Genomic DNA, 72,089 nt, shown 5'->3' with positions numbered 1-72,089 from the left:
CATGTTTTAAGAAAATTTGGCAAATTTATTGAAAATGAAATACAGAAATATCTAATTTACGTAAGAATTCACACTCCTTTGCTATGATAGTCCAAATTGAGCTCAGGTGCATTAATTTTCCTTTGATAATCCTTGAGATGGCCACCTGTGGCCAATTCCATTGTTTGGACATGATTTAAAAAGAAACACACTTGTCTATATAAGGTCCCACAGTTGACAGTGCATGTCAAAGCAGTAACTATACAATGAAGTCCGTAGATCTCTGAGATAGAATTGTGATGAGGCATATATATCTGGGGAAGGGTATAAAACAATTTCTACAGTGTTTAAAGTTTCCAAGAGCACAGTGGTCTCCATCATTGGGAAATGTAAAAAATATGGAACTACCCAGCCTCTGCCGAGAGCTGGCCGTCCAAACAAACTGACCCACCGGGCAAGAAGGAACTTGGTCAGGGAGGTGACCAAGAACACAATGACAACTCTGACAGAACTACAGAGTTCCTTGGCTGAGATGGGAGAACCTACCAGAAGAACAACAGTCTCTGGATAAAACCAGGCACAACTCATCACCCGTCTAACACCATCCCTACCATGAAGCATGGTGGTGGCAGCATCATGCTATGGGGATGCTTTTCAGTGGTAGGGACTGGTAGACTGGTAAGGATAGAGGGAACAATGAATGGAGCAAATCCTTGTTGAGAAGCTGCTTCAGAGTTCAAACAACCTTAGACTGGGTGAAGATTTACGTTCCAACAGGACAATGACCCAAAGCATACAGCCTGGAATGGCTTCAGAACAAGAATGTGAAAGACTTTGAGAGGCCCAGCCAAAGCCCAGACTTGAATCCCATTGAAAAGACTTGAAGATTGCTGTTCATTGCCACTCCCCATCTAACTTAACACCGCTTGAGAAAATGTGCAAGATAGAATGGGAGAAATCCACAAATCTAGATGTGCAAAGCTGATACAGGCATACACAAGACGGCTCAAAGCTGTAATCACTGCCAAAGGTGCGTCTACAAAGTATTGATTCAGGGGTGTGAATACTTATGTACATGAGATATTTCTGTATTTCATTTTCGATACATTTGCAAAAATGTGTTTTCATTTTTGTCATTATGGGGTATTGTGTGTAGATGGGTGAGAAAAACATTTAATTCATTTTGAATTTGGGCTTTAACACAACAACATGTGGAGTAAGTCAAGGGGTAGGAATACTTTCTGAAGGCACTGTATGTTATACTTGTCCATAACCCCAGGGGGCGACTGTCCCTTTCCATTCTCTCTGCCATGCAAACTGTGCTCCCCTATCACAGCAGCTTTAGAGCAAATCTTTTATCTGAGCTAGATCTGACCATATAGGTACATACACTACCATTCAAGAGTTTGGGGTCACTTAGAAATGTCCTTGTTTTTGAAAGAATAGCACATTTTTTGTCCGTTGAAATAACATCAAATTGATCAGAAATACAGTGTAGACATTGTTAATGTTGTAAAGGACTATTGTAAATGGAAACGGCAGATTTTTTAAAATGGAACATCTACATAGGCGTACAGAGGCCCATTATCAGCAACCATCACTCCTGTGTTCCAATGGCACGTTGAGTTAGCTAATCCAAGTTTATCATTTTAAAAGGCTAAGTGATCATTAGAAAACCAATTTGCAATTATGTTAGCACAGCTGAAAACTGTTGTTCTGATTAAAGAAGCAATAAAACTGGCCTTCTTTAGACTAGTTGAGTATCTGGAGCATCAGCATTTGTGGGTTCGATTACAGTCTCAAAATGGCCAGAAACAAATAACTTTCTTCTGAAACTCGACAGTCTTGTTCTGAGAAATGAAGGCTATTCCATCTGAGAAATTGCCAAGAAACTGAAGATCTTGTACAACGCTGTGTACATCTCCCTTCACAGAAAAGCGCAAACTGGCTCTAGCCAGAATAGAAAGAGGAGTGGGAGGCTGCGGTGCACAACTGAGCAAGAGGACAAGTCAATCAGTGTCTAGTTTGAGAAAACCTCAAATACACTACACATTTTACATTTCCTGCAAATTTCCTATAAATTTCTTCTGCAACATGGTGATCAAATTAAAATCCTACATCTGTACTAACGGACATCTACTACATCTGATTCACACAATCATCAGCAGCTTCCTTATCTATCTTTATTGGTCTTATGAACATCTTGAAGAACGATCTGGCCTTAATTACCGTTTACTCTACCTGGCACACCTCAGAGCCTGGCCACCCCTCAGAGCCTGGTTCCTCTCTAGGTTTCTTACTAGGTTCCTGCCTTTTGAGTTTTCTTAGCCACCGTGCTTCTACTGTACTGCTGTTTGGGGTTTTAGGCTGGGTTTCTGTATAAGCACTTTGTGACATCTGCTGATGTAAAAAAAACTTTACAAATACATTTGATTTGATTTGGCTTTATTAATACATTTGATTTATACTCTGCCTTTCCCTGCATTTTTAAAAAAGACATTCAAGGGTGTGGATTAGGCTCCAAGTGGCAAGCCTTTCTCTCTATTCCAACAAAACAACCAGGATCCCAGAACTCAGAACGTCTGTATTACCCAGCGAATGGGAGGGATTTGTCCTGTGATGACTAGTCATTCCTTCAGACCTTTATGAATTAATCCCTTACGAAACAGTGGGCCCTGTCTCTATACAGGCTGGTGGAGTGAAGTCACTTAAGGCTGTTTTTTAATGCCTTTACTTAAGCAGTTCTTTGAAGGGTTGCCCTCTAGTACTACCCGGGGCAGAGGAGTGGAGAAGTTACCATAGACTTTTGGCATAGTCTTCTGAAACTTGGAGTAAAGCACTTATACATAATGTGACTATCTGCCTGCCAGACAAAGAAATATGATATAGAGCCCTCTAAAAAGACACTATTGGACAGGGCTTAAAAAGCCATGATGTATCTTTTATGAGCAAGTTCATGCCAACTAATGATGATGAAATCAACTCAGGTTGTGTTTTTCCACATACAGTGCATTCGGAAAGTATTGACTTTTTCCACATTTTGTTACGTTACAGCTTTATTCTAAAATGGATTAAATCAACCTACACATACACACACAATACACCATAATGACAAAGCAAAAAGTGTTTTTTAGACATTTTTGCAAATGTATTAAAAACTTTGCACATTTACTTAAGTATTCAAACCCTTTACTCAGTACTTTGTTGAAGCACCTTTGGCAGCAATTACAGCCTCGAGTCTTCTTGGGTATGACACTACAAGCTTGGAACACCTGTATTTGGGGAGTTTCTCCCATTCTTCTCAAGCTCTGTCAGGTTGGATGGGGAGCGTCGCTGCACAGCTATTTTCAGGTCTCATCAGAGATGTTCGATCGGGTTCAAGTCCGGGCTCTGGCTGGGCCACTCAAGAACATTCAGAGACTTGTCCCGAAGCCAATCCTGCATTGTCTTGGCGTTGCGCTTAGGGTTGTTGTCCTGTTGGAAGGTGAAAATTCGCCCCAGTCTGAGGTCCTGAGCACTCTGGAGCAGGTTTTCATCAAGGATCTCTCTGTACGTTGCTCCGTTCATCTTTCCATCGATCCTGACTAGTCTCCTAGTCCCTGCCGCTTAAAAACATCCCCACAGCATGATGCTGCCGCCACCATGCTTCACCGTAGGGATGGTGACAGGTTTCCTCCAGATGTGACGCTTGGCATTCAGGCCAAAGAGTTCAATCTTGGTTTAATCAGACCAGAGAATCTTGTTTCGCATGGTCTGAGTATGAAGGCACAAGGCGAGACCCAAATGCAGACACAGGAGGCAGATGGTTGGAGTCTTACAATGTTTATTAATCCAAAGGGGTAGGCAAGAGAATGGTTGTGGACAGGCAAAAAGGTCAAAACCAGATCAGAGTCCAGGAGGTACAGAGTGGCAGACAAGCTCGTGGTCAAGGCGGGTACAAAGTCCAGAAACAGGCAAGGGTCAAAACCAGGAGGACTAGAAAAAGGAGAATGCAAAAAGCAGGAGAACGGGAAAAACGCAAACTTCTTCCATTTAAGAATGATGGAGGCCAACGTGTTCTTGGGGACCTTCAATGCTGCAGAAACTTTTTGGTACCCTTCTCCAGATTTTTGCCTCAACACAATCCTGTCTCGGAGCTCTACGGACAATTCCTTCGATCTCATGGCTTGGTTTTTACCCTGACATGCACTGTCAACTGTGGGACCTTATATAGACAGGTGTGTGCCTTTCCAAATCATGTCCAATCAATAGAATTTACCACAGTTGGACTCCAATCAAGTTGTAGAAACATCTCAAGGATGATCAATGGAAACAGGATGCACCTGAGCTCAGTTTCGAGTCTCATAGCAAATGGTCTGAATACTTAAATAAGGTATTTCTGTTTTTTATTTGTTATAAATTTGCTAAAATTTCTAAAAACCTTTTTCGCTTTGTCATTATGGGGTATTGGGTGTTGATTGATGAGGAAAAAAAATGTATTTAATACATTTTAGAGTAAGGCTGTAATGTAACAAAATGTGGAAAAAGTCAAGGTGTTTGAATACTTTCCGAATGCACTGTACATCAACGACAACATTATATTAATATTCTTGTAGGGAGCATGTATGATCACTGGGGGAAAACATATTACATTGATTGCATCTCATCATGGAATTTGATTAGATTTTTTAAACTATTATTGATGACTAAATAATTGAATTTCATAATTGTTCTGAGTCCACGACCAATGACACATATACCGTATCAAACATGGAAAGGGTATACTGTACTTCTCATCTTGAACTTTATTGAACTTTATTGTTTCACGATGTGTGTATGACTACATTATCTTTGCATGCAGCCTCCCCATATACTAGCTATATGTATTACATTTACATTATTATTATTACAGTAGAGTTTTGATGTCTTAACTTGTCTCCCTCTCTTGCCTTTGAAGGTCTGCCACCTGCAGCAAGCTTCCACCAGTTAAAGGCTACATCAGCAGTGTAGATGTCTTCAGCCTGTACCTGGAAAAACTCAGCGTCATGCTGCATCTTGTAGAGGATTCTAGCTATCTTGCCAATGCTCATAATTTTCATAGATATCATAATCAAAGCAACCCTGATATATGCAGGCTCTAAGGCACACACACATATTTATCGTGACATTCTTTAGGAATCTGTCAATTTTATGAATCATTTGAAATCATCAACCTGTGGGCCAAAATTGTGTTGTTTTGTCATAGATGGATGATTCAAAAACAAACAAAAGCCACATGCTGTGCTGCATAATCCTGTATCAACCTGCTTAATGGTTACTGTGCTATGATGTACTCCATTAATAGTGAGTAAGGAAGGACAAATACTGGTGTTTATTCAGGCTTAAATAGACACAAATGTCAGGTAAGATTTTCAGTCAGGAAATACTGTGTCTTCATCATGTGGACTTGCTATGAGGGGAAACAGTTAAAGTAGAAATTATATGAATTACAACATGCCCACTCTACCTGCCATTCTCTGAACTACTCACTGTGCCCCAGGCAGTCCTTTTGGAGTGTACCCATGGAGATAGAACAATATGGTCTACTGTATGATTGTACCCCTACTCTTTTTACCTAAGTCGGTTTTGGACTTGTCCCTGTATCACCAGCCATGACCTGCGGTGTTAAACCATCCCTCCTATTGAGATGCTACTGTAACTAGACCACCAGACACCTCTTTGTTGCTCTTCCTGTAATCAGAGATCAGTGCTTTTGAACAAGTGTAATTTATGATGGAAGTGATCGCTCAGGTATCTGTGCCGACTGACAATTACCACTCTTTTTCTTCTGAAGGAGGTAGGGGTGACAATAGTTCATGGTGATAACAGTATACTTTTCCCCCCTGTGGGACCGGCCTTTCAATAGACACGTCCTTCCACACCATCCCATTTATTAGGCCTTCTCTAAGCACCCTGACATGTCCTGCTAATGTCTTCCTCTCCTCATTGCATGGTCTCTTGGTTGAAGAACAGCCTCCAGTCTTAACACTTCCTGCCAGAAATCCCTAGTGGGAGTTTGGGACTGTTTACTCTTAATGCAGTGTCACCATTTACCAGCCTTTTCTTTTCTTAGCGAATCTCTGGAGCCTAAACTACATGCCACTGTGGATGTCACACTCAAATAATGTATGCCTATTTCCTAACTACAGAGTACTGTAATTAAATGACTCAACTTCTCTTTTTCATCGTTGATCATGTCCATCCTAATGATAAATAGAATACAGATGTAGGATCTTAATTTGATCACACTGTTGTTGCCGTAAATGCCAACTTGCAGTGTATTCAACGTTTAAAATTTCAACATAAACATTTCAGACTTTATTTGCCATCATAAAAAATGTATCAACCCCTACAAAAATGCCATACATTTTAATCCACACAATAATTCCCCTTTCCTGTTGTTGCAGGATTATTTTCCTGCTGTGAGAAACTGGTCAAATTAAGATCTTACATCAGTGCAATCATTCTGGAGAGACAAACTAACCTCTGATTGGTGTCTGAATGATACAATGATCCTCTTTTCCCCCATCTCTCTCTTTATCCTCCATCTTTTGTCCCGTTCGTTATCTCATTACCATTACTTAGGCTGACCTCAGAGCAGTGCACCCAACTGTGATCCTCTGCCACACACAACAACCTTTGACCTCCATGTGAACTGTAGAACCATCTACAAGTGTCACAAGGGGCCATTCCCACACTGGGCCTTTTCCAGGACATGTTTCCATGGGGGCTGAGGATAAGGTCAATTTCCCAACCAACCCCATACAATGGAAAGTGCTTTGAGCACCTGGTGGAAACGATTTTTTTCTTCTTCTCGGGGGTACATTTTCAGAATAGCCTAACCAGTGTGTATAGGGAAACTGACCGGAGGTACCATTCATCAAAGCTCTTCACCACTGAGGTCTTTCAACTGTTTACAGCAAACACTGCCTGTCATTTACAGAGAGGGAGTCAGGGATGTAGAACTACTCTGGGTGGAAGATTCTCACCTTATCTACTGTTAAGTTTACTCTTTAATCAACTGAGTTCTAGGTTGTTTTTTAAATCTACAGTATGGTTCTTTTTAAAGCTGCAATTTGTAACTTTTTGGGCAACCCAACCAAATTCACATAGAAATGTGTGTTATAGATCTGTCATTCTCATTGAAAGCAAGTCTAAGAAGAGGTAGATATGTTCTATGTGCGCTATTTCTATGCTTCCTGTTCTTATGTTTCTGTTTTGTACTGAAATTTAGCAAACTATTAGAATGTTAGAAACCAGCAAATGGAGGCGGGATTTTTGGAGGTGGAGGTGTCATAATACCCATAAAACCTAGCAGTCAAACAGGGAAATGGTTCCAACTGTTTTTCCACCATTCATTTTCCCCATTGGGGATTTTAAATACACTTAAAATAAGGGCTGTGTTTCGTGTAGGATTACCCTGGCATGACGTTTTGATAACCATGTAAATCTCTCTCGGACAATGTGACTTTTATCAATATATTTGACTATTTACTCCCAGATTAAAAAATGTTAATTAGCATCAAAGTAGACATCATGCAAAACTACAAAACACCTTTGCTAACAGGTATTGTGTCAATTTAAAACCTGCACAAGACAGTTCACAGAATTGTCTATTTAAAGAAATGTAACCAGTTTATTCATTACTCCATTTAGCTAACATTAGATAGTTAATAAAGAGATTCTTACGTTTGCCTCGATTCGGCAGTCCTGTCCAGATCATTATGGCATTTGTAGTTCTTTACGATAGCCATATTAGCAGCTAATTAACATTTCATTTTTGGGTGGTAAATACAGGTGAATATATTGATAAAAGTCACCTTGTCCTAGAGAGATTTACACGGTTATCAAAACTTCACGCCAGGGTAAGCCTACACGGAACACAGCTCTTATTTTAAGTGTTTCTAAAATCCTCTGTAGGAAAAATGAATGGTGGAAAAGCAATTGGAACCATTTCCCTGTTTGACCGCAAGGTTTTATGGGTATTATGACTCATACTGTGGTACTCTCTTGTGCATCTATAATTGGGCAGAACACATTTTCTCTGCTATTACAGATTTTGTTGTTACAGCTAAATCATGCTTTGCTCTAAAAACACATACGAAGTTGAAACTCCCCTGTTGTGTATTTTACTATCTGTAAAACCAGAGGGAAAGGCAATGCTTATATTATTGATCTGACTGAGATCTATTCATGCCTGTCTCTTTGCGAACCAGTGAAATCATGAACAGTATTTTGTACATTATTTTCACCTGTGTCCCACAGATTTGCCTCACTGTGCCTTTTTAGTAGCACATTCACCACTCTCTCAAATGGCTAACTCCGCTCTCTCGCGGCACAGGCCGATGGCCTGAGAAGTGAAACGAACTAGGCCTACCCCTACTCCAGCTCGCAGTCAGCTCTGCTGACAATGTGTTTGCGAGATGCTGGACAAAAGGCAATTTTAAAACCTTCCCCCCTTATAAAACTGCTACCCAAGCAAGCAAAAACCGAGTCTCGGAGAATGAGTGCACAACTGGTAAATAGTGGCTTATAGATAGAGGATGTCAGTCAGTGAAGTGGCTATAGCTGCCGGCAGATACTTCTATTGCATTAACTTTGAAGGGCTCTGGCCAATTAGGATGAAGCTAGGATGAAGTAAGATGCTAACGTTAAACGGAACCTACCTCAGCAGGAGCAAAAAATACGCTACCAAGTTCTCATAACTTTGATTTACAGAAAGTAGGCTGAGACAGACAGTGATGTGGCGCTCAGGGGTGAGGCTGATGCAGACTGCAATGCATGCAGGAGGAAGCAGAGGAGACAGCGAGAGAGAGGAAGCAAGCAGAGAGAGAGGTTAGTACAGTGGTTCCCAAACTTGGGGTTCGGGCCCCATGTCCCTGAGAACATCTGTACTAATCATGTCAAACAAGTTAGGAACAAAAGAAGAAGATGTGTTTCCATATGAACATCTCCACATGGCCTATCGTCCTTATAGTCTACATTCAAATGCAATCAAAATGCAAACAATACAGTTTAAAGAAGATCAGACATTTTTGTATCGTTGCTGATGCTACAGTATGTATCATTGTGAATAATTTCTCATACTTCCCCCCTTTCAGGGGTATAACATTGCAATTGTATAGCTAATAGGTTATGTGTTTGTAGATCAACTGAGGTGAAGGAACCTACAGCAGCCAAGGTGATAATGGCTGGGGTCATTTTTGCTTGTTTTTTCAAATAGCATTTTAAAGTTGTTTAAATGTATAGAAATGCAGTAAATGAGCTTCAACTTTCCAAAAAAATTCTGGAACCTCACTAAAACTCAAACCCCGGTTACAGCCTTGGGTGTTATCCATCACTTGGCACAACAGGAGTCGAGGAACAGAAGATGAATGATATAATAGCTCTGACCACATGGCTTAGTTATTTAAACTGGCAGCATCAGCTCAAAGTGTTACATGGCTCTCTGCAATGATACATTTAGTAGCAAGTCCGGGCAGGTAGCAAGATGCTGGAGGAGAGAATGCCTTGCAACTCCCTCTGAACCCATCAGCCAAGTGACAGGGTTTGGAAGCTATGGCACCATCAGTAAAGTACACACAGAATGTTTATTCCACAATGACTTGTTTGTGCACCTTTCCTCACCGTTCTCTAAGACAGGCATCACCACTTCAACATCAAAGAAACATGACATTTGACATGTTAATATGAAGGAGTAGTCCGAAGAGTAAGTCTCTTTAATTGAAAAAGTGGAGAAGATTTGATTCAATTTGAAGTTAGATGCTGTTCCTTTCTTCTTCCCAGTTCCCAGATCATGGGGTTACAGATGTTGGATCTTAATTTGACCAGTATTGTCGCAGCAAAATAATGTTGCAGCAACTGAATTTGACCATTTAGTCCATAATGTTTGATCGGTAGTTAGGCTATTAGCTGGCCAAAATTAGGCTACATGYAAAGTGCAATACTGTTAATATAACATTGTGTTAGTGTATGTTTTCACTGAATTCATGTAAATCATGAAACTCATCTGCATTTCCTTCTGTGCAGGAAAATTCTCAGCAACAAAAGAGTGGTCAAATTAAGATCCTACATCTATGTGTGTTGAACCGGTGAGGTGAACACTAGTTGGAGAGGGCTTTCGAAATCCGTCGGCAACTACTGACTGACAGTGAGAGTGAGCAACTCTATGGTTAGTTATAAACCTTTTGCACTGTCAACCAGAGAGGAAAGCTTGGCTGGCTTGCCGGCAGACATACTGCTGGAGGAAGATCAGGGATATTTCCCAAGTGTCTCTGGGCCTTGTGGGGTTACACTAAGGTTGGTGTTTTTGTTCAAAACATCCCGTGTCAGGACGCCCGAGACGTCGGCAGATTACTGTAAGCTTGGCTCAGGTGACGTTATCAGAGAGGGGGGCGGGCATGAGGGCCTTCCATACCCTGTTTCAAACTACTCACAGAGAAAAAATGAAAAGTGTCGCATGGGGCCGCTGAGATCTTTTGACGATACTGCATTACAGTATATTACACAGCTCATGGACAATCATCAAAGACGGTCTTTAAACAGTGCACTCAAAGGTCTCATTTCTTGATTGCTCATATGCATTGCTGTGCCCTGACTACATATTTCAGGAGCTTTCTCCACCACAGGGGCTGTTTGAACGGGTATCCTCCACTTGAATGTCCCCTAGATAGCTGAGAAGACCTCTGTCAGGGGCTCTTCCTGACGACAATTCCAGGAGGCTGTCATGCCAAACGTGTTTACATGGGAAATCAGATAGACCCTGTGAGGGTTGCTTGGAGGATCTCTCTTGTGGGGAGTGGATACTGTCGGCTATCTGCCGCTTCAATCGCATGGCCTCCAACACCACGCACACATTGTTAAGAGACTGCACAATGAGTGTATGTGCCCATATCTCAGAGAAATCGCATAAAGACAACCTTGTACTCTACAATTTACTGCTGCAGAGCTCAGGTGCTTGTGCATGTCCCAACCAGAGGAAAAACAAAAGTACCTGTGACTGACAGAATCATGTGTCAGAAGATTTATGGACAGTGTGAGAGAGAATGAGGGAGAAGAGAGAAAGAGAGATACGAGGAAGAGAGACTGATAATGATACTTGAGCCAGGCGAAGCGCTCGTCGCCTCGCCTTAGAGAGTAATGCTCGGAGGAGAGAGGAGAGAGAGAGAGAGAGAGAGAGAGAGGAGAGAGAGAGAGAGAGAGAGAGAGAGAGAGAGAGAGAGAGAGAGCAGACAGACAGACAGACAGACAGACAGACAGACAGACAGACGACGACAGACAGACAGACAGACAGAGACAGACAGACAGACAGGGACAGACAGACAGACAGACAGACAGACAGACAGACAGACAGACAGACAGACAGACAGACAGACAGACAGACAGACAGACAGACAGACAGACAGATGAGTGGAAAGCACATTTTCTCTCTCCTCCCCCTCTCCCAAATTACTGTCTTTACTGGTGTTCTATGAGTGAAGTGCTTGAAACCAGCTAATTATTGTTCTGACACATAGAGGCTGGTTTGTTTTGAATTAAGATACTGTAAATAAGTATATATTTCCAATTTCTTTAAACTTTTAATGCCGTGAAATTGTGAGTCACCTCCCGCTACTATAGATGTCATTGTATGCATACCATATATAGCCAGCCTGTTCACAAATCAAAGCTGGAAAGATGAAATGTTATCGCTGGACTCTAATCCTCTGGATGGTTAGGTAGACTCACAACAATTAAGCTACACCCGCAATAACATCTGCTAAACACGTGTATGCTACCAATACAAATTGATTGGATTTGATTTGAAGTGAGTATGAAGAGTAGAGCTGACATTTTTATAGAATTAAATTCTGTGCCAAATCTGGTGAGCGGCACCAAAAGCCTTGAATTAAGATAAAATAAGTTGAACTCTGTGTTTTGTATGTCAATATTAGTGGTAAGACTACATTGCTGTCATCTGCATCTCAAATAGATGCCAAAGACTCACTGATGTTAGATTCCATCAGGTGAAACCTGTTGACGGGCAATCTCATCACTATTCCAAACAGGTGATATTGAGGATGAATAAGTTATAAGTGCTTTAAATGAATAATGAGTGATTTAGACGGTGGGTACTAGCTACAGCAGACTGAATGGCTGCCCTAATGTAGCAGGTCTCAGCAGCAGATAGGGAAGCCATGGCAAGCCTCCAGCAACAACACAGAGATACAGCCAGACTACTAACTATAAATCAGTCACTACCGCCAATCTCCAGGTAACGCAGGTGCTACCCCTGGCATCAATGTGTGTGTGTGTGTGTGTACATGTGTGTGTGTTTGTGCTTGTGTATTTGTAAACAAACCTTCAAAGGGTACAACCCCCCCAGTTCAGAGTGACATGTCTATTACACCCCTGAATGGTTTGGCAGTGACACAGTCTTGTTTATGGAGAAGCACAGTTAAGGGTATAATTAGTATTGCAGTGATCCTCTAACTTGATTAAGAGTGTCTGGCTTATGCCGTGATATCAAAGAACATGGGGTTTTGGTTTGATGAAACAGTGTGTTTGTGGGGGGTGTGGGAGAGACTGTGTCTTCTGTTGTGGTGTAGATCTTACTGAGTCACAAGGCAGGTGGATCACACACGCGCACACACAAACACACACACACGTACGTTCCCTTAGGCACGCACACACAAACGCACGCGCACGGCACACGCCACACGCACACCACACACGTTTTCTACGTACGTCCTTGCACGCACACCACAAACGCACGCACACGCAACACGCACACGCACACGCACACAACACACACACACACACACACAAACACACACACACACACACACACACACACACACACACACACACAAACACAAACAGATCCAATGTGAAGGCTTCTTTAGGTCACTGACAATATGACTGTAACAGCACCTCATTTAGTCGTTACTCACCATTAATGGATGCTGAACCACTAGAGGAGCTCTAACATAAGGACACATCATTCACAGTCTACCCAAGCCTGAGATTCTCCACAGTCATTGAAAGGTTAGCTGAAGACTAAGTGAGTGTGAATTGGCCTAAGATGACCCATATTAGATCCTCAGAGATGTAGAGGGCGGGAAGACTTCTTTAGACAATGTGATAATGTGGTGAGTTTTCAACACAAACCCTGGTTTAACTTTAACCAGGGCTGTTTAGCCAGCTGCCTTTTCTTATGCTGGACTCTATTGAAGCAATGAACACTGGAAGCTTTTCTCTCAACCACAAATAAGTCACAGTTACAACCCTCTTCAGGGGTCAACAATCGCAATACATTCCAGTATAATTTTTGTTAGAGTACTTCAGGTGCAGCCGGACCCCTATTTAGAGCGCTGGGCCCATATTCATAAAGTGTCTCAGAGTAAAAGTGTTGATCTAGGATCAGCCCCCCCACCCTATCCATTCATTATTCTAAAAGGCTAAACTGATCCAAGATCAGCACTCCTACTCTGAGATGCTCTATGAATACGGCCCTGGAACAGAACATTACATCAGAAAAAGATTTTATTAGGGAATGAATGAAGGCCCTCACTGTAGGAATGTAAGTGGTCTTCACAAAATTTGTGAAATATTGAGCTATTGGCCAAATTCATATATAACTTTATTTCAGAGGGTCATTGCAACCAAGTTATCCGTTAACACCTTTCTCTCCCTGTTCTAGTTTTATTAGGAAAGTGGAAGTGGGCGATTGTGGGCTTGAGCATCGTTAACATTTCCCTGACATGTCAGCCGGCATCTCCTTTGGACTGCCTCACATTTTCTGGGGTGCAGAGGGAGTTGTTGTAGCAACTAGGGGCTTTAGGAGTGAATGAAGCAGATGTGCTGGTCATCTATCAGCTGACAGCTCCAACTCCTCCCTGCCTGAGCAAGTCATCACCACCGTGACAGCCAGCCCAACCAGCCTCATCAATTACACCAACATCCTACCATTAGCGCACAAACGCTTTTCTCCTCCGTTACATTCAACCGCGTCCTTCCCAGTCTGAGGCCAAGATGGGCCCTCAATTAAGTCTGAATAACTTTCGGCACTTTCTCCAAGAATGTCTCTTTTTCTTTTCCCCTGCTTACTTCACAGTTTGCAGCCATAGAGTGAACCGTGTCAGTGATTGATTTAACTCTAAGCATTTAAGCCTTACCATGATCACATATGATATCTATGGTCTATTAGCTTCATTGTCTTTAGCAAATAATAGTTTGCTCAATGTGGCGTGTTGTAGCCTAATGGCAGCATAAAACTGTCATACAATACAATCAACTTAAAGTCCAAGTAATAAAGCCCATAGTTAATTAATGTGTAGTTAACATGTGATTAATATGTAATAACATTGTGGATTTAGAGACCAGGCTATATTTAGGCTGAAAATCAGAACCAATTTGAGTTGCCTCTCTTGTCGTGCAAGTTATGTATCATCTTAATTTGAGCCTGTTTGCTACAGCAGGACAATAATCCTGCAGCAACAGGAAATGTGAATTATTATGTGGGTTATAATTACGGGTTGATACATTCATACATTTTTTCCGGCTAACTCAAGTCTGAAATTTCAAAGGGGAAATTACAAACGTAAGTATTTTTAAAGCTGAAATACACTACAAGTTTGACATTTCTTACAGTGCAGGAAAGTTATCCTACAACAGGGTGATCAAATAAAGATCTGCAGGGTTAGTAGTGAAATGAAACCCTCAGAGTCATGGCTTGTTAGTCTTATCCCGTTCCTGTATTCCAACCATAGCAGTCATGAAGTGCAGTAAACAAAGCAGTTTGAACACAGCCATATATTCACAGGGACAAACACATGGTTCCAAATAACATACAGTATACAGTACAACAATGAAGTGACAGCAGTGGCAAACACAAGATCGCACATTTTCCCACATGGATTTTACAGAGGGATAAAGAGGGAAGAGTGTGATATTGAATTATGCCAGAAGAAATAGTATAAATAAGACATTTATATAAAAATAGGCTTTTTCAAAATATACTCTCTTTACCAATATTTACCAAAAAGAGTGTCTGGTTGAATATGTCTTGTATTATTGAATATGTTAAATTTAGTCAGCTTGAGGTGAGCATTGTCATTCAACACAGACAGTAGTGTTGATGCCCTTAGACCACAGTGAGGGATTCTCCAGACTAGCAGCAAACAGAAGTCCACGTACAAAATGGCACCCTATTCCCCATATAGTGCACTACTTTTGGCCAGAGCCACTACAAAGGGAATAGGGTACGATTTCAGATTAAGCACAAACTCATGAGAAAGTCAATGTCAGTAGCCTATTACCAGCCTAACCTGGAACAATCTGAGCAACATAATATTCCAGGTTGACCTAATTCCAGTGTATGACTCTAAGTTCTATTTTGGATTGCATTAACAAACAAAACAATAACAAAAACTCTCATTGGGGAAGAACCCACCATCTACACAATTAAGACTTGCTCCATAATGGATAAAATCAGTAGTTTCTTTATGAAATAAATTAATATGATTTATTTGTCTCTAAATACAGTGTGTTAAATATTCCCGATGGCTGTTTAATTTCATTTGTGCATAGCATGTCTTATTGAGCTACACTCTTAGAAAAAAATGTGCTATCTACAACCGAAAAGGGTTCTTTGGCTGTCCCCATAGGAGAACCCTTTGAATAATCATTTTTGGTTCCAGGTAGAACCCTTATGGGTTCCATGTAAAATCCTTTCCACAGAGGGTTCTATATGGAACCCAGAAGGGTTCTACCTGGAAGGGTTATACTATGGGGACAGCTGAAGAGCCCTTTCAGAACCCCTTTTCTAAGAGTGTACAGGTACAGAGAACTACAGTAGTAGCACAGTCCAGCATTATATCCAGCATTGATTTATGGTGAGCGTTGGGGGAATCCATTCACTCTACAGTCAACAGATAGTACACATCCATCCATAGCTTTTTAACAGTCTCAGCATTGACACCTAGTCCAAAAACATAGGCTGGCTGGCTGGCAGATAGCGCAGTGTGTTATAGTTCATGTCCTGAGGCTGTCCCATCCTGCCATCCAGGACACAGTGTTTTTCCCTTTATGGTGATCTGTTGCAGGCATCTCAGTATATGTCCAATGAGAGGGAAGAAGGAGCATTGTGTGCAGACAAATTCGCTGTTGTTCCATCTTCTGCTTATGTCTACTGCTGCTGCAGTACTGCTGCAAAAACAGCAATGATCCATTACCTAAAAAAGTTTCCATTATGCACACACACACACACACATATACACACACACATATACACACACACACATATACACACACACATATACACAACACACACACACACACACACACACACACACACACACACACACACACACACACACAACACCACACACACACACACACACACACACACACACACACACACACACACACACACACACACACACACACACACACACACACACACACACACACCAACACACACACCACACCCGACGGTCCAATAAATACTGTCATTTGCAGGTGTACACCTCTGTCCTCTCGCTGCAGGTGTTGCATTTGACGTAGCAGCACCACAGGAACTTGCAGTTGCACTGCCACACGCGGGAGTACTGGTGTGTGTTGTACCCTCGTCCACAGCACATCAGGTCACAGCCGCTGATCTGCTGCGTAACAGTCTTATTACACATGCCGGTCTGCGTCCCGACACTGCCCGTCATCGGGTCCGCTTCGCAGTAATTAGGGGACTTCTCCATGTACACCAGGTCTGTGTCCATGGGTTTCCGGTAGGAGTAGAGCTTCTTGATCTTGAGGAATTTCGGCCGCTTGTTGCGGCTGGCTTTGACCGGTTCCACGTGCACAGCATGGGCATACTTCTCTTTGAGAATGTAGCCGAGCTCGCGGAACTTGGGAAGTTTAGTCCAGCAGGTTTTAGTGGTGCAGGAGCCCGAAACACCATGACACTTGCATTCCAGATGCATGTTCTTCTCCAGGATCTAGACACACAAACAACCAGGAGAGAGGTTACCTTTACAGGCCTTGCAAACCATCTGCTGAAGCTTCTATCACTATTTATAAAAGTAGGTAATTGAAAAAGAAAGGCATCTGCAAACATACCATACTATTATGTTTATAATGCACTTATACTGCACGATAATGGCCCCAAGGGTTCCATGTTTATTGTCATAATAACATGATCCTCTGAAATCAAAACATTCTGTGCAGGCCCAAGAGTCAGTGGATGTTGAAGTAAATTACAGGCCTACATAGTTTGATTGCTGAAAATAGCAACATAGCACAGCGACATACTCTGAGACTCAGGTATGTAAAAGTCAAGGAAGTGGGTAACATTGTGTGCACAGTGCAGCATTAGATCAGTAACTAGCTACTTGTGAATACAACAGCCCTTTAGAAAACAGTAGCTTTATTCAGACTGTACACAGGAGCCATAATTCTGGATCAGGTTACAGTCTCCTTGTGTGTAGGAGTGAATGGACAAGCTGCTGAATGATGTGGATTACTGTTAAAGCCTGCTCCGATGACTATTACAAGTGTCTGCTATCTCAACCTGAAAAGGCACAGCCAACACTATAGCTACACTAATGTACTTGTCCCAATTCCTTGAACTAAATTGTATGGGGAGTTTGTTTGGTATCTACTATCTACATGCTAAAATAGATAGAGATTTGGAGAGTTCCCGCAATCAATGACAAGTGAAAAACCTTTAATTATGTTGCATAAGAACAATGCATATTGATTTTCCTTGTCCACAAATTCTAGAATCAATAAAACAGATTGTATTTTAGTGCCTTTTACTTGAAATGTATACAAATGCATGAAAGTGCGGAGAAACAACGGTCTTTGCAGTTAGGCCTCCGTGGTATACCAGACAACACTTGGCTTCCCAGTTCCTAATCCATCAGTAGCCCTGTGACCAACACTTGTGACAGGCTTTGTCTGGTCGTATTGGACCTGGGGGCTGTGAACCGCGCTCCTGCTCAGTGTCACTGCTTTGATTAGCATAAATAAAGGAGGGGGGATAACTATCAAAACAGAGAGGCCATTTATTACCAAGGAGAAGGAAAAAAGAAAAAGCCCAACTGATCTGAATCCACTAGTGTAGCCCGTCTCACTGTGAGAGGCAATTTAGCTGTCTAGATAAGCGGGATGAATTCAGGCCCCACACAGAAAGGCAACAGTGAGCTGTTGAGCACAATGTGTGAGTGAAGGCTTTTCAGTCTGTCTGGGTACGTGTTGGTGGTTTGAATCAGGCCTCTGTGGCACAGAAAGAAGAGAGAGAGAGGGGTAAGGCTTGACTCTGGAGGGAGAGGTGCTTCTTTCCTCTTCACTAACTCCAGTGTACTGCTAAGGAGCCTCGCCCAAGTTGTTTGGCACAATTATTCCGCTTCTTCTTTGACTTGCAGACTTGCTGGAGTCTCAGGGCTGATCTATTATTTGCTGCAGCCATGGATGCACAGGAGCCTTAATCTGAGAATGTGAACAGTCCCTAGTCCTTGATCCATCTTGGTTGTTTCTAGGGATTTGCCACAGTGTTAGTCATTGACAGACTACAAGCCATACAAAACAGCAGGTGACTCACATAAGTTGCTTTAAAGTCTTCGTTAGGCAGGTAAACGCTCCCAAGAGACATGGTGATACAGTAGATATGATTCTACGATGTTAGGAGAGGTTATGGACAATAAGTATCACATAGAAACCTGTGGCACAAGACTATCACACACAATAAGTGCTTGACTCTGCAATATCAGACAATCCAAGGAATTTAGGTATTGTGATAAACCTGAAGTAACTGTATCTTCTCCCAAAAGTGCAGAGCATAGGGAGCACTCTAGTGTACAGTGTCAATTTGTTTTCAGCCCAGAGATCTGGGTCGTAATCAAACCCTGCCACTTAAACTGCTCTTCCCCCCCTAAAAGCTTCCATTTATTTCACTGCCTGTTTAATCTTGGCCCCAATGCCCAGATCCTTGGCAAGGTCCACCCGCTTCTGAGCATGGTGGAGACTACTAAATCCCAACAGCCATGGTTACTGAGGTCTAGCCTACATTCGGAAGGCCATGTCGTTAACCAACACTTCGGTCTCAGATTTAGATTCGGTCTTTACTTTCAAGTCTTCTCTGTACCAGTTTGGGTAAACTACAGCATATTTTATCTTCAAGAAACTAGTTCCTGATTACAGTAAAGAAATTATAAGAGATTACTGAGATTGTTCCGAAAAATCTATGTTTGTCTGATGTTTTCATACCACAAATAGCGTTGTTGTTTTATGAGTGAACTACCCTCAGATTTTGTTGTATTGAAATGTTTTTGGGAGAATGGTCCTACATCACCTAATTAAATATTCTGGGATCCAGTTTCGGTTTGCTGGGATGACATTTTTACCATGGAAAATACATGCTGCCTTCCATCTAAGATCCTTCCCTATGGAGAGAGAAACAGGAAATGGAGTGGTGTAGTCATGTACCTTGCATCCCACCTCGTTGATGTGAAGGTTCATCAGAGATCTGGCTTTCTGTTTGAAAATGCATGGAGCCTTCAATCTACAGATGTGCTATCTTAATTTGTTTCAGAGGATTTTCCTGCACAGCCGGAAATGTAAACTTGTAGTATATTTGGGATTTAAAAAGGCTCATAATTTCCACGTAAACATTTCAGACTTGATTTGCCCTAACAGAAAATGTATCAACCCCTACAGAAATGTCCATTAATTAAAATCCACATAATGATTAACATTTCCTGTTGCTGCAGGAATATTTTACTGCATTGAGAAACTGTTCAAAGTAAGATAGCACATTTGTAAGAGCCTTCCCTATGGAGAAAGAAACAAGTTTTGGAGTGGGTGGTCACGTACCTTGCGTCCCACCTCGTTGTTATGCAGGTTCATGAGAGACCTGGCGTTCTGTTTGACCTCCCTGGCATCAACGAACACCTTCGAGAAGCCCAGGCCGTAGCTGATGTCTGCTGAACAGCCTCCCCACTTCCAGCCCTGGCCTTTACTGTAGAAACCCTGCTTCTCCGTATCACAGCTGCAGTCACTCAGGTTTCCCTGCGTACAGGCTGCAGTGATGGCGTGGGCAACTCCGGCCGCAATGATGGCATAGGTGAACGCAGCCTCTTTACTGCCTAGGAGAGAACATAGGAGGAACTTGAGTATTTTACTGACTTGCAGTTCATAATTTTAATGATGAATGAGTGTGATATCTGGGAGATATCTGATATCAGGAATAATGCATCTATTTATGGTGCTACAGCTGTATGTTTCACCACTTGATAAATAGAACAGGGATAAGGGAGGAAATCTGAATTTTCATTACATACTTCCGTCTAAATGGTGTATATAAAATATACTGTATACTGTATGTTGAAAAATAGCAATTTGAAAGCAGATTAACCATTAAGTGTGAGTGCTCATATCAAACTCTTTGTCAGTCTCACTCACGACCACTCAATGACTAAGGTAATCCGGAAACTGGCCTGCCTTTTAACCAAAATGGCTGTGAACTTCCAAGTCAATAAAGCAGTATGAATGAGAGGGCTTTGGAGAAGGAAGAGCTATTGATCCGATCAGAGCCTGGTACGCTCTGTGTATTCTTGCAGGGTGGATCTTGATCCAGAGGTTATCTCCCCAAGGTCCGACTAACAAATCATTTACGCACACTGGGGTGTTTGAATTATCGGCAAATAGTTTAAAGTTAACCTGTCATGATTTAAAGAGAGAGCTTCTTGCAAAAATATTTTAGTCACAGCATGTATTTCAAGGTCTCAAGATGATAAGTAAATAGGGAACAGGGAAACTGGCTTATACCAAGCTTTAATACCAAGCTTTAATGTACAAGTGCATACATAATTTTCCAATGAGTTAGTTTAGTTTAACATTATTTCCTGATGCAAACAAATGGGTCGCAGATATCAATCTTATTATTAACCAAACATGAATTCTCTGTGTGCATGCATAGAGAGTGAAATATCTGCATCTGAAGTTATGTAGCTAGAGTATATACAAACAATAAGCTACTGATGGCAATATCCATCATATCTATGTAAACAAACTCCTCCAGTTGACATTTCCTCAAAACAAACATGATACCATCCTCGGTACTTTCTGGTGAACACAGATTCACTAGGTGCTGCTGCCCTGTTCTTGATAAACATCTTGGATCTGTGCCCTTGCCATTGGAAAAAAACTCATATTGAGGCATCAATTATGTGGACGTTTTTATAGATTCGATTGGCCCCGAGCCAAAAAAAGAAGGTGTGCCAGCATAAAGTCAGTCAGTTCTGGCTGCTCCGCTGTTCATTTTTCCCCAGATCATTGGTTCAAAACAAAGGAGGGTAGGAATTATTTAGTACTTTGTCATGAGACCTGAGTGGAAAGACCTAAAAGCAACGGAAGCAATGCTTTGAAGTGTTGAATATGAATACTCTTATTGCACGTTATATGTAGAAAAGTCTATTTAAAAAAAGTCTAATAAAATGTTATTTCAGTATTCATGTTGGTTTATACGCAACGCACACAATACTACTGAAAAACTACTGAAATACTAAAAACATTAGATGCACCTTGCACCCCTGCAAACAAAAAAACCCTAGGCTGCCTTTCCTAGGCCACAAGTGAGAGCATGCAAGCTCCACCCCACTCACGCTAGACATCAACAATGGCATTCATTTCTAACCACTAATCTGATCAGTGAAACCAATCTATTTTGCATGGTTGTCCATGCCAAACTCTTCAATGTCTTAAACCACTCATTCATGAAGAAAACATATTGTGAAAGACCACCGTTTTCACTTGAACAGCAGGAGAGGATTATATCTTTCACACCAACAGCTGTAGATAGCAAAGACCTTTTCATAGTGCCAACCAACCAATAATATTGCGATCTGCTATTGAACGCACTAGTTGTGGATTTATAGTAATGCATTGTATGAAGGGAAATAAGAGATCAGAAGATGACAAGTAGCTATACTGTAGTCTACACTCTTTAAAAAAAGGTGCTATCTAGAACCTTAATGGGTTCTTCAGCTGTCCCCATAGGAGAACCCTCTGAAGAACCCTTTTTGGTACACGTTTAACCCTTTTGGTTCCAGGTAGAACTCTTTTGGGTTCTCTGTAGAAAGGGTTCTACATGGAAACAAAAAGGGTTCTCCTATGGGGACAGCCAAAGAACCCTTTTGGAACCCATTTTTCTAAGAGTGTAGCTACTTGTCATTGATGGTTTAAACACCAACAGTTTTCTATTACAATGCTATTAGTTACATGTGTTGTGTGCGACTCTGTTGAAGAGCTCAACTCCAGGTTGGGATAGGATAAGATCCTAGACTACATTCTAGTTGCACCCTGAATATGCAACAATCTGGTGGTTGCCACAGATTCACCATCTGCTGAATATCTGATCACATTGGGATCAACATCAGCTGCTCTGTTATCCAGAGTATCTGTGACTTTGTGCAATATTATGCACAGGAGCATACTCCAAGAAGTCCTTCAGACAACTCCAGGGCATGTTTGATAGGCACAACATGGAAAAGTTCTTATTGAACAAGTTCAGCCTCCATTGTACCAGCCATGATCCTGCATCTACTGTAGGCCATCCCTGTGTCCCCAAATACATCCAATACATTCATCAATGCTATTGCCTGACCAGGTAGCTTCAGTACTTCATTTGAACCTTTCCTGTCTTTCATTATTCCCCTGTGTATGTTCAGTTTAGTATTTTAGGACTTTATTTCTCTGTACTTTCTATCCACTGTAACTTATACCCGTGGTAAGATTGTCGTCTTTACTGTGAGAGCCACAGCACCCAGTGATAGAGAAAGATAAAGACCAGTGAATATGTGTCTCAGGAGACTACGCTGCACTGAAAAGACAGGCTGTCAATGTTCACAAGAGCTTTGTTACTGTGCTGGCTTCTGATACCTTTTGGACTTGTTCAGTTCCTCTCCTTTCTCTCACTCTGGCTCTCTCTTGTAAGACCAGTGTTAGACTTTAGAGATAGGAAGTAAATGACACAGCTTCAACCTAACCATGATAATTTAGGTTATTGGGAAAATGTGTATGCTGTTACAATTAAGTTGCCTGTTGATACTTCTAGTGTATAGCCTATGGGAAACGTTTTTAAATCTCTCAGTCAACATATTGTAATTGCCTCAGCATGTTGCTCTCAAATGGACACGTAATACCCTTTCTCTAAAGTGTGTCCATGTTATCGACGCACACATAATGCAAGTATATATAGCCTAAAGACAGGAATGTATACGCACTGGTGACATTAAAAAGGGGAAATATATTAGCACCTATGAGTCCGTAGATAATATTCAGAAAATCAACAAACGATTTGTGTCAAATATCATTTGAATATATAGGCTATGCCAGGTTCTCAAAAGGATACGGGACATTTGGCTGCATGCGGCACAGTGCGCTCTTGACGCACAATGCGAAAGCTAACCCACAGGCCTATATATATTATACAATTGGGGAAATGTTCAGTAATGAAATGACATTTAAAAATACTCTAACCAAACTTGAATTGATTTGCAACATACCCACTTTCAACTCTTTTCCGAAGACCGTTCTCTCTCCAAGCGCAGAGCAGTTCCAGCGCCCATTTTTGAATTGAAACTGACACTCGTTGATCCCCATTTGGGCTCCCTCTCCGATGACAATAATGGCATCGGGGCGACTCTGGCAGATTATCCGCTGTCGGGGAGCCAACCCGGGAATCTTGTTACAGATTATACTCGCACCTAGCGCGACCACGGATGAAAAACCACTGTGAGGGTACAAGAGTTAGACATGGAATTAAAGTGACTGCCAGATATTGCTATATGGACAACATGGTTTTCAAACTCCTAGATACAACCGTGTATATTAAAGCTTTATTACATGTTTATAATATGAAATAGGGTTATACATTCATACAATTTAAAAGCACAGACTTAATGTTTTCCTTGCCTCTTGAGGTTATTGGTTTGTAGAAATACGAGACATATTCCCTTAAACTCAATGAACCTGTCTTTGAGTAATCTACAAGTGTGTTACAAAATAGAAAGGACTAAACTGAAGCATTCTGTAGCCTAATTTATAAACGTAATGTATTTGATTTGTATGGGCCAAGAGATCGGAATAAACTTCGTCATGTGGTTTCTAATTGTAAAAACTCAGATTTTCCATCAACTCGATAGACTTTTTGGAACAGAATAATTAAACAAACTCTCAGAAACCTTGCATTGTTCACGGGCCAATGTCAAATGAACAATGAACATAGTTTACGTAGATGGATAATTACAATAATTGAAAGAAAGTTTAATTTATAGAAACGTAGCCTGTGGAACAAAATGACATCCGAAACGTTCTGTTATAGTCTATACTCTTTATGTTTTATATTCTGATATTTAGGAACATAACAATGTGAGATGAACATGCCTATGAGAATCAAACTCACCCGATTTTCAAATAGACAATCCCAAGGCAAAGCAAAACCCGAAAAATCCAGCGTCTAGTTTTCCGACTCATGGTGCTTCCACTCTCAGTTTCATGCAATGTGTAAGCGAAAATGATGAATAGATAGATATTCTCCGATAGTCACTGTCCAAGTATCCAAAGTTACTCCAAGTCGATACCAACGAATATCCCCAATAGTTACTCTCAATTATTTGATATAGTTTCCTAGCTGTAATGATTTCCGTAAATTCCCCTTAAGTGTCCCCTTTGCTGCGCCGGCTGGTCATTGCGAGGGTGTCACAGGTAAAACTAAGGATGAGAAAGTATTGTAGTGTGATTATCTCCTTCTCACAGTTCATTTGCTACCCGCATGATCTATATATCTGGCTCATATATCCGGGGCGTGTTCAGAGAAGACATAGGGCCCTGTGGAATCCCGCCTGGGCTGAATCTCTCCACAACTATCCCAGTTGTGTCAGTTCACCTACTCAGTAAGCCTTTTACCTGTCTAATAAATGAAAGCACACACGCAGTGGATAGTGATGGTTGTACATCTTGTGCGTTGATAATGAGAATATATTATTTTCACTAATGGCGTATGATTATCATTAAATAGGCTACTACTTTGATTTCTGTAGCGTCAAAAAAAACTGTGTCTATGTATGTTATCTTTCCTTTATACTTCAAAAATAAACATAGCCCAACTCGAACTGCCGAACTCATCTCAAATTAAATTGCATGCATACATTTTCATTGCACTCACTTAATAAATTGTCCACATAACCTACTTTGAATTAAAACATGTAAGCAAATGGTCACCTTTATATGTACCATGTTGGCACAATTTGTACATAACTTGCTTACCTGTGACAGCTCCTTCCTTCATCACATACGTCCAGCGCATCCTTGCGTCTCTGTTTTGGATAAGTTTTACCATTTATAATAGCGCCATCTGCAGACGAATTAAGATAGGTAGCGTTGAAAACTGAATAAAGATTCGCTGAAATTATATTTGACAGCCAGCAATACAGCACATCTGTAAAAAGTAAAATTATTGTCTGATTTAAGATTTGTCGTTTTTTCCAGAAAATTATTTAATCCGAGCATCAAGTGTCTGTAAAGTAGCTAAGAGAGTCACAATAAACTCTCAGAAGCATAAGTAAAAAATTCTAGTTTTGAATATAGCCTATTCTCTATCTGTTTCAGAATAACGTTCCACATATTGTTGCTCTTTTGTCAAGCGGTTGCTTTACTTTGAAACATAATGCTATTATTCATTTGTAATATATCTGTTGATAGATTTGGGCAATTCCACGATAACGGAGTACTCAGATGCAAAGTTTGGTAACATAATGATGGTTTGTGCTGTTTGTGCCCTTATTCTCTTTCCAAACTTTGCATCTGCACTGTTCTTCAAGTAAATGTGTTTTTGTCAAAGTTTCACTTGAAATTGTTAAAAGTGGTCCTTCTGCATATAGTTGTGTGGTTTGTTTAACTTTGCAATCATTGTTTTTTGTTTGATGTACATTTTAAAGTGAAAAATCCAAATCTCAGTGTCACTCTGTTAACATGGAATTGCCAATTTAGGCTATTTCAATAAGGCTGCATTTACACAGGCAGCCCTATTTGGATTTTTTTTGCCACTAATTGGTTTTCTCTATGTTCGACATCAGCATTAAAAATACTAGATACAAGTCAGAGATCCAGGGTAAAGTGTCGAGTTGAGACGTTTAATATCTTAATTTATTTAGATTCTCGAAACCTGTTACTTTAACAAGCTTGTCCCCAAGTGTCATTTTGTCAGTTGTACTCATTTTCATGGTTGTGTTTTTAATGGCTTTTTGGTCTAACTGCCACACATTTCCTCCCACTTCAGTTGAGCAGGTGGAGAAATTGTTGGTATTTGAGGGCAAGACCTCGGACATCCTTCTGGAAGGGAAGGGCAGCAACACTCTGTAATACATTTCTATAGCACTTTTCATAATCTCAAAGCACTTCAAAAGCTCCAAAAACAAATAAACAGTTGTGTAGCTACTGAACCTTCTCCTTCACAAAGTATGGCACCCCCTTGTGTGATGCCTCAGCAGCTCTGGCCACCAGAAAGCTCACCACACACAGTTCAGAGTAGTAGCCAGTCGTCCTCACTACGAGCCCTCTGTCTCAGTACTGCATTCCTTTACTGCATCTCACATTCCTTTCAAGCTTCAATTGATGTTCTCAAAAGATCGGGAAACAGCAGCCAGGTGAAACAAAAAAAGCTGGTACAGTTAGTGGTGCACGACTCCAGGATTTGGATTTGTGATTGGAGTCGACTCTTGCTCAACTCCAACGGTTGGAGTCATAGGAGTCAACTCTTGCTCGACTCCCAAAACACAAATTTAATGGATGCTCATACACACCATCTCATTTTAATTTAACCTTTAATTTATCAGGGAGTCATACTGAGACCAAGATCTCTTTTACAGATGAGCCCTGAATTACATTAATTACAGAAAAAACACACATCAATATAAATACAAAATGCAAGCAAAAAGAACAACATGGTCATAAAAAACAAACATTCATCAGTAATAAGGTCCTCAATCACCTTTCTGAATTGCACTAAAGGCACCAAAATATCAAATTTAAGAACATTTTGAAGATTGTTCCACAAATAAGGTGCAAGAAACCTAAAAGCTGATTTACCTAACTCAATAGAGACCAAAGGAATTTCTGAAGTTAACCATCCCTGAGACCGGGGGTGGTAACTCATATGTCTAAAGTTCAGTAAAGATGTTCGGTAAAGTCAGTGGCGTATATTCATGGACGCCAAGCGAAGCCAGGCTTCCCCAAAAAAGTAAGTATTTTATGTTTTTATTTTCATCTTACGTCTCTCGGTGTTTCATAATTTTCCTTAAATTCGCAAGAGTCTGAATGTATCTCACAGGAGAAAGCATCCGAGCAAGTGAAACAGCACCCCTCTGTCACTCTACGTGTAGGCCATCTATTTGATACTGTCAAGTCCAAACGAGTATGACCTTGTTGCCTCCCTATCCTAAATTAGCCATGGATGGAGGTAGGGATTTGGTTTGATTTAATTCTCTGTACTGGCCAATGATTATAATGGCGATTCTGATCCAAGCATTTATTCATACATTGTTGTGCCCCTGGCCTGAGAGGATGGAAGTTCAATATGTAGTTAGAGGTAGAAGGCTAATGTTAACTAGAGGACGATTCACACAGGATTCTTTTTTCCAAACTGCCCTCTGTAATTCTTTTTTTTTTCTCAAATTGAATTGACTCATGATGGAAGCCTGGAGGTTTTTATTGTAGGCGTGACGATATTTCAACACCGTGTCTAGACGATAATAGGCTACACTGATAACTCGTGCTTGGCTGCAAAATGTATAGGTCTCCCTATAATATTTACATTTATGAAGTGTGATCATAATCATTATTTTAGCGATCCATAAATGGTAGACATCCTTCCTAATAACAATGCCCAACATGCTGCTGCTTTGCGCTGCTGAACCGTATTTGCACTTGACTGTTTATGGATGAGAAAGTTTTCCACAATTGTTTACACACGTTTGCTGAATCTTTGCCCCATTTTCCCAAAACACAAAATGCAAAACTCTAGCAAATCTCTAGCAAAAGCAAACACTGCATTCAAAACTGTTTTCTCTCTTTCCAAAATAATTTTTTTGTGCATCAAAATGACACATATGAATAGATCTGTCTACCAACCAACAACACACTGATGCATAGCCCATCAGTAGGTTTATGCCTTTTGCATTTTCAGCGTTACACTGTAGCCGGCTGTAAAATATTGTTACAGTAATGTATACCTACTCAGATATACATAAATAAACACACACAAATGCAATACAGTAACAAAAACATTGTCATTTACTTCCAAAATGCAGTATTTTTGAACACTTGTGTTTTGTATGGAACACTTTCCATGCCCAACAGGAGAAAACCAGGAAAAACATTCAGGAAGATAAAGGGTTTTCTGTAAAAAAAGAAAAATGAAAGTGGCTCAATTTTTCAAAACTCTAAACACAAAAAGACAAAAACACATGCAAAATGTAAGGAAAAAGACATTAGGCTGCATCCTGCCTCCTATTTTGGTCTGGCCACAGCACCTCATCTACATCACAAGCGATGTTCTCCCTGGCTAAACAGCAGGGAAAGAATCTTCTGGAGTGACGGATCCAGCCACCACGTCAACTTCACCGCATGCATCCTCCATTGCCTGGGGAAGAGGCATGTGTGCGAGGGGATGGCGGTCATACGCCTTCCATCGCCATGCAGAAAAAACTATTCAATTGCGTTTAGGAATGGAGAACATGGTGGGAGGTATAGAACAATAAATTGTGGGTGTTCGATGAACCAGTTGCGGACCAGATCAGCCCGGTGGAAACTCACGTTGTCCCAGATGACAACATACCTGGGCTGCTTTGGTCCATCCCTCCACTCAGCTGGAATGAGGATGCCATGTAGTGTGTCCAGGAATGTGATGAGAAGGGCGGTGTTGTAGGGACCAAGGTTGGCATGGTGATGGAGGACGCTTTGCTGGCTAACGGCTCCACGCTGTCCAGGGCCATTCACAATGGCACTGGGGCCAATAATGTTCCGTCCCCAMCCCCTTCTTTTGGCTGGGTTAAAGCCAGCCTCATCAATGTAAATATAAACGTGCTGAATTGCAGCAGCATGCAGCTCTAAGACTCTCTGAAACAGACAAGACAATATGTGACAGACCTAGAGCAGTCAATATGGTGAGGCACAATACACTGGATTACAGTACTGTAATGTGTCTATACAGTGCTGATATGATAGTAAATTCACAGTATAGTACTTGTACATATTCATAGCGCTGTTCTTTAACTCTCTCTGAGTTTTTCTCAAATGGCACCTTGTAGACCTGTTTCATCCAGATTCGGTTGCGCTGTAATACACGGTCCAATGTAGACAAGCCCACCTGGTGAATGTTGTTGAATATTGTGTTGTCTGCAATTATGTGGTTCTGGATTTCTCATTGTCTAATGGTATTGTTTGCCACCACCATGTTCACAATAGCGTTCTACTGTTCTGAACAGCCGGTGTCTTCCACCATGGCCTGGCCATCTCTCAGTTCTGCAGAAGAACCACAAATATGATATGATTGGTTACAGTAAGCTAAAATAATCTATTTTCTTTCAATATGAAATTATATTACTGTAACATTGGCCAACAATCACTGAGTAATATAGGCCTACTGATATTTCGGACTGCAGAATACTACAGTATACATACATAAAGAGCATAATGTAGATGGTAGGTAACTTACCGATTGTCATTTCTGAATGTACGGATGATAGATGCAACTGTGTAGCGGCTCAGGTTGGGCTGAACTCTCTGCCCAGCCTCCCTCATAGTCAATCCATGGTTGAGCACATGGTCAACCAATGTGGCCCTGATCTCATCTGAGACAACTGTCCTTCCTCGTCCTCCTCTTACTCTCACTCCTTCACCTCCAGCTCTTTCTTCACCATTGACATCCATTTTCCTCCAGAACAGGAGAGCTCATCTGTGGCCTTTTCTAGTGCTAAAGCTCTGATTTCTAAGTGAACCATTCAGCAACTAGTGTTTACACCTGTGAGGAGTGGGTGTTGCCAATTGGTGTATAGAGCTTGGCATTGTGATTGGCGTTGCTTTCCAAAGGGACTAAAGAGATTTTAATTTCGAATGTTGTGCCTAATATAGAGAACTGTGTGTAGTGTTTTGCAAAAAGTGTGATATAGAATTGAAAACTGAGTGTAAAGCTGGAATTGTGCTTGCAATTTTGGAGACTTGGTTTAGGGATTTGGTACATGAGTTTCAGGTTTCTGTGATTGCGTTTCAAGTTCCAATTTTAGTGTGTAAACAATTGGGAAAAACTGTAACTTGCCATTTCCAAAAAGTTTAGCGGGGATGCTGCTTTGCGATCTATTGCCTAGGACAGGGCTCCCCAACCCTGTTTGTGGAGAGCTACCAGGTTTTCATTAAATAAGCTATAGGCAATACTTTTTATTGGACATTTAGGCCTAATTAAACTGATGCATTTGGCAATGTTCAACTTCAATTCACTGGCACTATAAGAATATCTTAGCCATAATCATTGATAGCCTAATATATACTTCATTATAAACTGGGTGGTTCGAGCCCTGAATGATGATTGGCTGACAGCCGGGGTATATCAGACCGTATACCACGGGTGTGACAAAACATGTATTTTTACTGCTCTAATTACGTTGGTAACCAGTTTATAATAGCAATAAGGCACCTCGGGTGTTTGTGATATATGGCCAATATACCACGGCTAAGGGCTGAGTCACTGGCTTGCTGGTGCTCTTTCATGCCGTCCCTAGGAGGGGTGCGTCACTTGAGTGGGTTGAGTTACTGACGTGATCTTCCTGTCTGGGTTGGCGCCCCCCCTTGGTTTGTGCTGTGGTGGAGACCTTTGTGGGCTATACTCGGCCTTGTCTCAGGATTGTAAGTTGGTGGTTGAGGATTTCCCTCTAGTGGTGCGGGGGCTGTGCTTTGGCAAAGTGGGTGGGGTTATATCCTTCCTATTTGGCCCTGTCCGGGGGTTTCTTCGGATGGGGCCACAGTGTCTCCTGACCGCTCCTGTCTCAGCCTCCAGTATTTATGCTGCAGTAGTTTGTGTCGGGGGGCTAGGGTCAGTTGGTTACCTGGAGTACTTCTCCTGTCTTATCCAGTGTCCTGTGTGAATTTAAGTATGCTCTCTCTAATTCTCTCGTTCTCTCTTTCTCTCTGAGAACCTGAGCCCTAGGACCATACCTGTCTCTTATACACATCTAGATGTGTATAAGAGACAGGTCTTATCCAGTGTCCTGTGTGAATTTAAGTATGCTCTCTCTAATTCTCTCGTTCTCTCTTTCTCTCTGAGAACCTGGGCCCTAGGACCATGCGTCGGGACTACCGGCCGTGGTGACTCCTTGCTGTCCCCAGTCCGCCTGGCCTTGCTGCTATTCCAGTTTCAACTGTTCTGCCTGTGGTTATGGAACCCCTACCTGTCCCAGACCTGCTGTTTTCAACTCTTAATGATCGGCTATGAAAAGCCAACTGAAAATTATTCATGATTATTATTTGACCATGCTTGTCACTTATGAACATTTTTGAACATCTTGGCATAGTTCTGTTATAATCTCCACCCGGCACAGCCAGAAGAGGACTGGCCACCCCTCATAGCCTGGTTCCTCTCTAGGTTTCTTCCTAGGTTTTGGCCTTTCTAGGGAGTTTTTCCTAGCCACCGTGCTTCTACACCTGCATTACTAGCTGTTTGGGGTTTTAGGCTGGGTGTCTGTACAGCACTTCGAGATATTAGCTGATGTACGAAGGGCTATATAAAATAAAATTGATTGATTGATTGATTGCGTCGTGCATAAGAACAGCCCTTAGTCGTGGTATATTGGCCATATACCACATCTCCTCGGGCCTTATTGCATATACTTTTGGTGAATTTACGAGGCATTGCTAGATACAGATTACCAAAATATAGCCTAAGTGCACGGTTCTGACCGCCTCTCTACCTGCTCTCTCTCCCTCTCCTGGTCCTCTTTCTCTTTGCTATGAAAATCGCTAAATATGTGTTTGGTCTTCGGTCTGTCGCGAGTAGAATAGCTCAGCCTACTCATTGATAGCCCCTACTTTAGTGAACTTGCATGAGACATTGCATGCAAAGAAATTGCGAAATACAGCATTGCGTTAGCCTATAGCCTACATCTTTTGATTATCGTGACCCCTCCGTCTCTCGCTAGGTTGCTCTTTCGTTGCTGTGAAAGATGCGAAAGTGTGTTCACGAAGTAGACTACGGAAAATAGTTTCCTCCGTTGCAACAATACTGAATGTTAGGAGTCGATTCCAGCATGACACCCAGAAATGGGAGTCGACGAATCGATTCATTTGGAGTCGACTCCCCACTACTAGGTACAGTGTCCAGATGCATAATTCGAACAAAAACAATTAGCAAGCTAGCTACCCATGCCAGCTACCCATGCCAAAAAGAGTAGCTTCAAGGACCCTAATGGACCAATCTCCTTCATTTATGTGGTAAAGTTTTCAGTCTTATTTGTTGTGCGTATCTACTACGGATGATAATAACCATGGATAAGATTGGATTGTTTATTTTGGTGCTCTACTAGTATCAGGGAAACTCATGTCAGCACAATGCATAGTATCTGCAGTGTTCTAGATCAATATTCTATTCTCCCCTAGATGTATTCTTTAAAATACTTTGGCCCTTGTTTAGCCAGGATATCTCATGGAATAAAAATCTATTTGTAAGAGTGTTTGGAAATGGATCGTCTCTCAGGATCGTTTACGTGTAGTCACTACGTCTCAGGACCTGTCCTTAAGAGTGTGGATGTGGAAAACTGACAGAGACGAAGGGCTCAGCCTGGAAAGTCGATACTACTTACTGGGAGCCTCTCACTCCATGTCCAGGTACAGAAGACATTTCCATCCATCAAGGAAACAAATAAGATAGTACATTCTGTCTCTGTATTTAAGTACTGTAGTGATGAACTGATGTACATTTCATGTTGTGTGTTTACAAAGCATTCATAATGTGGTCTGTGATTACTGAAGCATTTTGGCATCAGTGGAAGCAGTGGATATGAAGGATGTCCTTGAAGGATGTCCTGAAGGCATACTCTTTCAACTCCCGTGCAACACTCCTCCCTGTGGGAGGACTTCACAGGTTCTACAGCAGTTCGCACCAGTCACTAAAATGTCTACATATGTACGAGCAGTGGCGTAAAGTACCTAAGTAAAAACACTTTTAAGTATTACTTAAGTAGTTTTTGTACCTGTACCTTACTATTTATATTTTTGATAACTTTTACTCCACTACATTCCAAAAGATTGATTTCCAAGATGGCGAGGCAGTCAGACGTCTTTGTCTTTGTCCTGTCGTGTCCCTTGTATATATCATTTTATATATTTTTCTTTGCATATCTTTAAATATTTTCCTAAACCTCAACTTCTAAATACTCTCCTGCAACCCGCCTCACCCAATGTGGCGTGGATCTGTTTTTTTTTCTCTAAAGTATTTATATTTACTTAGGATCTGGAATCCCTCAATTGAAGCTAGCCAGCTAACTAGCTACCAGCTATCAGTCAGCAAACCACTGCTAGCAGTCATCAGCTAACCTTTAGCTCGGAAAGAAATCGCCTACTAACTGCTAGCTTGTTAGCCCCGCCCTGCTAACTGTCTGAATCGTCGTGTCCCCAGTCAGCCCAACCACTCACTGGACCCATATGTTCACTTGGCTACGCATGCCTCTCTCTAATATCAATATGCCTCATCCATTACTGTCCTGGTTAGTGATTACTGTCTTATTTCACTGTAGAYCCTCTAGCCCTGCTCAATATGCCTTAACCAACCATGTTGTTCCACCTCCTACATATGCGATGACATCACCTGGTTTAAACGTCTCTAGAGACTATATCTCTCTCATCATTACTCAATGCCTAGGTTTACCTCTAATGTACTCACATCCTAGCCTTTGTCTGTACACTATTGCCTTGAATCTATGCTATCGTGCCAGAAACCTGCTCCTTTTACTCTTGTTCTGAATGTGCTTGACGGCCAGTTCGTATAGCCTTTAGCCTACCCTTATCCTACTTCTCTGTTCGTCTGGTGATGTAGAGGTTAATCCAGGTCCTGCAGTGCCTAGCTCCACTCCCACTCCCCAGGTGCTCTCATTTGTTGACTTCTGTAACCTTAAAAGCCTTGGTTTCATGCATGTTAACATTAGAAGCCTACTCCCAAAGTTTGTTTTACTCACTGCTTTGCACACTCTGCCAACCCAGATGTCTGAATCCTGGCTTAAGAAAACCACCAAAAACCCTGAAATCTCCATCCCTAACGATAACATTTTCCTCCAAGATAGAACTGCAAAGGGGGCGGTGTTGCAATCTACTGCAAAGATAGCCTGCAGAGTTCTGTCTTACTATCCAGGTCTGTACCAAACAATTTGAGCTTCTACTTCTAAAAATGCACCTTTCCAGAACAAGTCTCTCACTGTTGCCGCTTGCTATAGACCATGGGTGTCAACACTTGGCCCGCGGGCCAAATTTGGCCCGCGGGGTAATTATATTGGCCCGCGAGACAATACCAAATTACTACTAGAGCTGGCCCGCCGTATTATACAGCGCATTCACCGCTAATACTACGAATCCCATAATGCTCTGCTGTTGTTTTCGCGCGCCAATCAGGACAGGACCCAGAAACGCCCTTCCTCTGTGACAGTAGTCATAGCAACATAGACGCTACAACTGTCAGCGGCTATCCCTTCCCAAAAATGGCGAAAAGAAAGGCAGAAAACAGGAGCTTTCTGAACAAGTGGGAGGCAGAATATCTGTTTACATATGTAAAAGACAAACCTGTTTGTCTTGTTTGTGGAGTCAACGTGGCTGTAAGTAAGGAGTACAACATTAGACGACACTATGAAACGAAACACCATTGACAAATACAAGGACCTGGACATGACTCAAAGGAGCCAGAAAGTAGGGGAGATGAAAATAATTTTTGGTTTCACAACAGAATATGTTTCAAAAAAGCCACACACAAAGTGCTGGCTTGGCCACATCAGATTAGATCAGTGTGCAATAATTAACGTTTTCTTTGTGCACTTTTTCTTGCTACAAGGCATGGGCTTGAATGGTTGATTGATTTATTATCATTTTATTTTGTAAAATTATTAGCCAGTGGAAAAAGTTTATTTTGGTATTTAAATCAGAAGGCTGCAATAGAAAAGAGGCATACGATTTTTATTTACATTTAATTTATTTAATAAATTAATGCCATTGATGTGTTTTTTCATTTGAAATTCGATTTTGCATGTCTCCACTATTAAATTATATATTGTATGGTAATAAGCGATGCTTGTTCCATATTCAATGTTAAAGCAAAACTTGTTGGGTCATATTAAAAGGTTAATTTGTTCAATGTTGGCCCGCGACTTTGTTCAGGTTTTACATTTTGGCCCACTGGGTATTTGAGTTTGCACACCCCTGCTATAGACCATCTCTGCCCCCAGCTGTGCCCTGCACACCATATGTGAATTTATTGCCCCCCATCTATCTTCTGAGCTCGTGCTACTAGGTGACCTAAACTGGGACATGATTAACACCCCGGCCATCCTACAATCTAAGCTTGATGCCCTTAATCTCACCACAAATTATCAATGAACCTACCAGGTACAACCCCAAATCGCGTTAAACACGGGCACCCTCATAGATATCATCCTAACTAACTCGCCCTCCAAATACACCTCTGCTGTTTTCAATCAAGATCTCAGCGATCTCTGCCTCATTGCCTGCATCCGTGATGGGTCTGCGGTCAAACGACCACCCCTCATTACATTTTACATTTTAGTCATTTAGCAGACGCTCTTATCCAGAGCGACTTACAGTAGAGTGCATACATTTTATTACATTTTTACATACTGAGACAAGGATATCCCTACCGGCCAAGAGCAGACGCTCTTATCCAGAGCGACTTACAGTAGAGTGCATACATTTTATAACATTTTTTACATACTGAGACAAGGATATCCCTACCGGCCAAACCCTCCCTACCGGCCAAACCCTCCCTAACCCGGACGACGCTATGCCAATTGTGCGTCGCCCCACGGATCTCCCGGTTGCGGCCGGCTGCGACAGAGCCTGGGCGCGAACCCAGCCCAGCCTGGGCGTGAACCCAGAGACTCTGGTGGCGCAGCTAGCACTGCGATGCAGTGCCCTAGACCACTGCGCCACCCGGGAGACTACCGGGAGCCACCCGGGAGACCTCATCATTGTCAAACGCTCCCTGAAACACTTCAGCGAGCAGGCCTTTCTAATCGACCTGGCCCGGGTATCCTGGAAGGATATTGACCTCATCCCATCAGTAGAGGATGCCTGGTTGTTATTTTTTTTAAATGCCTTCCTCACCATCTTAAATAAGCATGCCCCATTCAAGAAATGTAGAACCAGGAACAGATATAGCCCATGGTTCTCTCCAGACCTGACTGCCCTTAACCAACACAAAAACATCCTGTGGCGTTCTGCATTAGCATCGAATAGCCCCAGTGATATGCAACTTTCAGGGAAGTTAGAAACCAATATACACAGGCAGTTAGAAAAGCCAAGGCTAGCTTTTTCAAGCAGAAATTTGCTTCCTGCAACACGAACGCCAAAAGTTCTGGGACACTGTAAAGTCCCTGGAGAATAAGAGCACCTCCTCCCAGCTGCCCACTGCACTGAGGATAGGAAACTCTGTCACCACCGATAAATCCACTATAATTGAACATTTCAATAAGCATTTTTCTATGGCTGGCCATGCTTTCCACCTGGCTACCCCTACCCCGATCAACAGCACTGCACCCTCCACAGCAATGCCCAAGCCTTCCCCATTTCTCCTTCTCCCAAATCCAGTCAGCTGATTTTCTGAAAGAGCTGCAAAATCTGGACCCCTACAAATCAGCTGGGCTAGACAATCTGGACCCTCTCTTTCTAAAATTATCTGCCGAAATTGTTGCAACCCCTATTACTAGCCTGTTCAACCTCTCATTCGTATCGTCTGAGATTTCCAAAGATTGGAAAGCTGCCGCGGTCATCCCCCTCTTCAAAGGGGGTGACACTCTAGACCCAAACTGCTACAGACCTATATCTATCCTACCCTGTCTTTCTAAGGTCTTCGAAACCCAAGTTAACAAAACAGATTACCGACCGTTTCAAATCCCACCGTACCTTCTCCGCTATGCAATCTGGTTTCAAAGCATCCTTCACTCATGCTGCCAAACATACCCTCGTAAAACTGACCATCCTACCGATCCTCGACTTCGGCGATGTCATCTATAAAATAGCCTCCAACACTCTACTCAGCAAATTGGATGCAGTCTATCACAGTGCCATCCGTTTTGTCACCAAAGCCCCATACACTACCCACCACTGCGATCTGTGCGCTCTCGTTGGCTGGCCCTCGCTTCATACTCGTCGCCAAACCCACTGGGTACAGGTTATCTACAAGTCTCTGCTAGGTAAAGCCCGTGCCTTATCTCAGCTCACTGGTCACCATAGCAGCACCCATTCGTAGCACACGCTCCAGCAGGTATATCTCACCGGTCACCCCCAAAGCCAATTCTTCCTTTGGCCGCCTCTCCTTCCAGTTCTTTGCTGCCAATGACTGAAACGAACTGCAAAAATCACTAAAGCTGGAGACACTTACCTCCCTCACTAGCTTTAAGCACCAGCTGTCAGAGCAGCTCACAGATCACTGCACCTGTACATAGCTCATCTGTAAATAGCCCATCCAATCTACCTCATCCCCATACTGTATTAATTTATTTAACTTGCTCCTTTGCACCCCAGTATCTCTACTTGCACATTCATCTTCTGCACATTCTACCATTCCAGTGTTTAATTGCTATATTGTAATTACTTCGCCACCATGGCCTATTTATTGCCTTACCTCTCTTATCCTACCTCATTTGCACATGCTGTATATATTTATTCTACTGTATTATTGTTTGTTTTTACTCCATGTGTTGTTGTTGTATGTGTCGAACTGCTTTGCTTCATCTTGGCCAGGTCGCAGTTGCAAATGAGAACTTGTTCTCAACTAGCCTACCTGGTTAAATAAAGGTTAAATAAATAAAAACTTCCGACTTCAACTGTATCTTTACTTTTACTCAAGTATGAAAATTGGGTCTTTTTTCCACCACTGTTTAATAACTGCTATTGTGCCTGCTTTATAAACCATTTGTTTATGCAATTGACATTGTAATCAATAACTAATGCATATTAATATTGCCATTATGTTAAGCCTGCCCATGCAAGAATGAATGGGAAAACCATTGCAGTTTACCGTGCCATGATACTTTATTTTTGTGTAATACCACATTTCTGTACATGGATGGTGATAATCACTGAGCTGGCTTTATGTGGAGATGAAGTGTGTTGTGTTGGATGTTACATGTTCAATATAACTACAAGTCTTTAAGGCATATACTGTAACAAATACTCCCCCTTGATCTGCTTAACAAAACTAAACTGACACTTTAATTTTAAACTCTGAAATAAACTGCATTTCCTTGGGTCTGCATTGTAACTGTACAATATTGAGGTAAACAAGTCATATATTATATACAATACACTTAAAGTACAATATGTGATGACAAAATAACAAAAACTGTGGATTCAAAACCCAAACTGCGCAGGAAGGCACAACATACAGTGGCAAGAAAAAGTATGTGAACTCTTTGGAATTATCTGGATTTCTGCATAAATTGGTCATAAAATTAGATCTGATCGTCATCAAAGTCACAAAAACAGACAAACACAGTCTGCTTAAACTAATAACACACAAATTATATTGAATACATAATTTAAACATTCACAGTCTAGGTTGGAAAAAGTATGTGAACCCCTAGGCTAATGACTCCTCCAAAAGCTATTTGGAGTCAGGAGTCCAATCAATGAGACGAGATTGGAGATGTTGGTTAGAGCTGCCTTGCCATATAAAAACACTTCCAAATTTGAGTTGCTACTCACAAGAAGCATTGCCTGATGTGAACCATGCCTCGAACAAAAGAGATCTCAGAAGACCTAAGATTAAGAATTGTTGACTTGCATAAAGCTGAAAAAGGTTACAAAAGTATCTCTAAAAGCCTTGATGTTCATCAGTCCACGGTAAGACAAATTGTCTGTAAATGGAGAAAGTTCAGCACTGTTGCTTCTCTCCCTAGGAGTGGCCGTCCTGCAGAGATGACTGCAAGAGCACAGCGCAGAATGCTCAATGAGCTTAAGAAGAATCCTAGAGTGTCAGCTAAAGACTTACAAAAATCTCTGGAACATGCTAACATCTCTGTTGACGAGTCTACAATACGTAAAACACTAAACAAGAATGGTGTTCATGGGAGGACACCACGGAAGAAGCCACTGCTGTCCAAAAAAAACATTGCTGCACATCTGAATTTCGCAAAAGAGCATCTGGATGTTCCACAGCGCTACTGGCAAAATATTCTGTGGACAGATGAAACTAAAGTTGAGTTGTTTGGAAGGAACACACAACACTATGTGTGGAGAAAAAAAGGCACAGCACACCAACATCAAAACCTCATCCCAACTGTAAAGTATGGTGAAAGGAGCATCATGGTTTGGAGCTGCTTTGCTGCCTCAGGGCCTGGACAGCTTGCTATCATTGACGGAAAAATTAATTCCCAAGTTTAGCAAGACATTTTGCAGGAGAATGTAAGGCTATCTGTCCGCCAATTGAAGCTCAACAGAAGTTGGGTGATGCAACAGGACAACGACGTAAAACACAGAAGTAAATCAACAACAGAATGACTTCAACAGAAGAAAATACACCTTCTGGGATGGCCCAGTCAGAGTCCTGACCTCAACCCGATTGAGATGCTGTGGCATGACCTCAAGAGAGCAGTTCACACCAGACATCCCAAGAATATTGCTGAACTGAAACAGTTTTGTAAAGAGGAATGGTTCAAAATTCTCCTCCTGACCGCTGTGCAGGTCTGATCCGCAACTACAGAAAACATTTGCTTGAGGTTATGCTGCCAACGGAGGGTCAACCAGTTATTAAATCCAAGGGTTCACATACTTTTTCCACCCTGCACTGCGAATGTTTACATGGTGTGTGTTCAATAAAGACATGAAAACGTATAATTGTTTGTGTGTCATTAGTTTAAGCAGAATGTGTTTGTCTATTGTTGTGACCTAGATGAAGATCAGATCAAATTTTATGACCAATTGATGCAGAAGTCCAGGTAATTCCAAAGGGTTCACATACTTTTTCTTGCCACTGTATATGGCTGTTTAATATATAACAAGTCTCTACATAGGGACAGTCTGGAACAGAATCCAGCAGGGCTATGGGGTCAGCATAATGGGGCCAGGAGGCATAAATGGTACCTCATCCTCCTCTATGGCTATAAACCTCATGTCATGTAGGACCAGCCTGAGGATCTCTGTCATGGCCGGATACACCGCTGAGCATTGTCCCATCTGTGAAGAGTCAAAACAGCTGTTTATACCGCTTTAAACTACTGTTGTTAAAAGGGAGAACGCTACATCATCTAGTATTCTACCTTGGTGAAAGCCTTGATGGTGCGCTCCAGGAAAGCAGCCTCCACCTCTTCTGGTATTGTGAGAACATGAGCCATACAGTCCAGAATGCACATCAACATCTCCCTGGGAGCCTGGAGGGGATGTGGTCAAATAGAATACAGCTTTATTGTTGAACGAAAATGTGTCTTGTGTCTTTCCGAACACCCCCAGAAACTGTGGGCCTTTTGTGGGGAGCAATTATGGGGGGTTTAAGTGCCTTGCTCAAGGGCACAAGGTAGGAGATGGTACATGGGATCAGAGACCAACAGCCTTCCAACTGCAGGTTTGGTTCAATTCCCATTTTTGTGTTGCCTGGCCCGGGGCTTTCGGCTGCTCTAACCTCTAGGCAACTGCTGTACCCAAATGAATAGGTTAACTGAACAGAAGTAGTCAGTAGATTCACAAAGTATTTAGCAAGTCCAAGTTTTCTGTGGTAGATCTATCATGTACAGTAGGATTGGGCCCAGAGTGAGAAGCCCTGATGTGGCCTACAATAAGTGCTGCTGACCTGGTCCAGTGGTTTGAAGACAGCCTCTGGGTTTGCAGGGTCACTGTCGTTAAGGTCCAGTTTCTGTACATCTCTGACGGAGATGACTGGCTCCTTCAGCTGCTCCAGCCAGGTCCACATCAGCCCAGAGAGCACAAACGGGTCCTTCTCCAATGTACACAGCCTCTCCCACGCCCCTCCCATGTTTAACCCGGACTGCAAACAGATACAAAATAGACAATCATTGCTGCCCAAGCACACAAAAGGCCAAATGGAGTTAACCTAATGGCACTGCAGTATCAAAAAGGAAAATCAAACCTATAGGAATTTCCTTTATGTACAAATGTAGTTGTCAGATAAGGGTCAGGTAAACATGAGTTGTCAATTGTGCTATGTTACTCTATAAGTACCATTACACATCTAATAATATTTCAGTATATAGAAATATAAGTATATTGTATGGACAGTATTTTTAAAAAACGATGCGATTAAATATAGAGTTCCTACCTGCCAGGCGTGGAGTCTCTCCCTGTGTTCCTCCTCTCCATCCAGCTCCAGATCCACAGCCAGGGCCTGGGCCACCAGCACCCGCCTGGCCTCCTTGGACAGCTCTGTCTGGATGGTGATGAAGGGCACCTCTGACTCCTCTATCTGAAACACCTGGGACACATTCTCATTTTTCTCTAACATCTCCCTCTGCTTCTTCCTCCACCTAAACAACATGCTGCCAAACGTTTTCTGCTTAGGGTGGCACTCAGACTCGCTGCTCTGGCAGGCTTTCTGCCTCTTCTTTAGGAGTGGGGATCCCTCCGCCAGGCTCTTCTGCTCCCAGAGGGACCCATGGGGTAAGGATCCATTTTGGGAGCTGTACGTGGTGGTGACAGGGCTGACCGTGGCCAGGGTTCTATGCAGGGAGTTCAGGGAGGGAGAACAGGCCACAGGCACGTTGCTAGCGGACAGAAAGTTGGAGAGAGGTTGGGTCAGCAGGTGGAGTTCAGAGCCTAGCCTCTGCACGTCCGACTCGCTGTAGCTCAGACTCTTGCGGTGGTAGAAGAGGGCCGGTTCGTTGGCGTGTCGGTGTTTCGTTGGGGGTCCCGGTAAGCGGGGCCGGTCCCCCATGCTGCCTCCCCCGAAGCTACCCTTGGTGAAGCCAAAGTCGTAGTAGCGCTCAAACTCCATCTCCTCCTCGGCGGTCATGTCATTGACGTCCAGCATGTCCTCCTCGATAACCTGACGGTGCTCAGCGATGTCCAGCAGCAGCTTGCAGATCACATGGATGATCTTGGGCAGGTGCCTGAGCTCCCGTCGCTCATAGCCGTGCAGCATGTGTCTCTGGCGGGTCAGGAACTGGGACAGGGTGACTGGGTTAGTCCTGGGCTCAGCGCAGGAGAAAATACTCCTGATGGGGACCAGGAACTGGGCAAACTCCCGCACGCAATACAGCTGACCTCTGGTTTGGATGGAGTTGGGACGTTTAGAACGTACAAACACGATGGCCTGGTCAGCGGTCATCCTGGTGGCGAAGACCAGGTAACACGCTAACAACACACCTGAGAGAAGACACAGGCAAAACCATCAGCGTTAGGGTCAGTCGTGACCACAAAGCATAGTCATTTTGATTACTATGACTGTCAAACTTTTTTGTCCTATAGTACATTACCTGTTCTTCCCAGACCAGCATGACAGTGGACAGACATTTTCCCCTCCTGCATCGCAAAGGACATGACTTTCACCATGTCCAGGATGGATGTGAGGGAGGCCACCCCGTAGTCATTCCATCCAAAGTTATAGAAATATACTGGAGTATAAGGACAGTCATTATTTTACCATTCTCATGGTAAGTTTGCCTTTGGCTTCTTTAGTTTTCCTCATTGTAGAGAAATAGTCATAAACTTACTATCATTCTCCATGAACACCTCAGGTCGGTAGGAGAATCCACTCTCTGGTTCCAGTGTGTTGGGACCACAGCTGGCGTGTTCCCCTGGTCTCTGCAGGTTTATCACGGTCTTTAGGCCACATCTACACACACACACTGAATTAGGAATCTATTATTTTATCTTTACTAGCTGTATTGAACTGATTCATGAGGACAGTAAATCATGAAATAGTAAATCTATTAAATTACCTTTTAAATTGGTCAATGATGTTGTACTTTTCTATTAATGCAGTAGAGGGCCTGGCCATGGCAAGTAGGTTCTCTGTGACCCTGAAAAGAAAGGCATGCTTCTGCATAAAACGTATGGGTATAATCCACTTACGTTCAACATACACATTTTCATAGAGCCTTTCTGATTCCTACCAGGAGGAGTAGAGGCCTTTGATGGCCTGCTCGTCCTCGCTCCAGCAGTCAGGGTCCTCATACTTGCAGTTCAGACCTCCACACCCTATGGAGCACTGTGTGGCTCCAGGTATGACATGACGTATCACCTCCCCGACCAACGTGTAATTCGCCCGGGGGGTTCTGACTGGGAGACACAGGGAGGATTGGGGGTTTTATAGGAGAGATGAGGGGTGATATCAAGGGTGGTGGGATGGTGGTGTTTGTAGAATATCGTCCTCTGTCACTTCAACCATCTGACCTCAGCAGTTTCCGCTCAGAATTATATTTGATGTTGTAGTCTGCTTGTGGAGACATGTTGGAAAGAACTGATACATTCAATGGACTACCATACAGGTATCATACACTACATTGTTTCTTCTTTCTGAATCCAACTGCAGAATCAACATCTGTGATTGGATTAGCACAATGTAAATAAGTAGTGTCAAGCTTAACTATGAGGTGTTCACAATGTAAAGAAGTAGTATCAAGCTTAAGTATGAGGTGTTCAGCCATTTACAGCTAGCTAATCTGTCTGGCACACTCCACCAGACGTAACCGAATTACTGTAAAAATAGCAACACAAAAACCTATTTCAACTCTTCATACATACTGAACAATTTGTTTTATTAACAGTATATATTATCCTCTATGATATAGTATAGGCATACCTGACTCCATGAAGCGGTAGGGGACTCCACTGCTCGTCTGAGGGTGGAGTACTAGAGGACGGAATACTCAGGCAGACATCCACTGCCATGGCAGTGCCTTGGCATGCGTGCACGCACACACACACACACACACACACACACACACACACACACACACACACACACACACACACACACACACACACACACACAGTCTAAGATAAAAACCTAAACACATTAACAAAGTAACAGCAACCTCAAAATAGTAAAATAAAGTATCCTCAGCACTTACACCTGTAGCAACAAGGATGTGGAGCTAGTGATCGTCAGCATCTTCAGACATCAACCTAAAACGACTCCACATGCCCACGTTGGACCACAGACAGTAGTCTGCTCAGATGCTTTAAATCTAAGCTTTAGTAGTCCTGCACCACCACGGGTCTTCAGTTAATCAGCCTGGATTATCTCTGGAAATTAGGGTTTGGCAACGACACCATCCACTGCATTCGTTATGCTCATCTTTGGACTGGCAGTGCCATGTATCTCACCAGGAACAGGTATTTTGATCCATGGGAATACAGCATCCTGGGCTGCCTCCGTTGAGAGGAGTCAGAGAAAGGAGGAACATCAGAGGTGTAGGTTGAACCGTGGCATGGCTCTGGACGTTAAGACACCTCCCTGGACGCTCCTCTTCTCTCCTCCTTAGTCATGTACTGTACCTCCCTCAGGAGGAAGAGCAGCAGGTCTATTCCTGACTCCTGGATTAACCCACTAATCTCATTACTGTACAAATAGGTTCAACAGGCAAAAGCCCGTGGCCAATCCACCTCACAATAGAGCAAAAATGACTGGTCATCTCTGACCATGTAGATTTGAACTCCCTTCAGTTCATAACCACACTGAGATAACACTTGTTAGTCGGATCAATCATCCAGAGATATCATGTGATCAGAAATCAATACATCCAATGTATAGTATGTTTACACCAAAATATTAACTGTACTCTCATTGAGTCATTCAGTGTGCTATGCTGCACTGTATATCAATCCTACACACAAAGAAAATCCTATGGTACATTTTTTGGTTGATGGGATTAACAACCAAAGTGAACTGTCATTGACTGTGATATCCAGGTTCAGACACTGTAGAGAAGATTGAGTCGATCCTATTCAGGTAAGGGGCAGGACCTGAATGAAATAGGAAGCACAGTGTCAAGTTCGATCATGATTTGCTTACCTGAGGTACTTGAAAGCTGATTATGGATCCGTCTAAGGGAAAGATACGACACTGACGCATCTCAGGCCATTCTGCAACAATGAATGGTAATTGGGAAGGGAAAGTGTCCTTGAGGTCCCTCTGGTAAGATAGAACCTTCTGGTAGGGTAGAACATGTTGCTTACAATGGCTTTCACAACAGATGAATGTGTGACATGGTAAGGATGATAAATTGATTAGCGGATTGACAGTCCTGCACTTAACTGATTGTGTTGTTCATGAAGGATTTAAGGTTACTGTAATCTCTTGTATTATCTGATTAGCTTAGTACTTCAGTCTAGTTGAATCCTCTGATGACACAATGCGCCTTTAATTTGGTAACACTTTAGACACATTTTTATTGTGTAGTTACATTGTAATGACTCTAGTAACATTGTATTACTGTGCTGTTACATTGTGAAATTATATTGTGTGGTTGCATCCACAGTGGAACAAAGACTCTCCATATGTAAATTGTGACTAAATTCTACTCCTTTTCTGCTTAATTGTACTCTTTTCTACAGATACCTAATTGTGTAGGAGTCTTACATAAGAGGGTGATACATGGCCTCTGGATGAGAGGATATCGTTGAGAAGATTAGCCTGGCCTGATGAATGAGATCATAGTGTGGGACAGCTGTCCAGGCAGGCCTAACCAGGGACAGACACAACTAAATTAACGTCTAGAAACAACCTCTAGTCCCTCCCCCTAGACACTTAATCTAGATCTGAACGCTTTCGCTAAGTAAACAAAAACTGCATCACTTTACAGAAACAGGAGATCGGCTCGTGCCCTATTGGCATTTCTGGCTCAGACAAGGCTAGAAGTACCCTCCGATAGCCAGGGGGTTACCGTGGTTTCCTGCAGAGGAGAAACATGGACCTGATGGCTCCACCACCTGGCTACAAATGGCAGTGACAGGCAAGGATTCCAGAGCAGGAAAATAGAATGAATCCTCACTTTGTTTATAAAGCAGCTCAGATTGCAATATGTCAACTATTTCACCTAATAAAAGGAGTCACATCAATGTATATAATTCAAATCTTTTAATTTCATTTTATCTTGTTCTTACTTCCCTCCAAGTTAAATAAGGAACCATAGTGTTCTAAAAGTCAACATACATTATAAACATGAATTCAAAATGTAAAATAACAAATGCACATAAGGAACTGTGCCTTTCACAACCAACAGTACCGTATCAAGTGAAACAGCATCATGATAAAGGTAATAGAATCACAAAATGTATTTATACTGTAATATTATTACTCCACGTAGGATGAGAGAACAATGGGTTAACTCAACCAATAAAGGATCAACTTAATATAAAATATTATATTGAGCTGTTACCTCAATGTGACACAGCACAATATCCAGTGGTGGAGTAAATGAAGTCTAATTGCTGAATTGAATCTTTAAATTATTTGGCATCTGACCATAGAAGCACATAATGCCCACTGCCTGAGAGCTGCCTGAGAGATACTGAGCAGGTACAAGTTGACTCTAACTATTGATACAGGATAAGATATAGTTGTTTAATCCTAAAGGTTATAAATAGGACTGAGGGTAAGGTAATCTGATTCTAGATCTGTGATTAGGGGCAACTTCTACCTTCACCAAGAGACCCAGCAGTCTCTTTTTGGATGAGGTGATCAGTGCTGGGTGTACCGGTCCTGTTTGTCTTTCCTCTCTGATCCCCTCTGTGGCTCTCAGCTGACATGCCAGCACACACTTATTTCTTCTTCTTTCTCGGAGGCCCTTTCAGAGAGAGAGAACGAGAGTAGAGAGTAGTCAATGAACAACACACTGACAAAGGTAACCCCCTCTTCTGACAACCTGACAAAGCAAATTCAGAGGCCTCGTGGTACTCTAGGACAGAAACCCTGCTACATTGAGATGGTGGGGGCATCTAAACAGTGTGGTTATTTTCCTGTCATACAGTCAGAGAGCTGTCCCACCTGCAGATACTGCAGTGCTCTTCCAGATCTTGTGGTTGAGTTTCTCCCCCAGCAGGTAGAGGGGGGCCATGGTGATGGACGACACCCCCAGGAATATCACCAGGCCCATAGGACTCAGATGCTCCATGATGGGGTACACCCAGATACCAGCCACATGGTGCACCCACAGAACCCTGAGAGAGGGAGGGGGGAGGGGTTATAGGAAGATGTCCAAATGTTGTTAAAGTATCATAACATTCAGTCAAGAAGTGGAGGAGTAAGAGGCGGCCTCGAAGAAACAGAGCATTTTTCGTCAAACCACAACAACTTAACAATGTGATTGCTAGAACCTTACTTACCATCCCAGATAAAGAACAACTAAGACGGACAGACCTAGAAGGCCTCTCATCTTGCTGCCATATCTATGAGGCTGAATATACATCTGCAACAGCGCCAATGGCAGGGTGACAGTATGCTGTAAGCAGAGGGAAAAGACATGACTGAAATAAAGATTGACAGAAACCAACCCTATCATCATAGCCCCACGTGTAACAAATGTGTAATAGTTCATTGCATGTGTTGATGCATTGTGGCCACAAAAACAAGGGTATGTCATGTTAGTGTTAGGCAAGAACTAAAAACATGCACCACCTGGAATAGTTTGAGAAACATTAGGATAGACTGGAGGAATAGAGGAAGAGGTCAGGCCATTATGTACTCAGCAATGCCTGCTTGTGAAACATCTACAGCAAGTGTCTGTTAGACTTTTGTAAATCAAATCAAATTGTATTGGTCACATACACATGGTTAGCAGATGTTAATTTGAGTGTAGCGAAATGCTTGCGCTTCTAGTTCCGACCGTGCAGTAATATCTAACAATTTCACAACAACTCCCACGTGTAAAGGAATGAATAAGAATATGTACATATAAATATATGGATGAGCGTTGGCCATGCGGCATAGGCAAGGTGCAGTAGATGGTATAGAATACAGTATATACGTATGAGGTGAGTAATGTAGGGTATGTAAACATTATATAAAGTGGCATTGTTTAAAGTGACACATTTATTACATCCAATTTTACATACATTTAATTATTAAAGTGGCTAGAGATTTGAGTCAGTATGTTGGCAGCAGCTACTCAATGTTAGTGACGGCTGTTTAACAGTCTGATGGCCTTGAGATAGATACTGAAAAACAACTTCTTGGTCCTAGCTTTGATGCACCTGTACTGACCTCACCTTCTGGATGATAGCGGGGTGAACAGACAGTGGCTCGGGTGGTTGTTGTCATTGATGACCTTTTTGGCCTTCCCATGGCATCGGGTGCTGTAGGTGTCCTGGAGGGCAGGTAGTTTTCCCCCGGTGAAGCGTTGTGCAGACCTCACTACCCTCTGGAGAGCCTTACAGTTGTGGACAGAGCAGTTGCCGTACCAGGTGGTGATACAGCCCGACAGGATGCTCTCGATTGTGCATCTGTAAAAGTTTGTGTTTTCGGTGACAAGACAAATTTCTTCAGCCACCCGAGGTTGAAGAGGCGCTGTTGCGCCTTCTTCACCACGCTGTCCGTGTGGGTGGACCATTTCAGTTTGTCAGTGATGTGTACGCCGAGGAACTTAAAACTTTCCACCTTCTCCACTACTGTCCCGTCGATGTGGATAGGAGGGTGCTCCCGCTGCTGTTTCCTGAAGTCCATGATCATCGCCTTTGTTTTGTTGACATTGAGTGTGAGGTTATTTTCCTGACACCACACTCCGAGGGCTCTCACCTCCTCCCTGTAGGCCGTCTCATTGTTGTTGGTAATCAAGCCTACCACTGTAGTGTCGTCTGCAAACTTGATGATTGAGTTGGAGGCGTGCATGGCCACGCAGTCYTGGGTGAARAGGGAGTACAGGAGAGHGCTSAGAACGCACCCTTGTGGGGCCCCAGTGTTGAGGATCAGCGGGGTGGCGATGTTGTTTCCTACCCTCACCACCTGGGGGTGGCCCGTCAGAAAGTCCAGGACCCAGTTGCACAGGGCTGGGTCGAGACCCAGGGTCTCGAGCTTAATGATGAGTTTGCAGGGTACTATGGTGTTAAATGTTGAGCTGTAATCGATGAACAGCATTCTTACATAGGTATTCCTCTTGTCCAGATAGATTAGGGCAGTGTGATTGCGTCACCTGTGAACCTATTGGGGCGATAAGCAAATTGGAGTGGGTCTAGGGTGTCAGGTAGGGTGGAGGTGATATGATCCTTGACTAGTCTCTCAAAGCCCTTCATGATGATGGAAGTGAGTGTTCCGGGGCGATAGTCGTTTAGCTCAGTTACCTTAACTTTCTTGGGAACAGGAACAACGGTGGCCATCTTGAAGCATGTGGGAACAGCAGACTGGGATAGGGATTGATTGAATACGTCCGTAAACACACCAGCCAGCTGGTCTGCGCATGCTCTGAGGACGCGGCTAGGGATGCCGTCTGGGCTGGCAGCCTTGCGAGGGTTAACACGTTTAAATGTTTTACTCACGTTGGCTGTGGTGAAGGAGAGCCCGCAGGTTTTGGTAATGGGCCGTGTCAGTGGCACTGTATTGTCTTCAAAGCAAGCAAAGAAGTTGTTTAGTTTGTCGGGGAGCAAGACGTCAGTGTCCGCGACGGGGCTGGTTTTCCTTTTGTAATCCGTGATTGACTGTAGACCCTGCCACATACATCTCGTGTCTGAGCCGTTGAATCGCGACTCTACTTTGTCTCTATACTGATGCTTAGCTTGTTTGATTGCCTTGCAGAGGGAATAGCTACACTGTTTGTATTCGGTCATGTTTCCGGTCGCCTTGCCATGATTAAAAGCAATGGTTCGGGCTTTCAGTTTTGCGCGAATGCTGCCATCAATCCACGGTTTCTGGTTGGGGAAGGTTTTAATAGTCGCTGTGGGTACAATATCACTGATGCACTTGATAATAAACTCGCTCACCGAATCAGCGTATACATCAAAAATGTTTGTCTGAGGCTATCCGGAACATATCCCAATCCACGTGATCGAAGCAATCTTGAAGCGTGGACCAGCGTTGAACAGACCTGAGCCCAGGCGTTTCCTGATTTAGTTTCTGTCTATATGCTGGGAACAACAAAATGGAGTCGTGGTCAGATAAGCCGAAAGGAGAGCGAGGGAGGGCTTTGTATGCGTTGCGGAAGTTAGAGTAACAATGATCCAGAATGCTGCCAGCCCGGGTCGCGCATTCGATATGCTGATAAAATTTAGGGAACCTTGTTTTCAGATTAGCTTTGTTAAAATACCCAGCTACAATAATGCAGCCTCAGGATATGTGGTTTCTAGTTTACATAGAGTCCAATGAAGTGCTTTCAGGGCCGTCGAGGTGTCTGCTTGGGGGGGGATATACACGGCTCTGATTATAATCAAAGATAATTCTCTTGGTAGATAATGCGGTCAGCAACGACTCGCCCTTGCTGTCTCTGCCTGGCCGGTTCCCCTCTCTCCACTGGGATTCTCTGCCTCTAACCCTATTACAGGGGCTGAGTCACTGGCTTACTGGTGCTCTTCCATGCTGTCCCTAGGAGGGGTGCGTCACTTGAGTGGGTTGAGTCACTGACGGGGTCTTCCTATCTGGGTTGGCGCCCCCCCTTGGGTTGTGCCGTGGCGGAGATCTTTGTGGGCTATACTCGGCCTTGTCTCAGGATGGTAAGTTGGTGGTTGAAGATATCCCTCTAGTGGTGTGGGGGCTGTGTTTTGGCAAAGTGGGTGGGGTTATATCCTTCCTGTTTGGCCCTGTCCGGGGGTGTCATCGGCCACAGTGTCTCCTGACCCCTCCCGTCTCAGCCTCCAGTATTTATGCTGCAGTAGTTTATGTGTCGTGGGGCTAGGGTCAGTTTGTTATATGTGGAGTACTTCTCCTGTCTTATCCGGTGTCCTGTGTGAATTTAAGTATGCTCTCTCTAATTCTCTCTTTCTTTCTCTCTCTCGGAGGACCAGAGCACTAGGACCATGCTTCAGGACTACCTGGCATGATGACTCCTTGCTGTCCCAAGTCCACCTGGCCGTGCTGCTGCTCCAGTTTCAACTCTTCTGCCTGCGGCTATGGAACCCTGACCTGTTCACCGGACGTGCTACCTGTCCCAGACCTGCTGTTTTCAACTCTCTAGAGAGCAGGAGCGGTAGAGATACTCTTAATGATCGGCTATGAAAAGCCAACTGACATTTACTCCTGAGGTGCTGACTTGCTGCACCCTCGACAACTACTGTGATTATTATTATTTGACCATGCTGGTCATTTATGAACATTTGAACATCTTGGCCATGTTCTGTTATAATCTCCACCCGGCACAGCCAGAAGAGGACTGGCCACCCCTCATAGTCTGGTTCTTCTCTAGGTTTCTTCCTAGGTTTTGGCCTTTCTAGGGAGTTTTTCCTAGCCACCGTGCTTCTACACCTGCATTGCTTGCTGTTTGGGGTTTTAGGCTGGGTTTCTGTACAGCACTTTGAGATATCAGCTGATGTAAGAAGGGCTATATAAATAAATTTGATTTGATTTTAAGGAATTCTAGGTCAGGTGAACAAAAGGACTTGAGTTCCTGTATGTTGTTATGATCACATCACGACTCTATAATCATAAGATTATGATTATGATTACCCCTGCCCTTCTTCTTACCAGAGAGATGTTTGTTTCTGTCGGAGCGATGCGTGAAGAAACCGGGTGACTGTACTGACTCTGATAACGTATCCCGAGTGAGCCATGTTTCCGAGAAACAGAGAGTGTTACAATCTCTGATGTCTCTCTGGAAGGCAACCCTTGCTCGAATTTCGTCTACCTTGTTGTCAAGAGACTGGACATTGACGAGTATACTCGGAGCGGTGAGCGATGTGCCCGTCCACGAAGCCTGACCAGAAGACCGCTCCATCTGTTCCTTCTGCGGCGCCATTGTTTTGGGTCGCCTACTGGGATCCGATCCATTGTCCTGGGTGGTGGTCCAAACAGAGGATCTGCTTCGGGAAAGTCGTATTCCTGGTCGTAATGTTGGTAAGTTGACATTGCTCTTATATCCAATAGTTCTTCCTGACTGTATGTGATAAGACTTAAGATTTCCTGGGGTAACAGTGCAAGATATAATACATAAAAAACGTAAATACTGCATAGTTTCCTAAGAATGCAAAGCGAGGCGACCAACTCTGTCGGTGCCATCCTGTACAGCTCGCAATGTGTTAAAACCAGTTCTGACAAGGTATTCTACTGTTAAAATTGTAAAACTGACCAGGTGTGTACAGTACAGGTGCAGTGGAGACAGAGGCCACAGAGTGAGAGGTGTGTCCATTGTGCTGACAGATTACTAATGTAGTCTTGATGGCTCAGTTGGTTGGAAAACACTGGCAACACCACATTGTTGTGTGACTGGCTACATTAATTCATGTGAAATGCAACCATAATTGAAAGATCAGAGACACTGTTCAAAGCATGTGAATCTGACCATAACCCTATTCAGAAACATCTACCCTTGAATTACTAGGACATGACTTCTTCAAAGTACCATGTGATACAAAGCCACACTGACCTGCACAACCAATTGGATACAGCCCCATATTTAACAGAATACATTGGGATCACACAGTCAGTACAAAGTCCACCATGTGCAGTACGTGCACATGATTGTGACACTTACCATAGCATGGTTCAACCAGATAGGAATAATGTCATCAAGAAACTTTGGAAACACCAGCTCTCTGTTGTAGTGATATATTGACCAGAAGGACAAGAACACAAACTGGGGATTAGAAATGAAGAGAAAATTGGTTATTATGTCCAAATACATGTTTTCAGTAATACCAGTTTAGATGTACTGTTGATTATACACGTCATAAATGTAGTCAAATGTGCACACACACACAAAATATAAATATAGACATTAAAGGCACTTACTGTCCCAATAGGAAAAGCCCAAATAGTGAAAATGGTGTCTCTTAATTTCACTAAGAGGAGAGGTACACCACACCTCAAATTTTTGGATGGCAATATCAGGTGGATAATGTCAATCAAAACAACGAGTCCGAAGAACACTGTCTGCAAAACCTTGGGGAAAATGATGCAGAAATGGTTAGACTACCATTACTTAGGACACCGCCTCTAGCAATATGGCTATATAACACAGCAATGCAATTATATAATTGTCTCACTTGGCTCGAAGCCACAGCAAGGTAAAACATTATGTAGGGTAATACAATAACGCGGATGTGTAAACTATTTCTAACATTTTCTAACATAACATAGCCACCAACCACACTCACCAGATTGAGGAAAGTCAGATATTTCCAGCGGCCTCCGTATGTTTTAGCTCCTGGGTGGCCCTGTGTGATTTTCAATGAGCAATTCGCCGATAAGGTAAAGACATACCATGAAAATATTACTACATGAATGAGGAGATATGATCCCCATGACATGGTAGTAGCCATTTTGACAGCTTTTGAGCTTCCGCACAGATAGAACAATGAGACAGATATTTCACCGGATGTATAAATGTGAAGCATCCGGTTGCCGTTTCCACTCTCTACCATATAATGACGAGAGGAAGCCCAGTGGCCGTTTGTTTGTTTTTAACTCTTGTCCTTCCTCTACCCTCAACCTCTCCCATAGTTCTTAACCTATATACGTTTTACGGGCACAGTATGTTTGAAATTATTTATCTTGCTGTTATTAGTTGCTATTAGTCCCAACCTTCAGCTCCATTCAAGCCCTCCCATCTGTCTCTTAACGACATCCATATTGGATGTCTAGTTGCCATATATTTTACATCTGTGCTGTGACGTTTCTCAAAAGTTCTGAGCCTTTCCATTGTAAATAAACATTTTTGCAAAAAGTATTATTATATTGTTGATCGATTGACTATGACTTTTCAGATCGCCAAGTAGTGCTATCTGCAGGGTTAGCTCCAGGTAAATATTGCAATTCTTCAGTCATTCCTGGACCTGTGACCAAAAACAAGCTACATATGGACAGTACCAAAACAAATGATCTAATGATTCTGCCTCTTCGCAGCAAAATCTGCTGCGCTGGGAAGGTTGTATCCCCCATATAAATAAAATTTTGTTGGTTGCAAGAATTCTGTATAATAGTTTAAATTGAAAAATGCAACATTTTGAATCTGGGTCGTTTTGCGTCTCAGTTCATAAACCATGTGCCATGGAATCGGTACGTCAAAAATCTCTTCCCAACCATTTTGCAATCTATAAATATATGTTTTAGTTAGCTGCATGTATGACACCCGTCGTTTTTATGATTTAATTTACGAAGATTATACTTTTTAATTTTTTTTTATCAATAAATAATGTTTTTTTTATCAGTTAGTATATCGGAGTTCAACCACAATATTTGTTGTATTATTTGTTCTGTCTTTTCTGGTGGATTAAATTGAAATTACAAGCAACTTTCTATGGCTTGTTTTAAAAAATAGTGATATTTAAGAGATTATCTCTTTTTCAAATAACTGAAAGTGAGAGGTTGTAATTTGAATAATGGGAAAAAGGCCTTTCTTGAACATAGGGTGAGACATTCTTACTAATTTGCTAGAGAACCAGTTTGGATTTAAGTATAACTTTTGTATGACTGAAGCCTTTAGTGGGAGGTCGAATTCAATTCATTATATAAATAGGCCCGTTTCATTTTGTCTGGCTTGCCTTTCCAAAATAAAATGGAATCTTTTTTTCTCATAAAATGTTTAAAACTGTTCGCTAGGTGTAGGTAAGACCATGAACAAATAGGTAAACTGGGATATGACTAAATAGGGTGATTTCAGGGTGATTTTTCCACAAATAGAAAGTTATTTACCTTTCCATGGTAGCAAGATCTTATCTATTTTTGCAAACTTTCTATAAAAATTTATTGGAGTGAAATTATGTATTTCTTTCGGGATATGTATACCGAGTATATCCACATCACCATCAGACCATTTTATTGGTAAACTACATGGAAAGTAAAAGTAGTCTTTTTTTGTGATCCAATACATAATATAGTAGAATTATCATAATTTGGTTGTAATCCAGAGAGGTTATAAAAATGATCTAGATCCTCCATGAGGCTGTGGAGGGATCCAAGTTGTAGATTTAAAAGAAAACATTCATCATCAGTGTACAATGACACCTTGGTTTTTAGCACTGTATTTCTAATCCCTTGATATTATTGTTGGATCTGAAATTAATAGCTAACATTTCGATGGCCATAATAAATAGATATGCCAATAGTGGGCAACCTTGTTTCACTCCTCTTGACAGTTAAAAACGTTCTGAGATGTAGCCATTATTTACCTAGGGTTACTATAGGGTTACTATACATAATTTTAACCCATTTTATAAGTGATTCTCCAAAATTGAAATGTTCCAGGCATTTATATATAAACTCCAGTCGTACTTTATCAAAAGGCTTTTCAAAGTCTTATCTCCAATGTATCATCCCTGTAAAAAAACTGTCTGATTAGAATGAATAATGTTCGACAATACCTTTTTAATTCTATACGCTATACATTTTACAAGCATTTTTGCATCACAACACAACTGTAAGGAGGCTCCAATTTTTTTAATGGACTGGATCTTTATATTTCCCACTCATTATTACTGTTTCAGTAATAATGAAATCAGACCTTGTTGAGTGTCTGATAATCTACCATTTGCATATGAGTGATTAAAACATGCTAATAACGTCCTCTGAGTATATCAAAAAAGGTTTGGTATACCTCAACTGGTATACCATCCAGCCCTGGAGTTTTCCCGGACTTAAAGGCTTTAATTCCTCTGTAATTTCACCTTCGCATGAGTCATTCTGTATGGCTGTTAATTTTACATTATTAATAGAAAACAAATCCGTACAATTAGCTTTGGTTAGAGGAGATGAAGGAGACTGAAACGAAAACATATGCTTAAAGTACTTTGCTTCCTCTTTAAAAATATAATTTGGCGAATCATAGGTTACTCAGTAATTTGTAACAAGTTTCAGTAAATTATTTTTAGAAGTATTTCTATGTTGAATATTAAAACATAATTTACTGCATTTTTCCCCATATTCCATCCAGTTTGCTTTATTCTAATATATTACACTTGATCTTTGTTGAATAAGTTCCCCCATTTCTTTTTGTTTTCCCTCCAACTTATTTTGAGCCTCTATGGTACAGTTTTTATTGCTGTCTATCTGTTCTGTTAGAGTCGCCCCCTAGACCTTCTATTTCCTTTGTTAGTACTGACTCCTTTGACCTAAATTGCTTTTGTTTTAGAGATGAGTAGACTACTCAATTGCATGGCCTCTAAAGGCACATTTAAAAGTGGCACATTTAAAAGTGTCCCATACAATAAGCGGATTTGCTGTACATATGTTATGTCGGAAAAAATCTGTTATAAATTCCTCTGTCCTAGTTAAAAAACAAGTTATCATCCAATAGACTTTGATTACATTTCCAATATCCTCGCCCACGTGGAAATTCAGCAAGAGTAATGTATATGCCAATTATCTGATGGTCCGAACACATTCTATCCCCTATCAACACTTTTTTCACTTTTGGTGCCAACAAGAATGATATAAGAAAGAAGTCAAGACTACGAGATTGATTGATCGTCCGCTATGTATATCTCAGTAGGTCAGGTTATTTAAGCCTCCATATATCTATGAAACCATGACATTCATGATTTTCTTAAGAGCATGAGGGTGATAGTTTGTAGTGTGATTTCCTTTACAGTCCATTAAGGTATTTAAAACAGTGTTATAATCTCCCACCATAATAATAGAGTCTTGTATTGCTTGCAGGTTTGATAATGTATTATATATATTTTCAAATAAGCGATGATCATCATTATTTGGTCCGTAAAGGTTAATGAGCCATATCTGTTTATGGTCCAATAACATATTTAAAATCATCTACCTTGCAGATCTGTTTGGACAATTTGCACATTCAGATCAAAATGACATGTATTAAATTAATATCAATCACCCTTTTGATGTCTTTACCCATGGGAGAAGTACATTTCACCCCCCCCCCTCCCCCTTACCAGTCAAGTCCGCATTTCTCCACTCACCTTCATCTAAAATTGTAGAATGAGTTTCCTGTAAACAACATATATTATATTTCTTCTCTTTGAGCCAGGTAAATATTGTTCTTCTTTTCTTATTATCTGCTAAGCCATTACAATTATAACTAGCTTTTTTTTTTTACCCACTATGATTAATATGTTCTCATTGGAAACGACAGGCTGTGGTCTATATTGGGTTAGTTATACAAATCTTTGGAATCCGTGTAGCAGTGTGCAGCAAAGAACCTAAACGTACATCAATAACACAACCTAGAGGCCGGGTGCAGTACTCCTCAACGGTCAGAAAGATCCAATGTAACGATTTTAACCGCCAGAGACAAAAACAATACTAACTAACAACCGTAAGCGCACGGTACAGTTCACATTATGACTAATATTACATCGCGTGCAACAGCACAAATAGAAGGTTGCAATGTCCTCAGGGTGCGTAACTTGCTCATCATCATTTCTACAGCATCGTCGGCTACGGGGTATGGTGTCAAATCCAATTCAAAAATTAAACGAGCACTAGATGGCGCACGCGAGTAAAATGAAACATCATTGCGCAAGCAAACAGTCGAGAGAAGACAGTTGGTCGACCAAGCAGAGGTCAGGACAGGTCCCAGAAGTATACATGCCCGCCGAGAGCGCAGATTAAATTTGAGAGTTTGCAAGTGTGACATTGAGCGAGCAGAACATCATTGCCACAGCTCAAAAATAGACATTTCTTAAACAGTACATATAGAACTGTAAGCAAAGAAACGTGATTCAAACGTCTAAAACTTTATATGAAAGCATAAAATTGTCTACCAGCAATAGTAACTTATCATTGTAAAGTTTTCTCTCTCAATTTCTCAAATTGTTCTCTCAAGTCTTGGCAGTTTTGGGGTTGGACCTCGGCTGATGGGGGCGGGCTTAAAGGCGGGTGCGTGTCTAGAAATCTTCGATTGGTCACTTTCACCGGAGTGTAAGACGAACTAACAAGTTCCTATCATTGGCAAGTCCTGTGATGTGATTGGCTATTATGAGCCTTCTGTTTGTGATGCACTGCAGAGCGATTTGATTGAGTTGATTGGTGCGTTGCAAAAAGCGGGCAGAATACAAGAGTGAGAGAAAAAAACAAAGAACACAGTAGAGGCCTGGGTGCAGGTCTTGTGTATAATGATGCTTCAGACAGACATGTGTGGGGAAGTGGATGCTGAGTTTGAATCAAGCAGTGTGTCTAGCAGTTGGTGAAAATGGATGTCCTGAATGGACAACAGTAGTGTCGAAAACTGTAACAAAAAAGTCTGTCAAAGTGACCAGGAGTGGTCTTATTTTCAACTCATTGTATTTCTGAAGAACAGAGGAAAATTGCAGTGGACCTCAAAAGAATCCAGACAGCAGAAGTTTCGTCCTTTGAACTTCGGAGTAGAGCACCTGTCAAAGGAGTCATCGCAGGGGTTCAATTTGAATACCTGAAGATAATTCCTGGTGTGGTTGCTGCCCGGCATCTGACCCACCGGGTGAATGGAGAAAAATAAGAAAGTCTGTCCATCCTGTTGTTTTTTGATATAGAGCATCTACCTACGCATGAGAAGCTTGGTTATGTCAGATGGTGGTGGTGGGGATCATGATCCCGAGTTCCTGGAGTTCCCTGTAAAGGTGAAGGAGATTGGGGTGGCAAAAGTTAGAGCAACCATTCGAATCTCCTATAGAAAGGCAATTCAAATAATTGAGAAAACAAGTGATGCTAGTGACAATATGGTAGTGGATGCACCACAGCGTGTAGTAAATGTTTCCTGCCAGTCAAAAGATACCCTGTGTGTTAAGGTGGATTTTGTGGCATTCATTGCCACAGTTATAAACTATAAGTCTAAAATAAATCTAAGAAACTGGACATTATTGTGGCTGCGGCAGAAAAGTTTTTGGGACTTAAGGATTTTACATCTGAAGACTTGCAAGGGGTATTGGCGCCGGAAGACGGCCCACCCTCCCAGGCTCCCCTTGAGCCTGTGTAGGGATCAGATATGGTCGTTTTTTTTGGTAGTTTGTTTCAGTTTTTTTGAGGGGGGATGCTGTTTCCATCCCACACAGTAGGTGGCGGGATGCACATTCAATTGGGCAATCGCCAATATACCATAGAAGAGCTGTCTTTTTAGCTAGTTAGTAGGTTTGAGCAGTAAGCGCCAAACAACTTGGGAAACCCAGCAGCTTGATAACCAAATAAATTCTAATAGGTATACTATACGTTGAGTTCAGTGGAATCTACTTGCTAAAGTCAGTTATAGCTTATTACTTGTTAGCCAGAAATGTGTGTCTGTAAAAGCAGACAGTCAGCTCTAGCAAACACCATAAAACAAGTCCACTAATTACAGGCAGGGGCCAATGCTTAGGTTAAGCCCAAGGACACACACAGCACATGGGGAATGTTGAATTACATGAAGACACAAAGGGAAGAATCTGCTACAGTTCATTCAGTACATAACCAGTCTCAAATAATAGAATATTAACTGACCTATGATAAACTCAGGTTAACATATCAGCTTTATTCGCCAAATACATTTGCATGTACAGGAATGACTGAAATGGTGCTGCCACAATAAACAAAATACAGACAGACGATAAACAACATTTACAGACCAAAAAATATATAGATGCAGAATCTCCACAGATTCACATACAGTATGTACACTGTGAGTGCTATAAGCTACATTATAAATGATGCATGTAAGAGATGTGCAGAGAGTGCAAAGAGCCATGTGCAGTTCTGGGATGATAGTGCAGTGAATAGTCTGTGGATGAATAGCGCAGAGTACAAAGTCCATGGATGACAGGATCATCGTAGACCAGGTTGCCGGCTGGATGAGGGCCATGGCACAAGGGGAAGAAACTGTTCAGGTGGCGTGAGGTTTTGGTCGTGATTGACCTGAACCGTTTGCCAGAGGGGACGGAAGGGGTTGGCAATGATCTTTCCTGCACGCTTCCTTGCCCTGGAGTCGTGCAGGACCTCGAAGGAGGGCAGGTGGCAGCCAATGACCCTCTCAGCAGACCGGACAATCCGTTGCAGTGATGGAGGGGCTGAGGATGGACTCGTTGATGGTTGTTTACAACTGCACTGAGGAAAACAGATTTGTTTTATAGTAATTGTCTGATTGGGAACTACAATTGTCTTTCAATTACAGAATCTCAAATTATTTCAATTTGTCATTGGAAGTTTTATTGAAAACTGTCAGTAATACAGGAGTCAAATCGCAGGGAGTCTCATCAGATCAGATGATATCAGCAAGCCAGAGCCACTACAGACACCCTGGTTCGAATCCAGGCTGTATCACAACCGGCCGTGATTGGGAGTCCCATAGGGCGGCACACAATTGGCCCAGCGTCGTCCGGGTTTGGCCAGTGTAGGCCGTCATTGTAAATAAGAATTTGTTCTTAACTGACTTGCCTGGTTAAATAAAGGTTCAATTAAATAACATCTGTGGAAAGAGCACAAGTAGAACAACATATGTAAGTGTGACCACAGAAGGCTGCTGAGGGGAGAACAGCTCAAAATAATGTCTGGAACGGAGCAAATGGATTGGCATCAAACACCTGGAAACCATGTGTTTGATGTATTTGATACTATTCCACTCATCATTACCACCAGCACGTTATCCTCAATTAAGGTACAGCACCACCAACCTCCTGTGCTGCAAACAGAATACATTTCCACCTAAAACAATGACATGAGCTCTGTCCCAATGAATCTCTGCTCAACTCCTCACTACTCACATCCTTCTCAAAACCCATTGGAGGAAGTCTGAGGCGAGGAACCTTGGGTCGTCTCCTCCAATGGGGTTGAAGATGTCTTGATCACCCTCTGGCTGTTGTCCAGACAGAGGTAGCGTTGGAAGGTGTCCCACGCATTGTTTGTGGCCACGTCACCTCCCCCAGAAACAGTGAAGATCTCCAGGTTCTTAGTGGGGCATCAGCATAATCTATAGAGAGTGCAGAACAATACAGGATATGGAATTAGATTTAGTATGGAGTCGAAGTCCCAACTTAAAATCCTTGTACAATTCGCAGCTGAGCCATTGTTTTTTGGGGGGCAGGGGTATATCAGCTTTAATATTGCAGATGTATTGTGGCCTCCATCAATGTAATTGTCTGGATTATTTCCAATCCCGCATACATTTTATTTCGTAAATATGTATATACAGTGCCTTCGGAAAGTATTCAGACCCCTTGACTTTTTCCATATTTTGTAAGGTTACAGCCTTATTCTAAAATGTATTAAACTGTTGTTTTTCTCATCAATCTACACACAATATCCCATAATGACAAAGCAAAAACAGGTCTTTAGACATGTTTGCAAATGTACTCAAAATAAAAAACTGAAATATAATTTCAATAAGTATTCAGACCCTTTACTCAGTACTTTGTTGAAGCACTTTTGGCAGTGATTACAGCCTCGCGTCTTCTTGGGTATGACGCTAAAAGCTTGGCACACCTGTATTTGAGTATTTTCTCCCATTGTTCTCTGCAGATACTCTCAAGCTCTGTCAGGTTGGATAGGGAGCGTTGCTGCACAGCTATTTTCAGGTCTCTCCAGAGATGTTGGATCGGGTTCAAGTCCGGGCTCTGGCTGGGCCACTCAAGAACATTCAGAGACTTGTCCCGAAGCCACCCATGCGTTGTCTTGGCTGAGTACTTAGGGTCGTTGTTCTGTTGGAAGGTGAACCTTCACCCCAGTCTGAGGTCCTGAGTGTTCTGGAGCAGGTTTTCATCAAGGATCTTTGTACTTTGCTCCGTTCATCTTTCCCTCGATCCTGACTAGTCTCCCAGTCCGTGCTGCTAAAAACATCCCCACAGCATGATGCTGCCACCACCATGCTTCACCGTAGGGATGTTGGCAGGTTTCCTCCAGACATGATGCTTGGCATCCTGTCTCAGAGCTCTACAGACAATTCCTTCGACCTCATGGCTTGGTTTTAGCTCTGACATACACTGTCAACTGTGGGACCTTATATAGACAGATGTGTGGCTTTCGAAATCATGTCCAATCAATTGAATTTACCACAGGTGGATTCCAATCAAGTTGTAGAAACATATCAAGGATGATCAATGGAAACATGCACCTGAGCTCAATTTTGACTCTCATACTGTTGCAAAGGGTCTGAATACTTATGTAAATAAGGTATTTTTATTTGTTATTTTTAATACATTTGCAAAAATGTCTAAAAACCTGTTTTTGCCTTATCATTATGGGGTATTGTGTGTAGATTGCTGAGGAAATTGTTTTATGTAATCCATTTTAGTATAAGGCTGTAACGTAACAAAATCTGGAAAAAGTCAAAGGGTCTAAATACTTTCCGAAGGCACTATATATATTTTCCTTTATTATTTTCCCGTAACCCTACCACCCCTCCCTTAATTGCACGAAACTAATGGACAACAACACTTCGCCTACTACATGCTATATACATTTTACGGACACAGTATATTTTACAATAGTTATCTTGTTATTTTTAGTCCCACCCTTCAGCTCCATTCAACCCCTCCCATCCATCTCTGCATGCCATCCAGTTTTGATTTCTATTTGCCATATATTTTTCAACTGTGCTGTGATGTTTAACAAATGTTCTGAACCTTTCTATTCTCATCGTTCCAACAGATTATAAATTAAAGATACATTTTTTTGCTAAGAGTACTCAGCGCTTGTGTGGCCTACCACTTCGCTGCTGAGCCGTTGTTGCTCCTAGATGTTTCCACTTCACAATAACAACACTTACAGTTGACCGGGGCAGCTCTAGCAGGGACGAAATGTCACAAACTGACTTGCTAGAAAGGGGGCATCCTATGACGTTGAAAGTCACTGAGGTCTTCAGTAAGGCCATTCTCTTGTCTATGGAGATTTCATGGCTGTGTGCTCAATTTTATTCACCTGTCAGCAACGTCTGTGGCTGAAACAGCCAAAGTCACAAATTTGAAGGGGTGTCCACATATACTATATATACAAAAGTATGTGCTGAGTTGTGTAAGGCATAAGATGAGTTGGTGACTCACTGATCCAAACTTGGCGTCTTCTGCCTTGCTGGTGTAGTGGTCCAAAGACAAAGAAGAAGCCTGACTCCACCAGGTCAAATGTTTTCTCTCTACACACACTGATCTGTCTCCCGAGAACAACTAGAATGAGAGAAAGGAAAATAAGATATTACAAAACTTCACAGAGAGTTCAATTGGAGTGTAAATGTCTTTACATCTTAATGTTGCATTCGAGATAACAGTCCATTTACATACTGCTGTAGCTGTATCAAAAGAGGCAACTATGGATAATCATTTAGCTAAATAAAGTGTGATACAAAAGTATCGGGACAGTGACAATTTTTTTGTTTGTTTTGGCTCTGTACTCAAGCACTTTGGACTTGAAATGATACAATGACTATGAGGTTCAAGTGCAGATTGTCAGCTTTAATATGAGGGTATTTTCCTCCATATCAACACTTTTTGTACTACTACGATTATGATATTTGTGCATCTAACTTTCTCACTCATTATTCATAATTCATTCAGGACTATCCGTAATCATGGTAGCATCCACATTAATGGTACAATGCTCTTAGTTAAACCAGGAACGGTATAGAAAACTAAACCACCTTGGCTTTGGTTAAACCACATGGTTAACATTAGTTAGTTAGCTTCCTAGCTAGCTGACGTTAAAGGAAACTTACACCCAAAAACAAAATGTTGGTATTTGTTTCATTAGTCCACTGTTGTCATAGTCCCAAAATGTTTTGGTTGTCAGCAATCACGTTTTCAAGATATGTAACTTTCAAAATACAGAAATCAACCCCGTATGATACATTTTGCGTCACATATACAAAATGCCCCATATACTACCCACCACTGCAACCTGTACGCTCTCGTTGGCTGGCCCTCGCTTCATACTCGTCGCCAAACCCACTGGCTCCAGGTCATCTACAAGACCCTGCTAGGTAAAGTCCCGCCTTATCTCTGCTCGCTGGTCACCATAGCAGCACCCACCCGTAGCACGCGCTCCAGCAGATATATCTCACTTGTCACCCCCAAAGCAAATTCCTCCTTTGGCCGCCTCTCCTTCCAGTTCTCTGCTGCCATTGACTGGAACGAACGACAAAAACCTCTGAAACTGGAAACACTTATCTCCCGCACTAGCTTTAAGCACCAGCTGTCAGAGCAGCTCACAGATCACTGCACCTGTACATAGTCCATCTATAAATAGCACCAACAACTACCTCTTCCGCTACTGTATTTATTTATTTTGCTCCTTTGCACCCCAGTATTTCTACTTTGCACACTCATCTACTGTCAAATCTACCATTCCAGTGTTTTAATTGCTATATTGTATTTACTTCACCACCATGGCCTATTTATTGCCTTTACCTCCCTTATCTCACCTCATTTGCTCACATTGTATATAGACTTATTTTTCAACTGTATTGACTGTATGTTAGTTTTACTCCATGTGTAACTCTGTGTTGTTATATGTGTCGAACTGCTTTGCTTTATCTTGGCCAGGTCGCAGTTGTAAATGAGAACTTGTTCTCAACTTGCCTACCTGGTTAAATAAATAAAAAAGTATTTATCTTGCTCCTTTGCACCCCAGTATCTCTACTTGCACATTCATCTTCTGCACATCCACCATTCCAGTGTTAAATTGATATATTGTAATTACTTCGCCACCATGGCCTATTTATTGCCTTACCTCCCTTATCCTACCTCATTTGCACACATTGTATATAGACTTTTTCTACTGTATTATTGACTGTATGTTTGTTTATTCCATGTGTAACTATGTGTTGTTGTATGTGTCGAACTGCTTTGCTTTATCTTGGCCAGGTCGCAGTTGTAAATGAGAACCTGTTCTCAGCTAGCCTACCTGGTTAAATAAAGGTGAAATAAAAATAAATAAATAAACATGATGCAAATAGCAGCATCAAATGATGCAAAATGCATCACTCTCATTTTTTTATACCTTTATTTAACTAGGCAAGTCAGGTAAGAACAAATTCTTATTTAGAATAACGGCCTACCCCGCCCAAACCGTCCCCTAACCCGGACGACACTGGGCCAATTCAAATCAAATCGAACAGGTGTAGATCTTACAGTGAAATGCTTACTTACAAGCCCTTTACCAACAATGCAGTTAAGAAAAAATAAGTGTTAAGTAAAAAAATACATATGTAATTTAAAAAAATCTATAATTAAAGAGCAGCAGTAAACAGTAGCAGTAGCAAGGCACAGTAACAGTAGCAGGGCTATATACAGGGGGTACCAGTTCAGAGTCAATGTGTGGGGGCACAGGTTAGTCGAGGTAATATGTACATGTAGGAAGAGTTAAAGTGACTATGCATAGATAATAAACAGAGAACTGTTCAGGAGTCTTATGGCTTGGGAGTAGAAGCTGTTAAGAAGCCTTTTGGACCTAGACTTGGTGCTTGGGTACCGCTGCCGTGCGGTAGCAGAGAGAACAGTCTATGACTAGGGTGGCTGGAGTCTTTGGTAATTTTTAAGGCCTTCCTCTGACACCGCCTGGTATAGAGGACCTGGATGGCAGGAAGCTTGGCCCCATTGATGTACTGGGCCGTACGCACTACCATCTGTAGTGCCTTGCGGTCAGAAGCCAAGCAGTTGCCATAACAGGCAGTGATGCAACCAGTCAGGATGCTCTTGATGGTGCAGCTGTATAACCTTTTTGAGGATCTGAGGACCCATGCCAAATCTTTTCAGTCTCCTGAGAGGGAATAGGCATTGTCGTGCCCTCTTCACGACTGTCTTGGTGTGTTTGGAACATGATAGTTTGTTGGTGAAGTGGACATCAAGGAACTTGAAGCTCTCAACCTGCTCCACTACAGCCCCTTCGATGAGAATGGGGGTGTGCTCAGTCTTCCTTTTCCTGTAGTCCACAATCATCTCCTTTGTCTTGATCACGTTGAGGGAGAGGTTGTTATCCTGGCACCACATTGCCAGGTCTCTGACCTCCTCCCTATAGGCTGTCTCATCGTTGTCGGTGATCAGGCCTACCACTGTTGTATCGTCGGCAAACTTAATGATGGTGTTGGAGTCGTGCTTGGCCATGCAGTCATGAGTGAACCGGTACTGAGCACTCACCCCTGAGGGGCCCCTGTGTTGAAGATCAGCGTGGCAGAGGACAACATTGAAAAAAGGACAGATCTTAGGCTGGTGTCTCACCTCAGACTTGTTTGTCATGAGAGTTCCTGCCATTAGTCTTAGGCTACAGACAATATAGAAGCAACATTAGCAAATACTCAATTATCATTTCTAAGCTTCTCATTTATTATTTTAAAAAGCATGAAGACCAGTAGAATAGGTGATGTCCTTCCTGCCTCCGGAAGGACAGAAGCCTGGGATGGATACAAGGGGGCCTGGGGTAGATTACATGGGGCAGGGGCCGAACGTGAGGCAGGAGGGAGCGCTGGAGGTACCTGTATGTTCAAGGGTTCATACATAATACATACAGAGAATACATAAGTGACAGCTACAGTACTAAGCATTCCCAGCACCATGAGAACAAATCTACAGCCAAGCCGCAGCATGAATGGTAAGTGACAGCTACTAGATTTAGTTATGTAGCTATAGGACAAAGAATGCATAGGCCTATATGACAAGATACAGGAAGGGAGTGTCATCATGAAAGGGTTTTCATCTTTGCAAAAGTACACACTGCATTTATGGAAAGCATGTATATAAAGTTGTGTAGCATTCAATGCATGTCATATCTACATGGGCAAATAGTAAAATTAACACAATGCATATCTTCCATTATTGTAAAGTATTCATGCATGCAGAACGTCAAGGGAATTGAATAGCCTACCTAACATTGCAACAACACGTTGCAGACGCATATCTATGTCTAGATTGAAATGCAAGGCAAACATCACGGTTTTCACAGCGTTAAACTAGCTAACATAATACATGTATTAGCTAATACTAGATTTATTGTACCATATACTGGAAAATTGTGCCATATACTGGAACCGAAAATAAACTACTGTACGCTAACGTTACTGTACTGTACTTTAGCCTGCGTCGCGTGCACATGCTTTCACAACGTTATCACAACTGCCCAAACGTTTTATACCATACAACAAAGCACGATTTTAAGCGATAGTACGCATTAAAATAGTTACGATTGTAAAAATATTATTAAAAAATGCAGCCAAGTTGTGGCTGATTCTAACGTTAGTTAGGTAACGTTACCGATGACAAAACCAATGCTACTTGCATCATAGGTAGATGACACCAGAGATCGCACCGTATAATAATGTTCACAATTCAATTTTACATTCTTACAACTTCACAGATGTAGCAATAACATTACAATGGATTTCATGCAGCTTATAAAATATACTTACGCTGTAACTCTCTCTTCGTGTGATGTAAACAACAATGATCCGATCAGGGGAAAGCGTCATGGCCGCCGCTAGTTTTTTGAAAATTCTGGTTGGGGCAGGGTCTAAAGTCAAAGGGCAAATATGATTGGACCACATGTCAAACAGGAGATGGTGGTTGGATACAATTATTTGCGACTGTCTCATATTCCCATTGGTGACTTTTCGCTAGTTGAGACAATTTGACAAGCTGAGGCAACGTTAACATATGTTTCCCATTCCAATAAAGCCCCTTGAATTGAATTGACTAGCTAGACATCGGATTGGCTGACAGTGTTGTCAGTCATTTCACTGTTGAGCTAATCGAGACAGAGAAGAATGCGCTCCAAAAGGCGCATAGGCTCAAAAGAAGCGCAATGAGCATATTCACTATTTATTATTGTTGGGTCAGTGCCACCTGAAACTTTGTTTTTGGACAATAACTTCCTCATCCAGGTTAGATGGACGTCACGTTGCACAATTTGTGTTTTCCCTTTTCATTTTTATGAAAATGTTTTTATCTGTTTGTCAGATGTTGGCCTATACTACCCTGCATTTTTTGTCAAATAAAAAATAGGATTCTGCTAATGTCTCCAGACAAAGTCTGGTAGAATTGTTTGAAATGTGTTTATAAACACAAAAGGAGAAGAAACAGATATATTTCCTATAGCCTAGGCCTACTCTACGCCACTACACTGCAGTTTAAAAAAATATATATTATTAGCCTAAATTATATTAGCCCAATCTACTCATCACTTTAGGAATAGCAAACCATCTTACACAAGTCTGCAAATGCAATGATAGATTAATGGAATACTTTCTTATAAAGCTGCATTTTTATGGTGAAAATTAGCTTCCCCAAACTTGAAACTCACATGCCGCCTATGGGAGAGGGACAGAGAGAGACCCAACTCAACTCAAACTAAACTGTCTATCATACTGTCTAACTCCAACCCCCCACAACTGAATAGATAAAAGCACATCATCAGCACACCGCTTACAAAGCAGAGCTGATAGCTCTCCATGCAGAATGAGGCCCATATAGAAATATTCCATGTTTTTTTCTCTCCCCTTCCCCGATTCCATTATCATTTAGATCAATAATGCAACTGGATTTATTTTGTACCATTTTTTTTGCAACACCACCCATTCTTGCAGTCTTACCATCTCACAACCATTGGGTGCTGCAGCACCTCCAGCACCCCTACTTCCCGCGGCAATGGGGCTTGTGCACAAACGCTCTTACAGGGTATCTCATAAAGCCTAGCTGACATGAGAAGGGAGAGACTCATAAACATTTTTTTATTTGGATGAAGTGGGTTTCCTTACTCCATCCACCATACAGGTCAGTCAACGTGCACCAATCACTTAATCTACTTTTTCAGGTATAGGCCTATCATCTGCATCCATTTAATGCAAAACCCCATAAATAACCCCCTCGACAGGCGCCCGCCCTGCTTAGGAAATCCATACACATAAAAAAAAAAGCACGCTCATGGTTTGGGCCCCAAAAGCCACACATGAAAAAGTACTTGAAACCTTTTGTAGATGAATGTATGTCAAATGGAAAAATCTTGAAGGTGCTATTGTAAATAACAAAGTCTGTCCTTTAATTTTAGTCAATGACTCAGTTGCTAGACCTCTTCTTCAGAACTTTAAACAGTTTAATTGGGAATTTAGCTGCACTTTGTCTCCATAAAGGTACTGTAGCAGCAAAAGGAAGAGGGCATACGCGTGCATATCCTTTTGAGGAAAACAGTCAACTCAAAAATCCGCCTCAGACTGACTTATTTATAGATTCAGCACTTGAGTCTGGCAAAGCTGGAAAGGGAATTAAAGACCCCAGTATTTTATCTTGGCTTGAAACATTTTGTTTGTTCATGCAAACCACCAAGCTGAAGGTTTATTACATATTTTTTTGAAGTGTGAATAGATGTGTCACGATCGTCTATAGTAGAGAGTGAGGACCAACATGCAGCGCGTGGAAAGTAAGTCATCTTCCTTTTATTTGAAGAGAACGAACACCAAACGAAACCACTTTACAAAATAACAAAACAGACGAACGTGAAGCTAAACATGAACTAGTGCCTACAAGCAACATAGAACATCYACATAGACAATACCCCACAAACAGCTAAAGCCTATGGTTACCTTAAATATGGCTCCCAATCAGAGACAACAATAACCAGCTGTCTCTAATTGAGAACCCATTCAGGCAACCATAGACTTCCCTAGACAACTACAAAAACACATACACTCCCCATGTCACACCCTGACCTAACTAAAATAATAAATAAAACAAAGAATACTAAGGCCAGGGTGTGACAAGATGTCAAGTCTTACTGGACCTTCTCACAAAAAAGTCAAGAAGAAGCCACTGTATCTAGCATAGGATATAGAATATGTACATGAAAAAGGTCTTTACACAAAAACATAAAAGTATGGAATATGAATAGTTGTTAATAGTTCTTTATTTATTTATTTTTTAAATTGTACATTTAATTAAAGAAGAAGCCACTGTATCTATATAGCATGGCATTTGAACATGGAATAATATTAGGCTATGTCATGTTAATGGACAAGTGTAAATACTATACGTGTGAAATTGTCTGTTGCAAGAGATGGTCCAGTGATACTTGACAAAAAAGTAGGCTATCTAAAGAAGCCACTGTATCTACCATGGAATATGTACATGGAATATGTCATGAGACAAGAACATGAATGTATAGAATATGAAAACTTAAAAAACCCATTTACGCCTACATTGATGTGTGAAATTAAATGCTTATTAATGTGAACCTTGTCATAAAAATAGCTTGAAATTTGAAATTGATTATTGTTTCTCCTTTGTGTGTATTACATTATTTTGTTATAATATTAACAATCTGGTCACCTTGTAGACTATATGTCAACGCCAAGTATTTACACGCATTTCTGGAATATATTGTCAGGCATACGCATTATTTACATGCATTCCTGGAATACATTGTCAGACATACACATTATTTACATGCATTTCTGGAATACATTGTCAGACATACACATTATTTACATGCATCTCTGGAATACATTGTCAGACATACACATTATTTACATGCATCTCTGGAATACATTTTAAAGCATTACATGTATTTGAGCAAAAATGCAAATGTATCTACATGTATTTGAAATGTATTTGAAATACTCACACAAAATCTGAATAAGACCAGGGGCCATATGTGTATCAAGCCTCTTAGAGTAGGGGTGCTGGTCTAGGATCGGGTACCTTCTGTCAATGTAATCGTATTTATAGTGATCTAAAAGGCTAAACTGATCTTAAATCAGCAGCACTGCTACTTTGAGATATTTGATATGCCTACATACGCCCCCCAGCTCTTGACTCTCACAGACGCAAATGTACCCAATGCCTCCATGATACTCCTCTCCTCATGACTTCAAACGGATCCCCCCAGGTAAAATTGATCCAAAACAACTACAATAAACGAATCTAGGGATTTCTTAGTTTCCATCACAACTTTACTTATTTTGTTTCCTTTCTTTTTCATGACTGTAGGCCACTCATTCTCACTCTCTGTACACTCAACTTAACATGTCCCGCCATCAGTTTCGAACAGAACATACAGTTGAAGTCAGAAGTTTACATACACTTAGGTTGGAGTCATTAAAACTAGTTTTTCAACCACTCCATGAATTTCTTGTTAACAAACTATAGTTTTGGCAAGTCGGTTAGGACATCTACTTTGTGCATGACACAAGTAATTTTTCCAACAATTGTTTACAGACAGAATATTTCACTTATAATTCACTGTATCACAATTCCAGTGACATACACTAAGTTGACTGTGCCTTTAAACAGCTTGAAAATTCCAGAAAATTATGTCATGGCTTTAGAAGCTTCTGATTGGATAATTGACAAAATTTGAGTCAATTGGAGGTGTATCTGTGGATGTATTTCAAGGCCTACCTTCAAACTCAGTGCCTCTTTGCTTGACATCATGGGAAAATCAAAAGAAATCAGCCAAGACCTCCACAAGTCTGGTTCATCATTGGGAGCAATATCCAAACGCCTGAAGGTACCACATTCATCTTACAAACAATAGTATGCAAGTATAAACACCATGGGACCGCGCAGCCGTCATACCGCTCAGGAAGGAGACGAGTTCTGTTTCCTAGAGATGAATGTAAATCAATCCCAGAACAACAGCAAAGGACCTTGTGAAGATGCTGGAGGAAACCGGTACAAAGTATCTATATCCACAGTAAAACGAGTCCTATATTGACATAACCTGAGTGGCTGCTCAGCAAGGAAGAAGCCACTGCTCCAAAACCGTCATAAAAAAGCCAGACTACGGTTTGCAACTGCACATGGGGACAAAGATCGTACTTTTTGGAGAAATGTCCTCTGGTCTGATGAAACAAAAATAGAACTGTTTGGCCATAATGACCATCGTTATG

General features: G+C 41.8%; 3 protein-coding genes and 2 long non-coding RNA genes across 5 annotated transcripts; all 5 read right to left on the bottom strand.

The window, feature by feature from the left end:
* Positions 1-14,710: 14,710 nt before the first annotated feature.
* Positions 14,711-24,856, bottom strand: LOC111976242 (protein Wnt-7a-like). The gene is made up of 4 exons (XM_024005007.2): positions 24,437-24,856; positions 23,538-23,764; positions 19,846-20,117; positions 14,711-16,970 (listed from the first exon to the last, which is right to left on the bottom strand). Exons 1-4 carry the CDS (start codon positions 24,505-24,507, stop codon positions 16,488-16,490), a joined length of 1,053 nt encoding a protein of 350 aa, XP_023860775.1. The 5' UTR covers positions 24,508-24,856; the 3' UTR covers positions 14,711-16,487.
* Positions 24,857-29,006: 4,150 nt separating this feature from the next.
* LOC139029039 (uncharacterized) lies at positions 29,007-29,951 on the bottom strand. The gene is made up of 3 exons (XR_011481277.1): positions 29,747-29,951; positions 29,399-29,553; positions 29,007-29,148 (listed from the first exon to the last, which is right to left on the bottom strand). It is a non-coding gene; the product is annotated as an uncharacterized lncRNA (long non-coding RNA).
* A 10,290-nt stretch (positions 29,952-40,241) lies between these two features.
* On the bottom strand, positions 40,242-44,144 carry LOC111976493 (protein tyrosine phosphatase domain-containing protein 1-like). Its single transcript, XM_024005345.2, has 9 exons — positions 44,048-44,144; positions 43,359-43,524; positions 43,185-43,265; positions 42,957-43,078; positions 42,720-42,857; positions 41,567-42,609; positions 41,081-41,275; positions 40,554-40,664; positions 40,242-40,470 (listed from the first exon to the last, which is right to left on the bottom strand). Exons 1-9 carry the CDS (start codon positions 44,055-44,057, stop codon positions 40,336-40,338), a joined length of 2,001 nt encoding a protein of 666 aa, XP_023861113.1. The 5' UTR covers positions 44,058-44,144; the 3' UTR covers positions 40,242-40,335.
* Positions 44,145-46,312: 2,168 nt separating this feature from the next.
* On the bottom strand, positions 46,313-53,745 carry LOC111977002 (androgen-dependent TFPI-regulating protein). Its single transcript, XM_024006236.2, has 6 exons — positions 53,482-53,745; positions 53,117-53,266; positions 52,860-52,961; positions 47,575-47,690; positions 47,237-47,409; positions 46,313-47,036 (listed from the first exon to the last, which is right to left on the bottom strand). Exons 1-6 carry the CDS (start codon positions 53,719-53,721, stop codon positions 47,011-47,013), a joined length of 807 nt encoding a protein of 268 aa, XP_023862004.2. The 5' UTR covers positions 53,722-53,745; the 3' UTR covers positions 46,313-47,010.
* Positions 53,746-59,751: 6,006 nt separating this feature from the next.
* Positions 59,752-67,729, bottom strand: LOC111977256 (uncharacterized). The gene is made up of 3 exons (XR_011481276.1): positions 67,620-67,729; positions 63,271-63,390; positions 59,752-61,202 (listed from the first exon to the last, which is right to left on the bottom strand). It is a non-coding gene; the product is annotated as an uncharacterized lncRNA (long non-coding RNA).
* Positions 67,730-72,089: the final 4,360 nt, after the last annotated feature.

The sequence above is a fragment of the Salvelinus sp. IW2-2015 genome, linkage group LG17 (assembly GCF_002910315.2).
Source record: "Salvelinus sp. IW2-2015 linkage group LG17, ASM291031v2, whole genome shotgun sequence".
Taxonomy (NCBI): domain Eukaryota; kingdom Metazoa; phylum Chordata; class Actinopteri; order Salmoniformes; family Salmonidae; genus Salvelinus; species Salvelinus sp. IW2-2015.
This window is presented reverse-complemented; position numbering and strand designations above follow the sequence as displayed.

What these genes read in the sequence shown, in the direction of transcription:
- LOC111976242 (XM_024005007.2), bottom strand. Translation starts at nt 24,507, where the DNA reads ATGAGTCGGAAAACTAGACGCTGGATTTTTCGGGTTTTGCTTTGCCTT. An exon ending in CGGAAAAGAGTTGAAAGTGG is followed by an intron (nt 20,118 to 23,537) that starts GTATGTTGCAAA and finishes GTTCTCTCCTAG; the next exon opens with GCAGTAAAGAGGCTGCGTTC. An exon ending in ACAACGAGGTGGGACGCAAG is followed by an intron (nt 16,971 to 19,845) that starts GTACGTGACCAC and finishes TTGTGTGTCTAG; the next exon opens with ATCCTGGAGAAGAACATGCA.
- LOC111976493 (XM_024005345.2), bottom strand. An exon ending in ATCATTGACCAATTTAAAAG is followed by an intron (nt 43,079 to 43,184) that starts GTAATTTAATAG and finishes GTGTGTGTGTAG; the next exon opens with ATGTGGCCTAAAGACCGTGA. An exon ending in TGCTGGTCTGGGAAGAACAG is followed by an intron (nt 42,610 to 42,719) that starts GTAATGTACTAT and finishes GTCTTCTCTCAG; the next exon opens with GTGTGTTGTTAGCGTGTTAC.
- LOC111977002 (XM_024006236.2), bottom strand. Translation starts at nt 53,721, where the DNA reads ATGCTTCACATTTATACATCCGGTGAAATATCTGTCTCATTGTTCTAT. An exon ending in GGGCTTTTCCTATTGGGACA is followed by an intron (nt 52,962 to 53,116) that starts GTAAGTGCCTTT and finishes TCTAATCCCCAG; the next exon opens with TTTGTGTTCTTGTCCTTCTG. An exon ending in GAGCACTGCAGTATCTGCAG is followed by an intron (nt 47,037 to 47,236) that starts GTGGGACAGCTC and finishes TCTCTCTGAAAG; the next exon opens with GGCCTCCGAGAAAGAAGAAG.